Source organism: Amblyomma mixtum, chromosome 6 (assembly GCF_055824585.1).
Source record: "Amblyomma mixtum isolate Tamu chromosome 6, ASM5582458v1, whole genome shotgun sequence".
NCBI lineage: Eukaryota > Metazoa > Arthropoda > Arachnida > Ixodida > Ixodidae > Amblyomma > Amblyomma mixtum.
In genome coordinates this window covers 126,253,225-126,305,745 of record NC_143017.1, presented here as the reverse complement: position 1 = coordinate 126,305,745, position 52,521 = coordinate 126,253,225, and the positions used below count along the sequence as shown (strand labels likewise).

Genomic DNA, 52,521 nt, shown 5'->3' with positions numbered 1-52,521 from the left:
TCGCTGTGGTAATACGAATTTCAGCGACAGTTGGTTAAAATGTTTCGCAGTGAATTATAGTCATTACCAGGAATTCTGGACAAGCGTTTTTAGTTCCATTGGCAGCCAGCTCATTACGCATGGCTTTAAACATTTTGGGGCATCAACCTGATGCCCACCCGTTACAAAGGGACCAGACATCACAGCATAATCATCATCATCATAAAAATGCCGCAATGACATCATCAATGATGTAAGAGAGAAATAGAATGGCATATTGGCTGCAGAACAGAACGAGACAGGCCGCGAGGATTAGCGCCACCATCCGGGCGTGGTTCCGAATTACTGGCAATGTATTACAGCATTATGCTCCCTCGAAAAAATGAAAATCGAAACCACGGCCCACTCGCCATATACTTATCACAATGTGAACCAACTTTCCTGTGTCTCCTGTGTCTTGGCGTCTCATTCACGAGCCAATACTCCACGATATCGGTATGGCTGATAGCCTTGCATGCACTAGTTGCAGGCGTGAAGAGACCGTAGCACATGTTTTATGTGCAAGCTCTGCATACAGTTTCGAAAGAAAATATATCTGCAGTGCACTGGACCGTCTTGGTCCACGCCTACTGACGGATATAAAGATTCTCGACAGTAGCCCCGACGATCGTCGGAGGTGAAGGCCTTCTAGGTATTGCTCCGTTTCTTCGGGGCTTGGGACCTACATGATAGACTATGATTTTGTCACACGCAAATTCCTTACTGAATTCATTTTCCTCTTAGCTTTCTTTTCTCCCTCACCTTTATATCTTCCATTTCCCTCTCCCCCAGTGCAGAGTAGCAAACCAGTTTATTCTTTTGGTTAAACCCCCCGCCTTTACTTCTCCTTCTCTCTCTTTCTCTCAGCAACAGTTGGGTTGGGGCGAAATGCCGATGCCAGTTTACGGACTCTACGTAGGGGTGCCTTTTGCTCAGACTGCTTGAGTAGTCGAGAACAAAGTCCAATCATGGATGTGGAAGTGGGGTGGGGAGTGGATGTGTGGGGTGTAGGATAGGGATGCGTAATTCCCGGACGTGTATACCGCACGTTCCAGCGCGGTCGTTTACGTAGAGTTTCTCAATATTACCTAGGGGGAAAACTGGCGCTGTGGTAGCTCATCCACCATGGAGAGGCCCAAGAATGCCGAGATGAGGTTTCGTATTAGGCTTGGCTATTGATGGGCATGAAACGGGGATTGATCCGTAACTATAAGACTCTTCTCGAGGCGAACCTGAAGGAAATTCAGTAACGTTTCCATACGAGCCTAACACTTGCGTTAAATTTATCGAAGAATGGAAAACGCACTATTAAATAAATTTAATCTGCGGGCAGACGAGAGTATCCCGGCGCAGCTACTGATTCATAAGCAGAATCCATGTTTTCGACCCAACACTAGCCAAGTCAAATAATAAACTTCATCTTCCCGGCATTCCCGCCGTGGATGAAGCGCTGTTTAAGAAACTCCTATAGTTGGTGGCGCCAGCTTTCTCTCTAGGTAATTTTGAGAAACTGTATTGTCGCTTACCTATCCATTCATATTCATTCATATAAGGATGGCGTCCGATGCGGCCGACGAGGTGAAGGCGAGAGGGCACAGGGGGGCAAGGAAGAAGAGGGGGAACGCGTTACATAAGGGACGTTCTCATTGTGTTCGGACCAATCTATGATTGACATCTTGTGCAATCAGCGTCGTGCCTTACCATGACGCCATGCGTGACGTCACCTCACTCTGACCAGTCAGCATTGTGCGTTGTCATGACGTCATGTGTTACAACTTCAACGACAGCTAGGCCGCATAAACGGGAAGTATGGATTTTATAAATGTCGCTGTGAAAAGCCTTGATAGAAAGAACTGGGTCAGCTATTGATACAAACAGCAGCTACAGGGCTCACTTGGCACCGAATACTAAGGAAACTACCCCTTGTACGTTAATTCCCATTCCACAGTTTCCTTCGTAGATTCAGCGACCGGAGGCCCTATACGTGCCGAGCATTTAGAACATCCTTGAAGGGCAACACAGGGGCATTTAAATTTCGGATTTATCGGTAGGCTACCACATTCTAACGAGAAAGGCGCTGCTTTCAGAGAAAATGGGTATTGTTTCCCTTAAATATATTGTTTCACGTGGTTGGCATTGCCCGAGGATACAGACCAATGTACTTACAGGATTAATGTATCTGTTTATGAAGCACCCAAGTCACAATCCTTTGACGGAAGACTCACTAAGGTTCACAAGGCAGTGTGAAAAGTCCCCTGACTAGCCACGGGTGCTGTGCATCATCGTGATGAAATTTGGTCATGGTCGTAAGTTCAGATGCAGCAAAAAGGTCATTTGTTGTTGAGAAAATTACCTTTACAATGCCATTGGCAACTCGAATCAAACACAGGATTTCTACGCCGAAAAGGACTCCGGAATCAGCGTCTTTTAATTGAATGGCGGTGTATCGCATCTGGCATCGCGCCCAGAGAACTTTGTCGACATACGCAGTTGACTTGTGCAATCCGCCACTGATGGCGCGACACCTGCATTTTTTTTTTTTTTTTTGCCTGTTGTAGCGTATGAAGCCTCAATTTTCAGTGGAAGAAGCGTCTTTGTAGTTAGACTGCGGTAACCTATCGTTACAGGCCAACTTCCATTTGTCGTCAGTCCCTTAAAATCTAACGCCGATTGCACATTAGCGAATAGCGAATAGAGTTACAGCGTCATCTGCCTTAGTGATCAGCAGAACACTTCGAAAAGGGCAAAGAAAAACGGAATGCCATCTTTCCGTTCGCGAGCAGCCCGTCAAGACGATGTGGAAGGACGTCTAGAGGCCATTAGGAAGTTAAGCGCGGAGGCCCGTACCGTATAGCCGCGCGCGCCGGGTGAACGCTAAGCGGTCCAGTTTCACGGGAGCGCCCGCGCAGCGCACCGCGAACGACCGATGCAACCTTGAACAATGCCGGTTCCGCATCGTCGGCTTCGCAGGGACTGACCGGCGGCCGACACCGACGGCGCTGCGCTCGACGCTGCCGTCGTCACGCGCCGGCGCAGCGACCGCTGGCTGCGTCATGGGAGAGAGATAGGGGAGGGGCCGCGAGCGTCGACGTTGGCGGCGACTGCTGGCTCGCTCAGCTGTGCCGACAGCGGGAAGTTGTATTCGCGGCTCCGCTGCTTCGCGAGAGGAGCGTCGCCGACGTCGTCCGTGGTCGCCTCTTTTTTTTCCCCGGGGCTGAACGGGGGCCGTTGCTCGGGGCGGAGGCGAACGAAACGGGAGCGCACCGGGCAACTTAGCGCTGCTCTCACGTGCGCCGCCGACTCGCGCCGCCGGCCTAGTGGAAAGTGTGGCGGGAGTAAGTTGTTGCGAGTAGCGCGTGGAGTGTGTACATCGTGCTCGCGCTCGTGTGCGAACGGCCGGCCCCGCAGTGGAAGGACGGGGTGGGTCGTGACTTGTGCGCCGTCGTGCCTGAAGTCTGCAGCTCCGCGGCGCGCGTGCGCGCCGGCAGGGACGGCGACATGTCTTCGTCGCCGTCCTGCCAACATCAGCACCATCACCACTACCACAACAACATCAGCAGCAGCAGCAACAACAGTGTTCACCAGCGAGGCCGTCAGCCCCGGGCCGACCGGCAGCTCGGCCCTGGCGCGCCCAGGAGGGCGCCCAAACGACCAGACGAGCCCGGATGGCGGCGCATGGCGCGCCGCCGCGAACACTCGGAGCCGGTGATGTCCACACGCCAAGGAGGGACGCTGGTGCGACGCTGTCGCGACTTCTATGCGCAGCGACTCCGGCAGTCCGAACTGCTGAGGAACAAGTGGGCCGTGGGAGGTGCGGCGGTGACGCCGCCCGGAAGCGACGGCTCCCAGGAGGCGGCGTGCTCCGCGGACGACGACGCGACGACTTCTTCGGACGGTGAAGCTGCGTCGACTTGGCGGAGGTCCAGGTTCGACCTGGCCATGGATTCGCTGCGCAAGGAAATCGTGAGTGGGCCGTTGAACGTCTTCTGCGTCTTGCGATGCTAAAGATAACAGGCCCTCTGGCGCTGGGTTTGGCACGTTCTGGGCGCATCGGTGAATGTTATGAGACGCCGCCGGCTGCAAGCGCTTGGCGTTTGCGTTACAGCTGCACTTTTCATTTTGTACATTACTGGCGTTTTGAGTGAGATGGCAAAATTGCCGCTATGTGAGCGTCACAAGTCTATGAAAAAAAAAAAGATGTTATTTATAAAAACACTACACCGCCAGTCCGGCTCGTGTGATTAAGGCACGGCTTTTATCGAACGGTTGCTGGCAGCTGTGCGGCCATTGAAGCTGTCAAGGGGCCGGGACAGAGCCTTGTGAAGGGCACACTGTTATCACGATTGTCCTATCGGTAACTCCTGCACCCCTAGTCCTGTCCCAGAGGCAATGAAGTGAGAGCGCCACATCAACCAGGATAAATGGCCACTGATGACGCATTCTTAAGTGCGTCCGCTTCGCCATCCATGTGTGACTCACTTCTCAGGCACATCTGGGCAACTTTCTCTTTGGCTATCGGGCGTCAGCTGAACGTTCATTCATTTTTCACGCCGGACATCCTTGGGCATTGTCCTCTTCGGTTGACGGTACAGGAAGCTACGCGCTTTTTGCATGCCCCGTCCAGTTCTGTGTCGTCCCTGTCCTTTTTGCGCAATGTTTTCTAAGAACTGCTGCTAACTCGACCAAACCAAGCTACTGTTGCTTTTTGAAACAGTGCTATAGATTCCTGAACTATACGGAGAACGCGGAGTGAAAGGAAAGCATGGATTTAAATCGGCTCCTGCGTTAACCGGGTTTACGTTACAACGAAGCTGGTACTCAAGGGGTTAGGCTACGGTGGCTGTAATGCATATAGTTTGCTTTTCACGGAGGCTTGAGTCCTTGCTTTCTCTTCAGGCTGCTTTCTCTTCAGGTGGCCTGCTGCGTACAGGCTTTCGGGAATTCCTTCTGGAGTGCCTGTAATGTTTGGGAAGCTGCGGCAGCACGATCCTGAGAAAAGCATGCCACAAATCGCCTTGAAACACGCCGCGGTGACTCAGTGTTTATAGCCTTCGGCTTCTGAGCTCGACGACGCTGGATCGAGTCCCGGCAGCGGCGGTTGCATTTCGATGGAGGCGAAATGCAAGAGACGCCCGTGTGCTGTGCGTTGTCAGGGCACGTTAAAGAAGCCCAGGGGTTGAATTTACACCACAGCCCTTCACCTCCCACACTCTCTCTCTCTGTCTGTCCTTTCTCTCCACCTTCCTTTCCTTCCCTCAGTGCAGGGTTCATGTAAAGTTACTGCGGAGTTCCTTCCGTTATTGCCCACTATTATAATTAGTTATGCGAACACCATTAGACGCCGGCTGATGTGATCGCCTCAGGACTCCACTTTCTTCTCACAAAAAAGAAAAGCTGCTTCCGCCTATGCAGATTGTAAACGAGATGTGACCAGTGTCTCTCTGTGGGAGCGTATCTGTTCAATCGACCGGCGCTGTTTGGACAGCGAACTAGGAGCTGTTTGTTGTTATTGCTTCTCGTCGCTGTTTCGTTTTTTCGACCTCAAACGGCGGCGCAGGGTTGTCTGCAACGCTAGTCACACAGGGTCATTCTGAAAAGATTGCGTGGGTGGCAGCAGGGCGGAGCGCTGCAGGGCGCGTCGGCGTGATGTGTTTATTTGCCTTTTATTTCTACATTAGGCTCCTCCGCATGCGGTAGGCGCGCTTTGTGAGTTCCTCGTATCAGTGTTTAACCTTTTCCCTGCCATGTCTTTTCTTTGCAAGCTAGCAGTTTGTTCACTGGTATGGTCGCTGGGCTTAAGTGCTAATACCGTGTGGGCAAGGCGCAGCACAGTATAAGAGAACGGACCGAAAAGGTGCAGCAAAATGTGAGATAGGATATATTGCTGAAAAGTTTGAACTTCGTGCTTGTAGGAAAGTAGGACTGAAGAAGAGGTATGACGCGTGCGGCCAACGAGCAAAGCACTATTTTTTAAAGTGACCGATGCGTATGGCTATATTCCTTCAACATATTTTTATGCATACAATATGAAATGAGAGTCATTAGCGTTCACTTTATTCCACTTTTGCTTAGCACGAATTAGACCGCAATTTTTTGTTTTTGTATTCGAATTTATAACGAAGTTGGTCCGATCTTATTGCGGTCAGTGCCAAACTCCTCATGGGCTGACTGACCTTTCCGAACCGCTTTTTGGTGTGAACGAAGAACACCTATGTCATTATGCATCGTGCATTTCCATTAAGATTTATGCACTGGCTGTAGTAATTATCAACTTAGAGGTGCTCTTTCAAGATATGACTGGTGAAGGCATGTTCGCAGTTTGTTACACTAAGGACGTTGTTCTGGTCACACTGGTTGGTCGTTTTATTCATGAAATGATGGCAAGTCAAACGAGAAGATCTTGGCTGAGAAGAAAGTGTTAGTGCATTTTAACAGGACCGTGCCAAAAAGCTTGACATTTCGTCCTGAAAGGGGCAAGCGTGGTGCTACCCACCGCTTTTTTAAGAACTGCGGTGACAAAATCTGGCGATTGGGATATTTAGTAACGAGGAAAAGAGAAAAATCCGAAAGGATGTAAGCGAATTAAAATATTGATATTCAGCTGTTTACATAATACTGCCCAGTCCGTGTCCAATAGTTCAAAGAGCACTTTGCCAAGGGTAAAAGTAGCCTTATAGCTTGCGCAGTGTAAACCGGGCGCTAATGTGTGCCGTAGCAAAACGGTCGCTAATGAAAAAAAAAAAAGCGATTCGTCGGGACAGGTAACAGTGCATAAACCAGGCTTCCCATATTGAAGTGTTCACAACGTGATAAAAAACAACAGTGAAAATGTTAATGCATAGATTAAGAATACGTTCTCGCACAATTTTGCACATATTATACACAATGCTGAAGCAGTGTTTAGTGTGCACATGCTTTGTGACCACGTGCAGAATAAACGACCTCAAGCAGAGTGGAGGAAGTGGGAATAATAATGCGGATTAAGGTGCCTGGAGGTCACACCGCGACGACCATCCTCGTGTTCGAGAGTCTGGAGGCACCTCAATAGGTGTAGGGGGGGGGGGGGGGGGGGTACACAGCTCTACGAAGGCGACACGCTGTCGTTTGTGACTAATTGCTCTCGCCGACGGTGACGCCAAGCGTGGACGTGACCGTCATTCTTCAGCGGAGTTAGATTAGAAACCCCTTCTGTTTTTGTTTCATTCTTGATTCGCCTGCTAAGCCTGGAATAGTCGTTTTCATTCGTAACGTGTCACCATAGAAAATAAACGGCCGTCGTCCCTTAGCGGAGGCCAAATTCTGCGAAATTAAAATTTCGCTGTGGAAGCGTAACCTGTTTCGCAGAACCTTGCTGCACATAGTGATGTCGCGGCACCGTCTCCGCAAACACGAGTTGTGTCATGGCTGGTCGCTTTACTTCCGGAAGCGCTAAACCTGAGCGCATCGTTTGTTGCATGAGCGCATAGTTGAGCGCAATGGTAGCGAGGTTTGGTGGGGAATGATGGAGTCTCGATCAAAACATGATGGGCTTCGTATTCGTATCTCGTTGTACCGTCGATGAAAGGTCACTAACGTCAAACAGTGGGCTATGTGTTGCTACGTTTGTGATACTCCCCTCAAGCCCCCCCCCCCCCCCCCCCTTCCCTTTTTTTTGCTTCCTGTATGGTGAGCCACAAATCCCTCCCTGATATGGGCAGGGAAGGGAATATAATGCGAACAGAAGATATCCTATGGTTACTTAGGGTGATGGAGCGGATTCCGAGAGATGGCGAACAAAGCAGGGTGAGGCATAGAGTCACGTGGGCTGATGAGGTTAGCCGCACGACGTATTCGGCTGGTGGTATCTATGGTTACGATGGAGTTATGCTATATTGTTTTCTAGAGGGCGAGTCTAGTCGCACTAACTGGATATTTTAATATGTTCTTGTATGCACATTGTGGTGGTTTCATAAAGCTTGCTCATGTATGCGGTGATTCAGTGCGCGTTTTGTCAGATAGCGTAGCGCATAGGCTCATTAGGCACTGACATCGTCTGTAGTAGCTGTTAGTTGCTCATTGCAGCTTTATTTTCCTAATGATTTCTTACACACAGCTGCTCTACAAGGTGTTTTGGTGTTCTAGTTAAGAAGTGACTCCTTTGAATTGCCAGAGAGACAGCTTTTCAGGACTTGGTAACCAACTCTATGCCTTGCTGGCAAAATGACCGTCGGTATAGGGAACGCCAGGCAGTTGTGAAGCGCACACCTCACAACTATAATATCGTGTAGCGTTAAATGTGTTTTCTGAAATACCTGCATAACATCAGCAGCTGCTGCAAAGCCGTCAGCTTGCGTACGCGCGGCTCTCCGTTATTTTCCGTCATACTTACACGGAGAACAAAACATAGCTCGTTTGTGGTGCCGGAATGCCGGGCGGCATCTGACTCACCAATTGCAGGCATATGCAGGTAGCCATCAACTCGTGCCAGTGGTGTAGGGTGACTAATTTTTTAATTTGTCCGAATAAGTTCATCAAAAATTTTCAAAAAATTGTTTTCTGGAGCCTACAACCAGTTAACTTACCTATTTTTAAAAATATATTCAAAGATTTGATTAATAATAAAATAGCACCAAAAAACAAGCACTATGCGGTTCTTATGCCCATCTTCGCTTCTAAGCGCCTATTCACCGTTGCTTATTGTGTTTGGTATCAGGAGGCATCAGGCGTATACCGTCGGTCATCACTTTCTCGTTGGAAACCCGCCAAATAGCAGGTTTCTACTGCTAATACTGCGAAGAACCGTTTACTTGATTCATAAATATGTAATGTTTTAAACCGGACATTTTGCTTTGAAACTTGTCCCTTTGTACATTTACTTTTTTTTTTTCTGAGAGGCACGCCAATGCAGGGCATGGCCAACGCGTACACAAAGGGATTGTCCATGCTCCGAGGGGCATTGTGTCCGCGCTACCCTGGCCAAGCCGCACGCGCCGCAACTTAAGTTGTAATTAACGGGAACAACGTACTGCGAGGACGGCAACGGCAATTTTGTTAACGACGTCAGGGTTTAGTGCAGGTAGATAGCGGAGACATGGTTAGTGGCACGAAAAAAAACACACACACAGACGCACGCACACAACAGACAGCAGTCTCTTATGTTTTTCTTTATATCGCGCTAGTAACCATTTCGCAACTATCTAGCAAGCAAAATTACCCAGCTTTCTCCCTAAATTTTCTGCTGGGCTTGCCAAAACGTGTAATAAACGGTTCAAGCAAATAAATAATCAAAAACTCTTCACTTACACACAGGGAGAATATCACGCTTTTCTGTTACCTCGGGGACGATACACACTCGAAGGCAGAGGTGGGCATGTGACCTCAAAGACCTCGATCTCTCTACAGTCTCAAATAAAATTTGGCAACCTCACTCAAACTCAGCCTCATCAGTTGATGTTGAGGCATCCTCACCTCACTTTTTCAGAGTCCGTCAGGTGCCTCACTCAACCTCACAATATGTGTTAGAGATTGGGTGCTGGACCTAAACAAATTGATAGATGAGTTATTCACATTCACTTCTATTGTATTAGTCGAGGATCCTGAGAGTGAAACAAGCCTAAATGATGGTGGCATAGTAGTCATGACTAGTTATGGTATTTAGGGGTGTGTAATTATTCAATATGTAGTATACACATACTGCTCAACATGCAAGTACCCAAAAGAAAAAACTTATATTCTGGCTTGAGAACTCGGAGGGTTTATTTATGATTTTCGCGTGGAAGAACCATGTTCTCGCGCAGCTTGGCGACTGTACTAAAGGCTTGTTTGAACTGGCTTCAACGACTGGCTGCAAGCCCACATAGATTGGATTTCTGAGCTTCTCCGAGCGCGCTGACTAGCACCGCTCTCAAGTTCGCTTGATTGCTTGGTGTCTGTCGCCTTTTTTTTGCGGAAAGGCGAAGGCGTCCGGAGCACAGCGAGGCATTATGCTACACCGAGGTGCGGCAGAGAACAGCCACCGTCACACTGCTTCCTCACACACCGCTTGCGAATGCCCCTCTATATCGCTCCTCCTAGCTGGCCGTGTATGTGCTCCCGCTTGCTTTTAATTCCGGTGCTCATAAGACATATGCAGTTTTATGTTGCGGACCGACCAGTTCTGCTGCCATACGCCGCTTTGACATGAATGTGACTGTAGCGTGTCGTATCAAGTGCCGCGTTTACAGTGCGGCATAAGCGTATGGGTACCAGCAGCCGCGTTTAAATGAATGTGATTAAGCGTATCGCATCAACAGCCGCGCTTACGCGAATGTGCCAGTAGCGTATCGTATCAAATGTCACGTTTACACGAATGCGGCAGTATAGCGTATCGTATCAACATCTTGTGCGCTAGCACTAAGACTTCCGCTCACCGATTTCACCACTGTCTGGCGACACGGGCTGCTCGCGAAGAGCAACCTGAATGTCACAAGCCCCACCGGTGACAGCACTTGCCATTCCAAGGCAGTGGCGCATCTCTTAACCACTGCCCCGATGCCAGGAGTGGTATGAGGACTCCCAGCGATCTATGAATGCAAATTAGAATGACCTGTCCCACATATATGGGCATTAACCTATTAACGCTATCGCATCACACCCTTAAGTGTCCCCTTCAGTTTTAGTGCAGTAAGTTTTAGTTTAAGGCCCCCACTCACCGATCTCGCCTGTGTCTGAAGCCTGCTCAACCTTGAAAACCGAGCCTCGAACCGGAACCGAAGTGAAAACCGATGTGTTAGCTCATTTAATTTCCGTTTGGCCGAAATACGCTACGTCGTCCGTATTTTTTCTTTTTATTGTCGCGCTCATATAAACGGAGATAATGCGCCAGGATAGAGCGCCTCGCTAATGCATCAGGTGAGGTCGATCGACAAGGGAAGTAGACTTTCGCTTGGCATGTAAGCCGGTTATCTGTAACAAATTTTATTATGGGGAGGTGGACCGGCTTGCCATCTGCGCTGGCGGCAGCGTTCCGTCTGTAGAATAGCAAAAGAAGACGGCGCACTAGACGGCAGCAACTCACTCCGTCTCGAGACTTGATGAGGTGCATGTAAGCGGTGACGCATTGGCTCAACAAGAAACGAGACGGAATGAGGTGCGCTGTACTGTCGCACTCATGTAAACGTAGCTATAGTGTGTCTATAACAGACTTTAGTCTCCAAAACTGCACTGATCTCACTCATCTTTTGAGCTCCCCCGTCGCGGTGACCCACTGGTTTTGGCGTTCGGATGCTGATCCGGAGGTTTCGGGTTCGATCCCGGCCGTGGCAACTGTATTTCGATGTAGGCGAAATAAAAAAAAAAAACGCCCGTGCGCAATGTCACGCACGTTAAAGAGCCCCAGGTGGGGCACTCCACTACGGCGTGACTCATAGCCCATGCGTCGTTTCGGGGAGTTACACCTCACAATTTACAGTTTACCTTTAGAGTACAACTTAATGATTACGGAGCCCGACCCACCGTAACAAGCTCTCCAAACCCCCCTTAAAGATACGAATGTTAGTACATTCCAGAGCGTATACCCTGTATGTCTCGTCAGCAACTAACGAGAATGAACCAATGATAGCGAAGCGCAAAAAAAAAAAAAAAAACACCAGCCACTGATAGCGAAGAACTGCGGCGTCCCGCCTACGCTCTCCACAATGCTTTCCTCCTTTCAGTTAGTGGAGGCGCTTTGAAAATACTTGCCACGCAAGAAGTCAACGGGCGCTATAAATACGAATCGCTTTTCAAGCAGGTTTCTTTTCCTGTTACATCCGCAGGACTTTGTGTTTTATTATAAAATGAAGCTGTCCTTAAACCTGCAATAAAAAAAAATGACGCTCAGGGATGCTCAGAACTATGTGAGGATGAGTCATGACATGCGCAGAATAACAGTTTCCACGCTCATGCCTCTTCTCCAACTTTGCGGCCGTCGACGGATCTTGGGGCTATATTTTGTAGCCATTATTCTGTTTATTCATTTTGCATGCTTTGGTGTCTTTGCACATCCTCGCCATGAATGATGAAGTTGGCGAATGACGCTGCATGGTGGTTCTCAGCCCAGGAGCGGATTTATGGATAACTTTTAAAATTAATTTTGCATGCTTTGGTGTCTTTGCACATCCTCGCCATGAATGATGAAGTTGGCGAATGACGCTGCATGGTGGTTCTCAGCCCAGGAGCGGATTTATGGCTAACTTTTAAAATAAGCCTTCAGTGTCGGAGGGCGGCGACATATGGACTATGCACGTTTGAACTTTATTTACAGATAAATGAGGGGGGATGAGTGTGGTTCTTCATCAGAAAATTTCTCGCTCAGCTGAGGCGGTCGCCCATCGTCCCCTCCGCTTTGAACCCGCCCGTGGCCCTGATGCCACAGGGGGTAGCAGAGGGCAAGAAGAATGAATTCGAGGAAATAACCATCGCAAAATACTGCTCTTGAGCTAATTTTTATGTACCCGATTCAGACGAGCGATGCGCACACAGCATTCCACATCGGTTTCGGTCCTCGAGGAATCAGCAAAGATTCTGGATGCCGTTCCCGCTTGCCCATCCTTGGCTGGGTCGCCAGTGAGGGGAGCACCATCCGGCGGCGACCCGTCAAGGTCGTCCAGGTTAGACGGCGGCGGACACGCACAATGGCTGCGAGGAATGCGGCCGACATCCGCGGAAGAGACGGGTCCCCGAGACCCCTTGCCACCAGGCGCGACAACCGCTGCCGATAGCGCGAGTAGACAGGTGGCATCCGCTAGCGAGCAGCCCGCTTCCCACGCGAGGGCAGCCGTCACCGACATCCTGAGCGCAGAGCACCTGCTTGCTATATGGCCGTCGTCCGGCATTCTTCCACGTATAGCTACAGTTGGCTTGTACGTCACGTCACAGCCTCCATGATGGCGGACAGCGCGTATAGTTCATACAGTGCGCTTTGAAGGTGGCGATAAATGGGTTAGATAAGTGTGCAGACTTTCACGGTGGTTCTGAGTAGTCCGTCAATATGGTGACTGTTACAACATCACCGCAAGCCATTCATTGAATATGCTGCCCGACAGCACTCAGAACAGTGGTACGGTATAACTGCTTCCTTCGTAGCGAGGATGCGCGAGTTATCATCACAAGGACAGGCTAATGTGCCTAGCGCGTTTCTATGCAGTTGTACCTGCAGGTGTTCATCTGAAATACCCTTCGCCCGACGGTGCAGGTTAGCTTGTAACCTTTACTTTGGTTCCTTCAAGCTGTGGGGGTAAGACCTGGCCCAGCATCTGTTGGAAGGCAATATAAAAGCCCTCACTCTTCAGAACTCTCTCTCATCCTGGGAAAATGAATGAATGAATGAATGAATGAATGAATGAATGAATGAATGAATGAATGAATGAATGAATGAATGAATGAATGAATGAATGAATGAATGAATGAATGTTTATTGGCGAAAGTGGTGGTTGGAGGTTTTGTGGGTGGGGCCCTAAGTGGCTTCTGCGGACTTTTTGGTGATGGTGAGCAGTGCCTCCTGGTATCCCGGGCAGGCACATGCCAGCTTCACCTCATTAACCTATGAGTTCTAACGAAATGACAAGACCTCTGTGAATTATTACTGTTCAAATTTTGGCTTTTGATTCTTGAACGTCCCTATGAAACAAGAACTTTTCTAAGGGGATTCGTATTGGTCCACAAGTCTCCTTTTAGAGCTATAATTTAAGCACGATTTAAACCGAGGGCAGGCCAAGGGTGCGATTACAGTCAAGTTTCGGAAGACGCGGTAGGAACTAGCGGCTCCAGAAACACAACACATTCCTTCTTTGAAAAGTGCAAGGCCGCCGAACGTATTGTCCCACAGAGGAATCCTCGCTCAGGGGCGACCAGTTGCCATTCCACTCCGGGTTCCCTTCCCCACCGGTTCTCCAGCACTGCGGGTGTCTGCTTCCAGAATGTGAAGTTAGGCCCTCTAGACCACACATTCACTGCATGTAAAGTATTCTTTGGCGCATTTTCATTTATTTAGTTCATGAGAAAGGCGCTTTGAAGCAGGCCGTTTATATTTTCTTATTCCTTGATCGCACTGGTGATTTTATTCGCAGTACCACTCTAAAGGCGATGATGGGCGAGTTGTGGCCAGTTTCTGTCGTGATAGAAGCCGCCTGTTTTATTCGGAGTTGATCACGGTGGCTTAGCGAACGGCATGAGCTAGCACGCTCGAGCCAGCGCTACCGAAATGACATGCGATCCATGGTTACGTTGCGAGAAGAGGCTACACGAGCGATGTTGACGTCATCAGTACTGTTCCCTACATCAGCGTGCTGCGTACAGTTAAAAGCTTTTGTAGCTCGGCCGAGCAGCCAGTGGGTATCTGATACACCCTTTAATGGCAGTAATTTAAGCTCACTTTTGTTTCCTCAAGAAAGCGTGAGATGGCGCTTTGTGTTGAAAGGAGGCGAATGTCTGTGCTTTAAGAGACCACGAAATTTCGAGGAGGATGAGGAAATTAAACAGTCATCACTAGCTAGTCATGGCTAGTCATGAATGGTTAGTCATGACTAGTTAGTCATTAAACAGTCATGACTCGTTAGTGATTAACCAATCATGACTAGTTGGTCATTAAATAATCAGTCCTAGCTAGTCATCAACTAATTAGACGTGACTGACTAGTCATTAACCAGTAATCAACTAACTAGTCATGACTAGTGAGTCATTAACAAATCATGACTAGTTAGCCAATAACCAATCACGACTAGTTAGTTAGTCATGACTAGTTAATCATGGGTAATGACTAATTAGTCATGACTAGCCAATCCAATTCGCCCCATAGCCGCCTCGTGCGTGCCTACGGCCGTGCAGCCAAAGCTGTGTGGAAAGGCTTTCGCCTTTCGCACTTTAGATCGTCAAAGTGCCCCCTGAATTTTTTTTTTGCGGCCGAGGTTGTTGGGGCGCGCACCTCTGTTGGACATTAAATGTTCTCTCTCTCTCTCTCTTAGAGGTTTTAAACGTCGCGCATTCTACGAGTGAGATTGCTTTTGTTAGAGCGTTTACAATGAAATCTCAGATGTAACGGAGACCGGGCACAGCTGCCAGACACCACACGTATAAGTGGCTCCTCAGAGTCCGCACATTACTTGTCCTTGCTCTGCGCGAGGCCCATGGATGTGCTACTCGCCGGATGCACCTGTGCGCGACAGGGGCTTCTAGCACTTACTCGGACAAGGATAACCGCTAGCGCAAGAGCCAGATTGGCTCTGGCGTCGTAGAGAACGAGCCGTAGAAATTTGATATACGGCACGCGCCAGTGCGCCTAGATAAACTGGCGGGAGACAACTGGACGTGGGACGGAGTCGAAGAAGGCTGTGCGGGGGCAGCCGCCGTCCTCCGCACTGCGCTGACCAACTGCGTCGTGAACGTCCGTCGTGAAAGAAACGAAACAAAATAAAGCCGCGCTTTGGGTCTCTGGAATTCATAATCTGTATAATCGAAGGACAACGTCTCTTGCCGGAGACTTGGTCGTCTGCGTGGTTTCAGGGCCCAACACTATAGGAAAACTGTACGCGGTGGCCGTAAACAAGGTAGACCGCTAAGGGGTAAAATATATCCGTTGCTCTGGAGAGGGGCACAGTGAAACTGTTTCAACCTGCAATACCCAGCGTATCAGGTACGATACGGACGTCGAAAACGTCGATAGTTTTCGGTTGTGCCCGCATAAGCACACTACTTTCTCAGTATATAACACAAGCTTCGTTTATCAACACATTTATCAAAGCAGTTTCAGGCGTCAGAGACACATGAGTCCGGCTAGAAGTTGACTCACTGTAAAAGCTAGCGCTACGACATAAAAAACCTAAAATTTTAAGGGTGTACTACTGAAACGGAAGGTTGTTATTTATTAATTTTATACACTTGAGTGTGTGTACGCAATTTATTCGCTCTTCGATGTCCAAAAATTGCCGGGATTGGTTCGTTGTAATTAAAGAATCATCCTATTTTTCATAGAAAATCTAAAAGTTTTCTGCCTTTCAACAAGGAAGGGACGACTAAGAATTTCATTGGTCATTTTAATTATTTGAGCATAACGGGAATAATCACGTCCATAACTGCGATTTTATTAGGGTATTCCTATGACAACTGGGCTGTTTTGATGACTGGATGCGTTGGTGCAGTTGACGGCTGGCACTTGTTTTCCTTTGTCACTTCTCGGGTGTAGGCGCGGCGGGGGGGGGGGGGGGGGGGGGGGGGGGGGTGATTAACGGTTTCGGTGTGCCTGTGGAGTTGAGCGTTTTTTGTTGTGTGGTTTCAGTACGAGGACTGCACCGAAGAAGGAGTTCTTTTTTTCTGTAGCCTCTGCGGTGTTGCGAAAAAAAACAACAACAAAAAGCAAGCGACGTTATTGAAGAACGAGGTCAGCACAAAAGTTTCTAGTTCTTTCATCAAGTCCTTCTATCAAGTCAAGTGCTATCTGAGTTGACTCTGCGGGGCAGAGAACTGTTATTTGATCCGGCCGAACGATGTTAGAACATAATTATAGGACAAGTCGCTTATCGCTGAACCACTGAACCACTGAACCACACTCCACGAACCACCACTCCGGCTGTCGACGCCCGCCTGTCTAGAAATCTAGGTATTTTCTCCGTCCGCTTTCATCTCGCAATGTGCCTGGCTGTCTGAGGATCTCGCGCGCGATTTCTCTGTCGTCGACGCCAAACTCGTTCTCTTTTCAACGAAAAAACACTACACCAGCGTGCCGGCGCTCGTCCGCGAGCCTGCGCGTTCTTCTTTTTTTTTTTTACTTTTTTTTTCTTTTTCTATCCAGCCCATCGGCTTCGTCCCGTTGTACTGCTTACCACTGCTACCGTGCCGTTCGACCAGTTTCACGAGAAAGGCAGGCAAGCAGAATTAAGGGGGAGGGCGAGATAGAGAAGAAGGACAAACGAAGAAAGAGGCAAACTAAATGCAAAGGCGCGACTTTCAGCCTCGACGATGTCAACCGAGAAGCGGGTTTTGGTTGCAGGGAAGAGCGTGCTGCTTTGCCTCTTGCGCAACTGGGACGAGTCTGGGCGCGCGCGCGTCGCGTTCCCTGTATTCTTTCTTCGGTTTTCTTTGGTTGCGCCGAAGCGGCCGGCGGAGGCCGACGTCGACAGGCTTGGCCAGTGTGGCTGGCGCGCGATCCGGTTATTGGCGGCGAGAGCCACCCCTTCCTCCCTCCGTGGCTTCTCTCCGTTTAGGCCACCGTTCTCAGGGCCGTCCTGGACAGGCTTACATGCAGGCTCGAGTGCGGCCGGTCACTTTCCTTCGCAGTGTTACCGCGAAGGTGAGAGATTCCGGGAAGGCACGCGTAATAACGGTGTCTCGCGTTAGAGGCAATTTTTGGAAACAGTCAATGAGTCGTGGCCTGGTGACTCATATGCGTATACTCGGGGAGCCCTTGAAAAGTGAAGCCCGTGATGAGCAGCAACTCGTATAAAGGAGGTCTGAAGCGAGAAGTCAGACACGTGTAACAGCACGACGAGGGTTAGCGCTGTATACGTGTCGATCTTCCTTTTTACACTGATCCTAAGTTCATTCACTGTGTACAAGTATACACCTAGGAAGGAACGTTCTCTGTCATTGTCTCTCTGTTGTCCGTATTCGTTTTCGCGCTATGTGAGCGTAAGCATTTGATGGTGGTGTGACGCTGTCTCGTTGTTTCTTGCTGGACGGGATGCAGTTTCAAACGCATTACACGGTCAGAACGACTGGCGCTGGCGGCGAGCTTTGGAGCCGTATGATGGTCCAGAGCTGGTTCAGAGCTGGTACCGAGCTCTGCGAGCTGGCTTCAGCTGCGGTTGCACGTGACTGCGCTTCCGTACAAGCAGGTCTAGAACATGAGACCTTTTGGCTGCCATTGCCAAGCTTCGGACGGTTGTAGATGGCGGGTTAGCTTCACTGCGATGGGTAAAAAAATAAATACAGGAGCTGAACCAGCCTGAAGTTGTGCAGCCGCACATGGTAAAGGCACTGCCCAGACCTTCCTGCTTCCTCTTCACCCCATCACTGCCGCTCTTAACTGCGATAGCATTCCTGAGCGAATCTCTTTACGTATTGAAGGCCAAACTTTCGCTTTAGTACGGCGCCGCCCGCATTATCATTGCGGAAATATAAAGCAAGATAAAGAAACAGTCGATGAAAGATAATCACTGTCGAAAAATGCACTTTTGAATGTCGAAAAATGCACTTTTGAACGTTGTTTCCCAAAAGGAAAAGGTGGCTGAACACATTCTTTGTAATTTCTTACGTGTTTTCGCGCAGTAACTCCAAGGATTATCTGGCCAACTTTTAGACCTGTTCTGTACACCGCTTCCCGTCTTTAAATATACATCGGATGTCAGGAACTGACGGATCCACTTGAACAAGTGTCCTAAGAGACAGCTGTGCAAAAGAAGGCGCCCATTGCCGCTAGCGCGTAGCACGTTTGAAACCTGGAATTGTGAAATAACTTCTAGGTTACCATAAAATGTCATCAGATTATCGTTACTACTTGAAGTTACCATAAAATCAGTACGACTGTCTTAACGTATACTCAAATCAGCACCTAGATAATGTGCAACGCCATGAACAAAGACGAACTGTATGGCACCAGTGGGATTTAGAATTTAATATAAAAACTACACGTTAAGGACGCCGTCATTGTATGCGCGTAGCTTTTCGCACATCTCGTGCAGTGAAGACGATCGAGCGCTATATGCAAAAAACCTCAGCCCGCGCATCGCATTAACCCACAATTTCCACGCAGTTACACGCCCATCTTCGCAAGCCCAGCGCGTAGACGGCAAACGCGCTTGAACTGCGCGAATCTGCTTTCGTGTTCTGCGCACGCACAGTCGTGACCCACAATTTGCTCGCGTGCTGAAGAATGCTGTTGCGCGTGTGTGCGTTTTACTAAACGCATACGTGTTGTCACGCGGCTCTTGCTCGCTGCTAGGGAGTCGTAACGAGTTCTTGCCTTTCCGTACCTCTTCCTGCGCGCCTGCCGGCGCAAGTGCACGGGCGGCCATTTGCGCATTGTGGTTCCTCCAGTCACGTGATCTTCGCAATCGTCCTGGGCTGCGGCCGTCTGGCGGGCTCCTGAAAGACACGAGGAGAGAGCGGTTGTCATTTACTTTGAACTTGCTCTGCTTGATTCTTTTCTTTTGTTTCATGACAAAACCCTTATAAAAATGGCCTGTGGGCAGTCTATGCCTACATTGCATGCGCATTGATGCGCATTGTATGTACATTGTATGTACAACCCCCCCCCCCCCCCCCCCCCCCCCCCCCCCCCGTCAAAAGTATACAGCCCAAGGGGTTTGCTTCGAAGCTTTTAGCGTGGCTCCCTGGCGCATCAAGCAGTCCAAACCTTGGGAGGATTGAGTACGCAATGCCTTTCCTCTTTAGACTGATCACGATTGCTGAGGATGCATAAGCAGCCATGCTGCAGGCCTCACAATCAAACCCCTTGGGCTGTATACTTATGACGGGGGGTGTACATTGTATGCGCATTGTATGCGCATTGTACATGTCGTTTGTGTTTCCTTGTTTTCGTCCCGTCTTTCGTGCAAGTATGTACCCCTTTCAAGCTATGAACCAACTCGCCCAGATTAGAGTTTAAATATAGACTTTTTATAGACTCTATTGCCATCATATAAATATTTCTTTTTGTCTATTTATAGTCTATAAACTATATATAGACAAAAGTCTACTAATAGTGTATGGCCATAAATCTATAGATTGTCTATAGACTGTCTATAGCATTTGTATTTCCTGTAGACTATTCTCTAGGATCTGTCTATAGACAGTCTATAGATTTCATAGACAGAAGTCGATGGACAGTCTTCACACTGTCTAAAAAAATTTTTGCAAGGGACGAAACATCGTCTGCTCCTCGAGCTGAGAGATGACCATTCTACGCTCTCATTAGCGATGTGTGATTAAAAAAAAAAAGCGGGATTCAGAATTAATTTCGCAAAAATAAACACAATAGAACCTATGAAAATGCGTTGATCGATTCTTTGCGCATGAGAAAAGTAATAGATAAGCACATGCAAAGAGAAACACATGCGACGTTGTCGGAATATCATGTATACCTGAGAGCACGTATAGTCAGTCGCATGTGCGCAAGGAAAGCAATAAAGCAATAGTTTTCCATTTCAACCTCCGAAGCAGGTTCACGGCGCTTCGCATTCCGTTCAGAGAGCGATTTACAAGACATCTTTTACGTGTGGGCTGTTTGCGATTACGAGGCGTCGTTATCATGACTGCATTGTTGTCTCACCCGTTATCTGATTAGACGGTGGTGACGAGCAGACCCATCACGCAACGGTCGAGAAGGCTCGAGGCTTGTTTCACAGTTTATACAGCCTGGAGCATGACGGGCCCTGTTTCCTAGTTTATGGAGTGTGGAACATGAAATGCCGCCTTCCAGTTTATGGATCTTTACCGGGACGGGCTCTGTTTCCTATTTAATGGAGCTTGGAACGGGAATGTCTATTTCCCAGTTTATGGAGCTTTGAACTTGAATGTGCTCAAGTAAACACACTACGTAGGCACGCCCGCACGTCCGCACGTCCGCATGTCCACACGCCCGCACGCCTGCATGCACTACGCACGAAAGCGCGCGGTCACACTAGTGCACGCGCGCAGGTAGACATATTTTTCCGCGGTGATCGCGGCACCTGTCGGTGCTGGTTGATCGGTGGTGCGCGCGCTGAGTCGACAAAAAAAAAAAAAAAACGCGCGACAGCCGCGTCGCGAGACAGCACGCTGCCTGTCAGCACGAGGCACTACCGAGAAATCCTGTGCGCAGACACGCGTGGCAAATGCCTGCGCGAGCGCGGGCCGGTACGCATTGTGCTCTCGCCGCATGCATCGAGGCCTCGTCCTGCATTCGTAAGAAGAAAACGAAAACAGCGATTGTTTGCCTGTCGGTCCGGGTTGTTAAAGTGTGTTGCTCATCGTTCCTGTAAACACGCTGCACGCAAAACAACACACAGCCGCCCTTCTTGTTCGTAGCTGGTCGCCGCGTTCAGGGCGCCCCCTCGAGTACGCTGGAGTTCGCGTTTACATAATCACGCCCAGCTTGGGCGTGCACCGGGACAGCTCCCGAGCAGCGTCAGACATTTAGGTTCCTGCACTCGGTTTGAGTGATTAGTGTAGCATGTCGATATGTGTAAGAGAGTGCAGCAAGAGCTGTGAGGTGCGTCGAAAACGACGGCTGGCGATTGCCATTGCTTCGCTAATGAGATTTTTTGAACCATGAGCTGAAGTCAGTACGCGTCTGCTTCCTGGCACGCGGCTTCCTCCGAATACGCACTTTAGTGTGCACTAAAAGGGAATGCGTTGGCAGCTGCAATGCTGCGGCGCGTATGCGCTTGTTGAACCGCCACACGGATTCGCAGACATCGTATGGCAAGGTCGGCCGCGGAAGCGGTGTACCAAAGCGTGCCGACATTTTCTAGACTTTGGAACGACGAAATTCCAGTGACGTACCGCTAGAGAGTATAGTTTGTATTACATTGACGCTCGCGTTTTGTGCGTGAGTGTTCAAATAAGGCAAATGTAATACCATATCCTCATGGACAGCTTATATAAGAGCCGGATGCGTTACAAAACAGGCAATGACGGCAGAGAGGCGCAATCGTAAACGTTGCGTTCCGATGAGGAATGCACAGCGCAGTTTCAAATATATCTGTAACATAGGGGAAAGTATTAAACGACGTTTGCGGTCAAAGAGATGGTTATTTGGGGAGACAACTAAGAGCCCTTTGCGCTGCAGTGGGCGCAGTCAAGCTGATGATGATGAGAGTGCAACAGCTGAGACAGAAACGAACGACTCTTCATCAAACTTCATTCGCCAGATTACTTCCCATGACGTCACTTGTTAAGGAAATGACAGCAATTGAGACCGTAGAGGCGAACACAGCCATAGCCAGAGGCTGCAGCTGTACAGCGTTGAATCCTTCGGGACACCTGTAAAACTTGGAGCAAACTTCGCGCACACCATTGCTCTTTGTTACTTTCACGGTACACGTAGAGGAGAGCAAATCTACTCCCCTCTCTCCCCTCCCTCCCTTGCTTTTTTTTCGTCTGCGTTTCGCAACAACAGGCTCTTCCAAGTTCGCTAAATTGCGCGCACCGCGCGTGCCACGCGGAGACCGAACGCGGCGGTCGCCGGGCCGTGGCGCTCGTTCTTGGCGGCGCAAGCGCCTCCTGGCGCGCCTCGTCACGGGTCGAGGTCGCCGTCAAAGCGCGGGGGAGGAGCGCCCCGTCGTTTCCGTGCAACAATGTGTCACGAAAACGGTGCAGCGGTGTACAAGGCATAGAGCTGGCGCTGCCAGACAATAGGGAGCTGATTTCACGAAGCAGTATAGTATATGCCTTTGCCCAGTGTCCGAAGTGTGTACTGGCAGGGCCCTATAAAACACGAACACTGACTCCGAACTAATGTAATATTAGAGCTTTTACGTTTAAGAGCATCTATCATAGTTAGTGCTGGTAAGTAAAGCGGCCGGAGAAATATAGACACCTCGACGGGTTACAAACAGTGCTTGTAACTAACTCAATGAATGTCTTAGTTATTCGCATAACTATCGCACTTTTTTCTCCGAAAATTACGCGGAGAAAAATGTTCAGTAACATTTGAATTGGCAGAAATGGGACAGAAGGCAGGCTGGCGAAATCCAGCACAAAATTTCTTCAGGCAGTCTATAGACTGTCTGCATAGACTTTTTGTTATAAAGTCTGGAGTCTTTCTATAGACAAATCCTATAAGCAGTCTATGGACAATATATAGACTTACGTTCAGGCACTTTCAATGCACTTTTATCTATAGAGAATCTGTAGACTATGAATGGACAAAGGAAATTGCTGTTAAAAGTTGATAGTCTATAAAATGTCTGTACAAAGTCTATAGATCATTTTTATTAGAAATAAAAACTTCATCCGGTACGACTCACCTTTAAATTCAACAAAATGCGCTTTCCAGCAAGTTTCTTTCCTTGAGAACATAGACAACAACTTTTATCATCAAACCACACATATAACTCGCTCATTGGCCCAAAAAGCTGTCCAAAGAAAGCACAACTCGCGTTCATTTTAGCACAGCTCGCAGTATTAAGCTCGCAGTATTAAGCGAGAAGATCCTACTGTTCTAATAAGGAAGATGGAACTGAGGGACCCATTGGGGCTAGGCGTGGTTTTTACTGGTTCTCGGATCCCTCGCGGAATACTCTTACTGGCTGTTCGTCCAGGAGGGTGAGTATAGCATTCTTGACATTCAAGAGATGACCATTTTATGAAATTGGATAGTTGTTCCGGCTTTCAAAAAAGGGAGCCTGCTAGTTATCACTATCATGATGAGCAGAATAAACGATTATAGAAAGGGGTGCGTTTATTACGCGCGGGGAAAAAAATCTTACTTTTTGATTGCAAAAGTAGCGGTGGTGGATTGCTCATTATGCGAGTGTGTTCATTATGAGAGTAAATAAGGTAATGCACGGAAAGACCGCGCTTGTATCTGACCTGGTTGGACTACAACTTCGTATGATTTGTTTTGCTACGAGCGAGTGCAATGCATGCCCAACATTTTCGGTCAAAAATTTTAAAAATTGGAGAATTGTAAGATACTGTTAAGGAATTATTGAAGGTAATGGTGCATTGTTCTGATATGTATCCAAATCTTTCTTTTAAAGCGTTCCCATTGATCGAATTGAACAGTTAAGACTGCCATAGTAAACCTATTGAGAACGATGTTGACGATAGCAAAAACGTTAATAGAAAAAAAAAAAAATCTGCAAGACTGCAGTCGGGAGATCTGCGGATACGTTGATTGTTATCATGAAATATTCCATCATATGAAAAAATTGCTTTCATAAACGATTTCCCGCTCTAAAATGTTTTTGTCCAGGTATGTGAGAGAATTGGGCACAAATCTGTCATGCCATTCGTAACGGATAGTCATCGTTTCATTCATGCACGAAAGAATGGCGGTTCGCATGGCTAAACCCCAGGTGTTCGTCATCGACGACTGCATTCCTTCGAAAGCCTGGAAAGTCTTCCGAATAATGGTTCGTGAGAAGAGGTGTTTGGTGCAGGCATACCAGAGTAAATTTGCTGTAATCGGTATTGCGCTGCCGCTCGCGGCTCAGTCGTGTAAGCCGCCATTCATTCATTGGTGGCTAGCTGTGATAAAAAAACGGCCTCTATAATTAAGGTTCCACCGCAATAGTATCCGTGGTAAGTTTCGTTAAACAAACAATCAGCGGTCACCCTAAGCTTTCTGACCATTCGATAAGTATAACACTCCATGTGTTCTGTTACTTTTTGCGAGCTAGCAAGTTATTTTTTGTGCAAACAAAGGCGAAGTGAGGAATCCCTACTGCATGAAGCTGCATGCAGATTCCAGACTGTGAGAAGCGCTGTCGCGCAAGGCCCTGGTTAATTTCACCCTCACTAACATCAGGATCGGCCCATTGGCGGGCTGACCGATAAGAATAAAAGGAATGGCAGTGAAGGTAATGAATCGCGCTATAATACGTGTCCATATAAGGAGGAAAAGAATGGCCGTGTCACATCGGCTCTGTTTTGCCGACGCGGTCTGTAGCCTTGACAATGCTGCACCCATCTAACGAGACACACAGCGGAGACCGGCGCTGGGTCGCGCCGCGTCGCTTGCGCCGACGCCGACGGCGCGCGGTCGCGACCTGCCAGCGAGTCGAATCGGTCCCGTCATTGTCACCGCGCGGTGGCGGCGGCGGCCGGAAGCGCGTGCGTGCTGCTGCGGTCACGGCTTCGCGGTTTCGGACACAACACGGAAGTGCTCGCGTGGTGCTGCGCAGCCACCAAGCCCCTCCCCCTTTTTCCAGATCCTTTCCCCTTTGCTGCCGCGGAGCGAAACCGCCCCCCGTCGGGGGAAAAGGCAAAAGCGAGGTTGACAGCCGCTACGATTCTTCACCATTCACCCGTCGCTGGGATCACTCGGCAAGCGCTGTCGTGAACTTCGTGGGTCGCGCCCTCTGTTGTCCGTCGCTGGCTGCAGCGAATTACGCAACGCTTATTATAGAGTATTTGAGCAGGCACGATTATTCAACGCAAGAAGGAGCACGGACAAGCGAGAGATGTCTGGCGCAAGAGCCGACTTTATTTGGAAAGTGCGGCCGGCTTGCATCTCGAACAAATCGCGAGAACGAGGCCGCAGCCTCGCCAAACATGTGACGAACACGCCCGCTGCAACATTTGAAGAGATTTCGGGCAGTCGCTACCAGGGAGCCAGAGAGAGACATAAAAATATGAAAGGTGTAAAGAAAGGATGGCATGGAGCAGACGCAGTCACTTTTAGGTGATACGTGCTTTGAAAGTCCTGTTCGAAAGGCAAAAGCAAAGTGGTGTTCTTGCTTTGCGCCAAGGAAATTTACTGAAGGACTCATGTATGTACAGAGATTGCACTGCGATGCTATTGTCTTCGCTTATTAACCTTAGAGGTTAGGTGGCCTGTATACTCTACCTGTATCATTTTTATTCTCTTAACGGACTTTTTTAAGGCAAGTTTTCCATCAGAGCACTTGATTTGCTGTCTTTGATGGGAGTTAACGCTCCCACGCTGCTTTTGGCCTTTCACGTCATCATTGCCCTCGTTCCCAGGCGCAAAAGCGCACAAGAGAGCTATGAGGTAAAAAAAGATGTTATTAACTTCCACAGAAGAAGCATGTGTGTTTTATTGTTCTTTTTTTGTTCTAATGATCCGTGGCGCAGACTTTACTGTTTTTTTTTCGTCCCTCAATGACTTTGTTTCTTTCTCATGCCATTCGAATGTCAAATCAAGTCAACTCTGAGTTGATGGCACATCTCAGTAAATAAGCTTTTCAGCGTAAATTGCACTCGGGGCTGTCAAGATGGGAGGGAATGAAACACATCATAAAACGAGCACAAGTCCTCATGCCAGTCGAGCGCAACAATATGACGTTGCGTGAGCCGACAGCAGTGACAGCGGCATATGTCTTGGCAGGCGATAGTGCCGTTCTGATCATAATTTTACCCATAGTTTAAATGCAATGAATCGTAAAAGCGACTAGTGGAAGTCAGTGGGCGCTGTCTGTGAAAGAGTTTATCGTAATTTGTAGGCGGCGACGTATATGATGAAAATAACATCTCATTCCCAACCGCATGAACACCGAGGGGCTTTGTCTTTTCGTCGCATGGTCGCAATTCTGGTCCATCTTGTGATATGTATTGTTTGCGGTCACACACTTTTAGTATTCCTAGTTGTCGTTTTTGTTGGCTTATTTGATATACTGCCGAGCTGAACGCTACTTTGCGTGCAGTTTTGGGCCCACTTGTTGTACTTTACACAGCGCCGAAATTAAGAGCACACCTTAAGTCTGAATAGCGGTCACGACAAATTGGGTGTCACGTGAGCTAATGTGGTGACTATTTTCTCCCACAGTTTCGAACGCATTTTTTTCGACATACTGCAGCTTATTCAAGGATTGCTCTGAGCACCGCTATGGCTTCTTTAGCAATATTCCCTTCTAAAGAATTGTCATTACTGCGCATTTACAAGACCTAGTTTTCCTATGTTGGTAAAAAGTATTGTCTTTACTGAGCTAAAAAAAAAGTTATCGTTTCTGCGTCTGCTGAGCTATAATGCACTGCCGCCATTACTACTGCGCTCATGTCACATGCTTGTTGCTCGTTTTCTTGTCGAGTGACGTAGAGCTCAGCGCTGGACCCGGCTTCATTCATATTATGTTTAGGAAGCTATATATGGATTTGCGGATATTACAGATACGAATATTGGTAGGTGTTCAACCAAGCTACTCTGCGAATTTGAGCGTCATTGCTACTGATGAGCCATGAGAAAAAAAAGGGTATGACGCGATGGCGCTAGTGGCTCCCTTCAGCGACTTGGAGGCCTCCTTACTATCACTTCGCCTAGGTTCTGCCTATATGTCCATATATGCGGGATCCGTCCTTCTCCATTTGCATTCATAGATAGCGGGGAGAGTCCTCATACCACTCCTGGCGCAGTGGTGCAGCTGTTAATCGATATGCCACTGCCCCGGCAAGTGGCTGTTCCAAACACAGCCACTGGTGGGGCTTATGACACCCTAGTTTGTCTCCCCGAGCAACCTCTCGCGACCCATAATTATTATTGCGAAAGCAATACTACTCCCCAAGAACGGCCTTTCGCGTAGCGGCGGCCACTTGCCACGTTTGACCTTTAGGGTGACCCCTGACGTCATACCATGCCTAGTGATGTCACAGCGTGACGTCATACCAAGAGCGAGAGACGGGCTATCAACTCGGCTCGTCGCGCAGCGGCGGCCGGTAGCCACGGCGCGCCGCGCTCCTCCCGCTAGAGGCGCTAGTGACGCTATGGCATGACGTCATACCAGGAGCGAGAGACGGGCTACCAACTCGGCTCGTCGGGTAACGGCGACCGCTTGCCAGGGCGTGCCGCGCTCCTCCCGCTAGAGGTGCTAGTGACGCTATGGCGTGATGTCATACCAGGAGCGAGAGACGGGCTACCAACTCGGCTCGTCGGGTAACGGTGACCGCTTGCCAGGGCGTGCCGCGCTCCACCCGCTAGAGGCGCTAGTGACGTTACAGCGTGACGTCATACCAGGAGCGAGAGACGGGCTACCAACTCGGCTCGTCGGGTAACGGCGACCGCTTGCCAGGGCGTGCCGCGCTCCTCCCGCTAGAGGCGCTAGTGATGCTATGGCGTGATGTCATACCAGGAGCGAGAGACGGGCTACCAACTCGGCTCGTCGGGTAACGGCGACCGCTTGCCAGGGCGTGCCGCGCTCCTCCCGCTAGAGGTGCTAGTGACGCTATGGCGTGATGTCATACCAGGAGCGAGAGACGGGCTACCAACTCGGCTCGTCGGGTAACGGTGACCGCTTGCCAGGGCGTGCCGCGCTCCACCCGCTAGAGGCGCTAGTGACGTTACAGCGTGACGTCATACCAGGAGCGAGAGACGGGCTACCAACTCGGCTCGTCGGGTAACGGCGACCGCTTGCCAGGGCGTGCCGCGCTCCTCCCGCTAGAGGTGCTAGTGATGCTATGGCGTGACGTCATACCAGGAGCGAGAGACGGGCTACCAACTCGGCTCGTCGGGTAACGGCGGCCGCATAGCACGGCGCGCCGCGCTCTTCCCACTAGAGGAGCTGCATATGCAGTATAAAACACCTGCTTTCGCAACCTACCATGCTTAACCAAAGCTAAGTCCCCGCCAATTTTTTAGCGGTCACCTGCGACCTAGGTGGCAGGTGCTCCACCTGCTTTTGTGCTCACAACGCCGTCAACAATGCCGACACCGGATTTTCTGCAGAACAGGAGCCTTAACGCTAACGCGCAACAACAAGCGAGACGCAGGGAGACGGTGTATGCAAGAGAAGCGGCATCAAATTTGCTTACATCTGACAGTCGGCGGAGCTGTCATTTTGTAATTTTAGGTAATAGGGAGGTGGACCCGCCTGCCAGCTGCGCTTGCGGGAGCGTTCGGACTGCCGGACAGCAAAAGGAGAAGGTGCACAAGAGGGCAGCCCAAGTGAGGAGAGAAGAGGAAACAGAAGTTGCAGATAATTATTTCAGTTACACTCTAGTACGCAAATGTTACGTTATTATTATCCGCTTATATGGCTCAAAAACGTGCCTTATGCAAAGAGTTACTATTCATAGCAATGAGTGCTAGCTTTTCCTTCTCTAAAATCAAACATGGTCACTGCCTGCAGAAAATTTCAAGGAAAGAAAATTTGATTTGTGGTGCAAATACAATGGCGTCCAGAAATGCGCGAACAGCCTTTTTTTTTCTTTCTATTCTTCTCTCGCCCTCACCTTTAGAAAGGGTCGGGGAAAAAAACAACGAAGCGAGGGAAGCCAGTAAATTGTACTAAATGAAGATGACATTGCTAATATTTTTTAAAATTACCTTTATTATTTTCCTATTACTACTGTCAATATTATTAAATCCCTCGGCTACAAATATCACAGAGTCCATCTCCTGCGTGCGTTATGCATTTCCCGTTTCTTTATGGTCTTTTTGATTTCGGTTGACTTTTCTCTTCCCCAGCGTTCTTTATTTTTTTTTTTTCATGACAAAATTCATCTCGAAAACTCTCTATGCTCCCCACTCCTTGGCCGATCCCCCTGTGTGGGTATGCGCCATTCTACGAGGTGAACAACAACAACCACCACCACCACCACCGCCACCACAACAACAACAACAACAACAACAAAATATTGCGGACGGAAAAGTTTATGAAGGTGAAGACGATCGAAGAAAAAAAAGGGGCACTTGCCCACCTCTGCTGACGGCATCAAACACATTTTGTGGGGATGCAGTGCCTACTATTCAGCAAAAAATAAAAAAATAAGTAAATAAATAAGAGCACTCAAAGAAAAGTTTCTTCCTCCTACGAAAACGGACTGCACCCCTTAAACTGCGGTGACGAAGACATTGTTCGGCGTTGTGGATTTGGTGTGCCGTCGGGCATCGCCCGCGGGACGTGTGGGCGGGGGCGTGCGAACGATCAGCTCCTCACAGTTCTTCGATAGACTTCAGGGCCTAATGACAGGCACGCTCCGCAATTTTCTGCGCGACGTGTTGATAACGAAGCTAGCACGGGTTGCGAAGCACGGGCTTCGTGCACGGGGCGGTCACGCGATCATGGGCCTGCGCTCGCCACGCGACGACGGCGAGGGCAGCTCAAGGCGGACACCCCTTCACAGAAGAGTGCGCGAAAGACTGGGAACGAAGCTAAGACCGCTACCACTGTAGAAGGGTCCAGCCCGAATGATTTTGCTGGCTGTAAATCTTAGGAAATATGTACTATGCGTTTGCTTTTAACCTCAGCGCGATGGTGAACGTCCTTACTCTGGTTCCCGTAAAAAAAAAAAAAAAAGTGATAGCGCTGATACGTCTAACGCGGGAACAAGAACCTGGTGCCTCTAGGAATTCCATCAAAGCACGGTAATTCAACGCAGAGAAACACAACTTTATTTAATACTGATATCATACTGAATTGGCATGAGGTGGCACTGTGGGCGAGGGCGGAAACCAAGAGTTGAGCCAAGCACGCACTTTTTTCATGGATGTCCTACGGGGAAGAGTTGACGCCTGCGGCAGACGCTCCGGGCCGCCGTCCCAGCAGTCTCGATCAGCCGGAGCCTTGTTCGTGAAGTGGTGGCTTGGACCCGCTTGGGCCTGCAGACGAATAAAGTGATGGCAGCAGACCGTGTAAACAGAGCCCAGCTGCAATGTTGTGAACATGCTTCTCTTAGAACAACGTATTCAAGCGCAGCTGGTGAGCGGTTGCTTGCAATGCTGACGGCGCCTTAGATTCCCGGCTGCGGTGCGCCCATAGAAGCGAAATGCGGAGAAACTCTTGTGCCGAGATTTCTGGCTCGTGTTAGCACCACTACCTGTGTAAACAAAGCTAACCGAATAACCGAAGCCCTTCTTGCCTCAAAAACCTTTGGCAAAGACCTGATGGTATCGGCGCCAAAGTCCTCTTAACATGCAGCTATTCGAAAGTAGCTTTACAGCAACCGGTTCGAGAGCTTAATTCGCATTGAAAACTGGGAAAAGTGTGGCAGGGATGGGGAGTAGGGTTCCATGACATTCTTGCCGAATAAAAATTCATCCACCCACTATGGCAGCTTTCTCTTTTTTTTCACTCGCTCTTTCGTCCCTTCCCCCACAGCGCGGTGAGATATCCACCATGATGTGAGATGGTTACTGCGCAATTTCCTTGACGCAGAAAAGTAAAAAAAATGCCGATAGTGAAGAGATAAACCCCCCCGGCCTTCGTCAGGCACGCAGCTGTGTACTTCCTCAGCGTGCAACCGTTCAAAAACTGTAGTTACCTGTCCGTCCAGGCGCCCGTCGGCCGCCGACGGTATGGCGGCAGCAATCCTGGCCAACTGCTTTCTCAGTTCGCTTGCCTCCCTCCGCAACTCGCTATTTTCGCGAAGCAGACGCAGTACTTGCTCCCGAAACTCTAACTTCGCGTTCAGGATCCGCAACTCTTCTTCTTCAAGGTGCCACAGCCGGGACTTCCCCCCTTCGTCCGAGCCTTCCTGGCACGTCGGGTTGCAGTCGTCCAGCCAGAGGGCGCGCTCTATGCGCCGAACGAACCGCTCCTTGCTACGGCTTTGGTCCTCCTGACGGGTGCTGGCAGCAGCGGGCGCGTTGGAGGAGGCAGAAGGCTGTGCGAAGAGGCACCGAAATGAGCTTGCTGAGCTTGCCGAAATGAGCAGGCTTCGACGTTTCTTGCAGTCAAGTACGAAATTCTTCCGAGAGCAGGCGTCGAGTGAGGGGAGTTGTTCTGGGCGTGCAGTACGTGGCTATGGTGCAGTGAACTTGCTGGCAGCTGAAGCATCGGTACAAAGTTAAATGGTGTGTCGTGAAAACTGCCCTCTACGGCAGCACGGGTATTGAAGGAACTTATCATAGGTGGCATGTCAGGCGTAGACTCAAGGTGCCCGCTCTTGCTGCTCTCAGTTGCGTCATCTCCGTCACTTGTGCCTTCCACGGACTCTTCAGCAGGTTCTTCCGGTTGCTCTTCTTTCAACGTCCCGCATTCGAAGCAAATGTTCGCGCCAAACAAATGGATTGCTTTTTTCAGATGATGTTCCGCTTGCTGGGCCGTGAGTTGGTCGTTACTGGTGCCGTTCGTCAGTTCGAGGTTTGTGAACTTGTGCACTAAATCCAGCACGTGATTCGCCTGTTGCAGCGTTATAACGACGCCACCCGATAGACGTCGCGGCGTCGACTCCAGATGACACGAGCATCGTTTTTGTGCACTCTGAACCTGCGGTTGCGCTGAGCCGCCTTCACTGCAAGACTTAGAAGCTGGGCGCCTGCGTTGCGGGTTGGCAGTCTTTGGAGCGCGCATGTTGCCCACAGTACTTGCATTTGGCCGTTATCAACGCTGCACGCAGACTGTGACACTTGGTCCTGAACAGCCGTTGCTGCGCGTCGCCAGCGGGTGCCACGACCTTTACGAGGCCGTGTAGAGACCTGCGCACCGCTTGCAGGTGGTGTGCAATGTCTCCCGGCCGCTCTGTTATTCCTGGGGCACAGAAAGAAGCCCTCCTTCTCAGCCTTCGCAGTGTCACCGCAGGCGTAGCTCTCCATGGCATAGCTAGTTGCTGAAATTCCGCCTGTCTGCTGCTGCTCAGGAGCAACAGGAAGAGTGGAAGTATCCAACTGGGCCGTGGCAATTTCGTCCACGACCAGAGCAGGGAGTGCAGCTCGTTCAGGTGCGCCTCTGGTCATCGCTAGTTGTGCGCACACTGGGGGCTGATGCACAATGGCCGTCTGCGGTACTCGAGAGGAGACCCAGGGAGTGCTCGAAGCCCATGCCGGTGAGACACCTAAAAGTGCCGCAGTCGCCGGTGCTGAAACAGAGTCCGCCACGACGAATACAGGCGTCTCGATCAGCTCGGCGAACGATGAGGGGTCGCCAAGCATGTTGGAATCCGCGTCCTTATTTCCTCGCTGGTGCTGGTCCTTGACTACTTCTTCCTGACACCGTCTGGTGAAATGCCAGTTCGAGGCAAAGTCTGCTTGTGCCACAGTAGAGGGAGTGTCTTGAGCCAGCTCACATCTAATCTGCTTGCCTCTGAGCTGCGTGGCGTCCTTTCGGGAGAAGCGTCCGAGCTCCTTTCCTTCTGACAAGATGGAGGCTAGCTGGTCATGAGGCACCGGCAGAGGCGTTGGGCCCCGCGCAAGAGCGTTCAGCACGGTAGAACCTTGCACTTTGAACACACTCGTCGCTTTCGCTATGTCCGTGCCTCGAATATGCTGGGGTTTAGCTGGCCAGACTCTCAAGATGAGCAGACGTAGCCGCGACGGAAGATAGCTTCTCTTCCAACGCAGCGGGGTGATAAACATTCTATCCTCTTCTTCCTCGTCACCCTAACGAACTTTTTCCTCTATCGCTCACATAGTGAAAATATGCTCATGAAATGGGCCACTCTCGCCATGAAAGGGGACGCTTTCTCTCTGCTGCTACCTGCCACCTGTCACCTGTCATGTGACAGCCATTTTCCACGTGGCGTTTGCTCTGTTACTTGGACAACAGGTTACGCCGACAACGCCGACTACGACGCGGAACGCGGGAACGGGCGACTAAGAGCTACGCTCTAAAATAGATTTCATTGCTTACTGTGCGTGACAATCATTCGCATGCCGTCATACAAGCTTTCGTTGTATCTCTAGGGTCATTTTGCATTTATACTTCTAAATTATTTCTCCTTTATGTAATGCACTTTGGGCCTTGACGGTATAACAAATTATCATGTTCATGATGATGATATTCATGCCACGTGGTGTCCAAAGCAGTGCAATCTCTGCCAAAAATTGACGACCGTTTGCTTCTGGTGTTGCATTAAACGAGTCGCTGCCGTCGACTGAGTCATGTGTAAGAGCATTCATTGCTGCTGTGTCTTACGCTATGATTGAAGCGGCTGCAAATGGTGCCCAAGAGGATAAATCTTCAGGAATCTGATTCCTTGTATGTCTTCCTCCCTCTCCTTTATTTCGCTTCCTTCGGCATCTCGCCGCAACACACAGCTGTTATTTCTTTATTTATTCACAAAGGAAAACTGGGTCACTGACCAAGTCAAAAGATGAAAAATGACGTTTCGGGTCCCATACAGGGCCCTTGTTCACAATAAGGCCCCCGAACCTATCTGCAAAGGAACCTATCTGCAAGACTGCATCTAGAATCCCTAATCATCAAGACAACGGCCAACACGCTAAACAAGAATCAGGGCACGCTACATCATATCTACGTGAAAAGTTTGCAGAAGATTCTGAAGCGTATATAACCATCCCTTGTTCTGTGACAGCCTTATTGTGAACAAGGGCCCCGTATGTGACCCAAAACGTCATTTTTCATCTTTTGACTTGGTCCGTGACCCAATTTTCCTTTGTGAATAAATAATGCTTCACTCTGAACAGACGGTGTTCCGTCGAACCTTGGACTATGTTCTTTCTTTCTTGTGCCTGTTTGCTTGAGCACTCTCTTTATGCTGTCGCATAAGGCGTGGCTTCGCATTTCAGAGGCCAGTTAATGTTACTGTTCAGTTTTCGATTTAGCTGGACAGCGGCCACATTTGTCGAACGATCGTTTGTATTGAAATATACCGCCATTATCATCATTAGCATCAGCCTAACTACGCCCACTGCAGGGCAAAAGCCTTTACAATTGTTTTGTTTTGCCTGTCGAGGACCTTGATTATTCTTTGGAATTCGTCCCCTCACTTACTTGGCAAGGTGATGTCGTCAGCAAAACGGAGATCACGAAGGTATTCTCTATTAACTCTTATCCCCAACGCATCCAAATATCCGAGCGGCTCCTCTAAACACATGATGAATAATACTGAACCATTATACTTTCATTTTAATGATGAAGCTCTCGCCAGCTCGCAGTGTAGCGAAATGCACACCATCTCAATACCGCGGATGCATATATGCAGAATATCGCTGATGCATAAATGCAGCGCACAGCACTGCATGCAGGAAAGGCTCCCAACCCTTCCCCAACATGTCTATATTCTCCGTCCCTTAGTACTCTATTGAAAATGAACTGGGTCAGCTGTAGCCTCCAAATAAGGGCCGGCCCCTAATTTGCCGGCACAGACTGCAGCTTCGATCTGAGCGCCAACAAATGTCGATATGGTTGGACTATGCACACAAAAGAAACATTTGCTGCTGCGTGCCGACGGTGGCAAAGTAGGATACGCATCACGCACCGAATCACACTGATTTGGCTTGCTAACGCTGTTTGACGTCACGCCACGTCATGGATTCCATGAATGCGCGGCAATCGATTTCAGACTTCGACCGATGGGTCTGAAAAAGTGGGGCGCCGTTATTCTAGACGCGTACAAACACGGACCTGGAATAAAGAACGCTCGGCGTCCGACAGCCAACGTGTTCTCCTTTCTGTTTTCGTTCCAGGTACGTGAGAATGGGCGCAAACATTTTGCGAACACGAGCGAGGATTCGCAACTGTTGACAGAACAACTCAGGCACGTTCATTGTGCCTGACGGGGCTGTTTCGTGCAGCCTTGCTGTTAAGAGTTACTCCGTCCTGTTTTCTGCTGATTTCGTTCACCGTCAGAAAAAAGCGGAGATGGAAATGCGAAAGAACAGTCGAAAAAAGAGGTTACGTCATACTCTTCCTTCTTTCATGACTCTGGGTGCCGTTATTGCCGGTACTTTGGTAACCGCTGAAAAGGGCTGTTTTCTCTGCCGCATTAGTAGTCGAATAACACATCAATATGTGCACATATTCATTCAGTATGTATTCGAAGCGAGCTAGCAGCCTTGCTACGATAAATGATCAACGCTATACTACAGAGCCCTGAACGGAAGTAAAAAGCGTGTGAGTATGTGTGGGCATAGCAACTGCGCTCCAACCACTGGCTGGCGACGCTCGCAAGCTCTTATAGGTATCTGCTGTTCTATATGTATATTCTTATAGAGGCCCGTGTACTGTGCGATGTCAGTGCACGTTAAAGAACCCCAGATGGTCGAAATTTCCTCAACCCTTCACTCCGGCGTCCCTCATAGCCAAGCCATATCTTCTTACATTGTATCGTGTATATTTATCTTCTAGAGAACGGTAGGCTCACGAAAGGATGTCAGTTATTTTAGCAGTGACATACCGTACACCGTACTCTACAGCAGTCGCAAACCACAGTAGTTTTTTCTCACAACCGGACACACAAAATTGTCCTGGCTTTTCATTCTCTGGCATGAAGCGCTCGAGTAGGAAGGTTACAACATTTGTGAAGCGAAACGCGAGGGAATGAGTGCGTTACACGTGAGCACCGTTTGTGCATTGTCTTTCTGTCCCGTAGGAATGCGTGTCACGCCTGTCCGGAGCCATTTCTTCCGCGCGCACCCGGGGGCAGCGAGAGCGCACGTGCATCGCGCTGGTCGGCGTCGCCCGCGTGTCCCGTTCTATTTACTTTTCTCGCGCGCGTCCTTGACAAAGACGTCGGATCGGCGGCCGGGAAAACGTCTCTTTCTGCTGTCTCACAGTGCTAATGACGCATCGCTAATGCAGCGCGCGTTACGGTGCCCGGAAGGGCGGGCGGGAATGGGGGTCGCGGTGGGACTGACCCCAAACGCTCTGTCTACACAGATTGCGGGGAAGTTTTGTTGTCGAGGCCGCTCGGCGGACCCTAATGCGTCCCATGCGAGCGCAGTTCACGCTCAACGTAGCCCATAAGCGTCTCGAGCTCATCTAGGTCTCTGTTATGCGGTCCCGTGGTAGCCGGTGAGTCCTTCGCTCCGGAACGAAGCGGCGGTGGAAATCGCGAGCGAGGACTATGCTTGTGGACGCTGACAGCCGACGTGTGCCCTTGGCGGTTCTCACGACCGAGATCAGCGCAGACGGAGCCTGGGGACGGCCTTAATTTACGCATGCACCTAGAGGTTTGCGTCGACGGTGGAATGTCAAAAGCATGCAATGTCATCAGTACCACTGTTGCAGCAGTAAACAGAAATAACAGTAGAGGTCTTGCTTGTGCAATCCTGAACCCGCAACGGCAAAACGCACACAGGCGTATTAGCAAAACCACGCTTGTCATTACGAGGGATGCTAGAAATAACTGTCTCGACGTGAGAACGAAAGAAGTTATGAGAAGTTGAGTGGAAAGGTGGTTTGGTTTACGTGGTTTAACGTCCCAAAGCGGCTCAGGCTATCAGGGACACCGTAATGGAAGGCTTTCGACCACAATTTCGACCACCTTGGGTTATTTAACGTGCACTGACATCGCATAGCACACTCACATCTAGAATTTCGCCTCCATCGAAATATGACCGCCGCGGCCGGGATCGGACCCACGTCTTTCGGGTCAGCAGCCGAGCACCATAACCACTGAGCCACCGCGGCGGCCTGAGTGGAAAGAAACTTGAATTATGGTCCTTCAAATCTACTAGTACCACGATCCTCTGATTCTCTTTTCAAAACCATCAAAAGACCTTGCTAATACCAAGAGTGCGCAGGCACTGCTCAGCAAGGCTCCTGAATGTGAAAAGGCCATACTTGTCTGGAAAGCGCGAAAAGAGGTATGCGGCAAGAAACGTCAGAGCTTTGTGCAGCGCCTGACGGCAATAATTGATATCGCTGCGCCGTATCCTGCCGATGGTGCCTGTGTGAATCCAGTCGCAACGGCGGCATTTTGATGGGGGTTGAAATGCAAAAACGCCCATGTACAGAGATTGTGATGCGCGTTGAAGTTCGAAGCTAATCCGCAGCCCTTCACTATGGCGTGCTGCTAGCTGTATCCGCAGTGAAAAAGAGACAGGGAAAATACAGGAGACAAGGCACGGCATTTATTGTCTCCTGTCTTGTCCCTATTCCCTTTGCACTGCACACACACAGTCGCGCTCATCGAAATTCCCTGCGTGTCATCTTATGGCACATTGCAATCGGTGATCCGGAGCAAGTTTTCATGCTCTGCGAAAGCGTGTTTCAGTCACCTATTTATATTCTGATCCATGAGTTCTGAACAGACCGCGACGGTAGGCTCCCTGGTCTCCCTAGACATCTTGCTCCTTTGCGGATTCGAAGAGCTGCTCCGGATCGTCGACTGGAACTTACCACCAGTGACCTACAGCGCATATTGTTGCTTTGTCGCGTAAGAACGGATTAACCGTAATCATAACGTTTCTCGTAACAGACCAAGTGGTTTTTCGTATACTCTTGATTCGCGCAATGCGGGACGCGCCCTGTGTACAGCGGACCCAGCAAATGAGCGTACTGCGTTGAGCGCTCCTTTGCTCGCGGTGATGTGAGCAGCGTGCCTATACTTTGGAGCTCCCGCACGGCTGCCCCTCAAAAGTGGCCGGCTCCACTTTCACCCTGACCCGCTCTCTCTCTCTCCCTCTCTCTATCTGGCCTACTTTCGCCAGCGTCCAGCACAGCCGCTCGAACCCGTCCGCTCTGCTTTCTTCTCTTCCCCCTGAGCTGCTTTTGTTTTCCTCGACCGTGACGCAGCTGCGGGCGCGTTCGCCGGTTGTTTCGCGTATAACGGAGCCCACAATTGGCGCGTGCGGGCTGCCTGCTGCTGCTGCCGCTGCCCCGGGAGGCGCCCTTTTCGTGGGGCGGGAGGAAAAAGCCCAGAGCTCGCCAAGCCGCGCTAAGCCTCCCGAGAGGCCAAGTCGTCGTTCTTCTCCGGCCGTATTTATTGTTGCTGCTGCCGGACACGCGTTCGTTCCCGACCGCCCCGCGACGGCCGCATTTCGGTGTGGGCGAAACGCGAAAACGCCCTGCAGTGCCAACCAGGATGGGTTAAAGGAAGCTGAGGAGAAGACCAAATTATTACTGGCTGACCCCCCGCCCCTCCGTCACGCGGATCTTCAGGAGACCAAGATGAGAGGACGGGCCGTAGATGCATCGAGTGGAAGGTACAGGAACCAGGTCCAATTTAATGTGGCGGTTCTTTTCCTTTGTTTCGGTTATATCCTTATGAAAGGAGGAAGAGTTTATGAACAAAGTAAAGGTGCAGTGACTGCCTCACTATTATAGAAGATGGAAGGGAGGAAGGGGTGAAAGGGACGGAAGTGAGAGAATGAAGTGGTAGCCAGTGCATCCACTACCAGGTACCGACGGTGGCACAAGTATGTATGGTGTCGCTTGCGTCAGTGGTTAAGACGAATAGAATGGAAATGCAATAAAAATGCCATTGAGGCGTTGTGTTACGCTAACCCAGGCCCATGAGGCCGACTGTACGCCTTCGTGTTCAAGATTCGTACGTGATTAGCCGGCGTCCGTGAGCTGACCAATCACGACACACATTGAGACTAGAGGGCAAGGAGGGCGTTGTGATTTACAAGTGCACTGGCCAGTGACGACTGCCATTGAGGCGATGGCTGATAATGTGAGCCGTCCAGGACCACATTTTACGCAGGATAACGTACGAAGAGTTTTGCAAATATGTCGTGAAATCCACAAAAACAGCGCTTTCAGCACGGAGCAGAGCCAGGCTGGTATTTTCTTTCGTTGTCGGCCTCTACACGAGATCGAGCTGCTGACTCAGAGTGCAGTGGTTGACGTCGAAGTTCTCTTGTGCGCACATTATTCTATTCAGGCAGTCTTGCGCCACGAAGTCAACGAAGTGTCTGAGGAAGAGATTCTCGCGACCTTTACCTCGGCCAAATCTGGAGTAGCCGGCGTGTTCATAAATATCACGATAGTCGAGCACATGGGCTGTACCGCTGTCCGTGACCACCGCAAGCGAGGAAATGATTACCTCTACGCGAGAGGATGTGCCGGGAATAGCCGCCTGTCCGAAGCGGCGTATAATGAGACATCAGTCACGCTCACGTGTCCGCTGGGACTCGGAGCCTGTGCGCGATAACGTTATATACGTCTTGCGTTGGCGTACGGGTGAGGCGTTTAGCTCTGTAAATTGGCTTTGGGGGCGCACGGCGCGCTTCAACTGGCGTATCGCGTGCTCACGGTCAGTGAAAGGGCGCGCACGCTGTATTTTTTTATACACGCTCACCGAAGCTAAGTTAGGATCAAAATAGCATACCGGCAGGCAGGACATTGATCGCTAAGTTGGAGATTGCAAGTGCAAAAGTTTGAGTACACTTGAAAAACACTCAAAGGCACTGCTGTTGTCTGTGTACCAGGTAGTTATCAGACGCGTTTGTGTCCAGGCGAATGAGCGGAGTTGCAAGCTGGTTATTTTCGACTTTGCAACCCCTCGCGAGAGCGTTTATGGGCGTTGCCAGTGGTAGCGGATGATGAGTGGCATTCAAAAAGAGCTTGCAAAGGACGGCGACCGCAGTATCTAATTACAGAAGAAAAGGCGGAGCGTTACCAGTGATTTAGTTACACCTCGAGTGAAGGATGTAATAGATTGCTGCGCTGTATACAACCGTTGCCTTTTAGAGGCGTAACGCGTCGCTAGTGTTTTTCGGCCTTGCCAGGTCCCACGGTCTGGAAGGGTGCCCGGGTCATTCTTGGCGTGAATAAACAATAATTGCGGATTGGCAGCGAGCTCTAGCGCAAGGGAGGCTTGTCGGCAGGCTTTGGGAAGAGGCGTCCGCGAGGTCTCTCCGACATCATCTCCGCACGCGTTGGCGCTAGCGCTCACTCGTTTGCGACGAGCCATGCCATGGGCGTCGGCCTCGGGCTCTCTGGGAGAGTCGTAGGGCAGAGAGACGTTAAGGCAGGCCTGGCAGCGAGTGCCCACTTCTGCAGGAAACGATTGCCGGGCCTCTGTAAACAAACCGCTCCAGCTTAACGAAACGATCACTGCCTGGGTAAGCGCGCATAAATCTTTTTTTTTTTTTTACATCACAAGGGAGCCGGGCGCTGTGTGTAGGTGTGCGTGTCGTAAATAACAAAGGCGGAGGCGTTTTCACTTTGCCGCACAAACCTATGCGTGACGCCTTCGTATCAGCGCCTTCGTTACGGCGGTCACAGCCATCGTTCGGTCGAAAGACGCCGTTTTGTTGCAGAAGAATCGCGTAGACCTTTGTTACAAACAGAAATCTTCTGTGGATGGCAGCAGTGCTGAATGACATCGCGACACTGCCTGAAATGTGGTCTTTTGGAATAATATTAGGATAATACTGGGATAATAAAAGGCGTAGTTTTCACCCTAATCGGAGAAACCGAACATCGGGGCTCCCTGGTGGTGTGTTGTGAGAGGTACCATCCGGTGTTATGGCTTAAATCCTCAACCTCAATCCTCAATTAAATCCTCAACCCACAAAGCCATCAAGAGAAGCGGCACCGCAGGCTTTTATGCAACATGACAGGCGGGCGAGCGATGAGGATAGCAGAATGCCCGTCGTCGTAATGTTTCGCAGATACATACTATCAGCTCGGGAGCGCAAATGCAATCAAGGAGAAAGTGCTCGTTTACAGTCGCATTTACATTTCATTTCCGTTTTGTTTTGTTTTGCTTTTCCTCAAGTCCTCTTTCGAGCAATCTGGGCCGCACGCATCCTGCGTAGTTTCGTCTTTACCTAAAAAATGGTAGGAAACATGAAAAAGTAAAAAGAAGAGAAAGACGCTCAAGAGGTAACTGCATTAGGGTAGATCTGTTTCCCACCGCACAAAAGCGTATGAGGCGAGCACGCGCATAGCCCAAATGGAAGGCACTAACGCTCTGAGAGCGCTTGTTGAAATGGTAGCTTTGCTGGCCGCGCACGGACGGCCCCCCCCGCGCTTGCACGGCGGAGGCCGGGCTCTTTTACGCGGGAACCTGCGGTGGCGCGCTCTTCATCGCCTCGTAGCTGCTGCGCTCCTGCCTGCCTTACTTCACGAAGCTCTTCGTGCTTTCATCGCCGAGTCCGTGTTACGTGGGCTATACAGCAGCTGTGATGACTTAGCGGCTGTGGCCTTTCCCTTGTGAACACTATTTAGGCCTCAGACCCACTTCCGGGCTGCCGCATTTCAGTGCAGACGCAAAGGTGAGCAGTTCGTGGAGACTTTAGAATAGGGTGACCCTGTCGGTTAGCGGCATGAGGAAACAGCGGGAAGGGAAACGCGGATTACTCGTTAAACCGTTTAGTTGAGCTAGTTGGTACTTGCTTCCTAAATACATGATCGCTGGCGGAATCACAGACAAAGACAGGGCACGAAAAAACTTGCGGTTGTCCTGCCACTTTGTTTCCTATTGGGGTCGGGTATTTCCCGAGCAGCAATTAACCAAAGAAATGCGGATGTCATCTATCATCACTCATCTTGTTCTTTGCTGCTTATAATAGGCTTTCAATCGGGGAAACTCTGTCCGGAAAGTTTTTTTTTTCCTTCACGGGGACTTTGCAGTACACCGCGTGCTCAAGTTTATTGTGGAAACTTTCAATTTCCGCGCCGGGAAGTAATATAGTGTACGCTAAACCTATTTGTTTATCCCGAAATTGAAATTCGCAAAGCTTAAATGAGATTAAAATTTCAGGTAGTTCTGCCAGTACCCATTTTCGGGGCCGAAACTTAAAAGCTGGCAAAGCATCTTAAGAGGAAACTACGGCAAACGCAGCCAGCGATGGAAAGGAGGATAAAAGACGCATCGTTAATAGAAAGATAATCGTACTCATTGGAGAAAAAAGGAAAAGTTTTTTTTTTTTTTTCAGCTTCCGCAGAATGTGCAATACGTAGGGCAGAAGAAACGGTCGTCTTTCTCGAGTTACACGGCGAATACAATGAAAAGGGGAACTTAGACGGCCGCGGCAGAAAATTAGGTGGAGTTATTAACCTGGGAAAATATCAATCGAAGGGTGCCCATGCTAGCTCAATAAAGCGGCGCAGCTTTCTATCTCAGGTCTCGTACCCAGATATTCCAGAGAAGCGCATTTTCAAGTGGAAGGTGTTTATGAACGCAATTTTTCTGATATCGTAAGACTGCACCATGAAAAGCAATATATCTGCAGATATCCCCCATCGGAGCGCTTGTAGTTTTCTGTTACTTATTGTAAAAAACGCACCCCATTGATCATCTATGGCAGTCTTACTACTTGGTGCGAGCTCAGGACACTCTTTAAGAGCAAGATCTCGCTACGCGTCGGAAGAATAGTTCATTCTTATCAGTATGCTCATAGCAGTACCTTACAATACTCCACTGTTGTCTCATAGTCAAAATGTTGACCGCAGCGGTGGTCCAGAGGTTGAGCATCCGTCTCGCATGCGGGAAGTGCGGGGTTCGGTCCCCAGTGCCGCCGGGTACCCACCGGTGATACAATGGGTGCATGCTTCCCCAGGCCTGGTGCTCGGCTTAATCAGGGTGAAATGCTGGGAAGTGGGTATTTGACCCCACCTTGAGCGAACGAAAATACATTGTGCCATGGCACTCTTTGGCCGCAGATGCCCTTGCGCCATAAAAATTCACTACCGTCATAATAAAAAAGGGATATCCGCGAAAGTGGGACTTGCTACCTTTCCAAATGCAAAGGTTGCATGAGGAAAGGAAAGGTGCAGTAGCTGTCTCACTTTCGGCGGACACCTGAACCACGCCGTGAGGAAACAGATGAAGGAAGGAGGAAAAAGAGGGACAGATAAAGAGGCGCCCTAGTGGCGGGTTCCGTATAAATTTCGACCCACTTGGGGTCCTTAACGTGCACTGACATCGGACAGCGCGCGAGGACGTTTTTGCATTTTGTCTCCGTCGAAACGCGGCTACAGTGGCCGTTATTCGATCGCGCGACCTCGTTCTAAGCGGCCGAACACCACAGCCACTGAGCCGCAGCGGGATTCTCCGCTTTTTGGCGAATCCGTCCACGTGTTACGGACTCTAACCGACGCCGCCGCTGCACTATGTACTACAATCATTCCACCTCAAAAGTAAGACAGAACCGGGGCAGACATTTATATAGCCTGTCCCATCTGCTATGCCCGGAATATGCGACAGAAATCCCTTCAATTGCGAAGGTTTTAGATATACAATTCGTGTATTTTAAATTCGAAAGGTTACTACTAGGGGTGTGCGAATATCAAATTTTTCGAATACGAATCGAATACGAATACTTAGCTCCGAATATCGAATCGAATATCGAATAATCAAGGACAGACGCATTTAATCACTACAAAACATTTATTTGGGCACCCAAGAACATCACAGTTCAACTATTGATGAATAAATGAACACAAAATGTGTGTGGCAGCACAAAAGATATCAAAGTCTCGAACATTATTCTTAGAAGAGTGGAAATATCAGAGAAGATGGCTAGTACACAGCATTGATTAAGGCTAACTTGCCATCAGCACAAAAGCGCGTTGCTGGGATGACGTAAAAGGTTGTCGTGAAGGAAAACCAGCTGCACCACATGCTCAGGCAGAAGTAGTTCCCTTCTAACTGAAACGACTCCTCCAGCCACAGAAAATGCCCTCTCACTTGGCACTGACCTGGCACATATTGCGAGGTACTTCGTGCACACCTCTGACTATACCAGCTTCGCAGGTATAGCACCAAAAAGCTCACCAGCGCAGTCAGCTACGGCATGGCCCTTGGAGGAAGAAAGTATTTTCCTTCCGTGTAGGCGCCGCCATGTTGTTATGTATCTGTCGATAGGGCTTGCGGATCGAAATGAACGCCGGTGCTCACAATGAATATTCGGCTAGATACGAATATTCGCGTCGGGTCGAATATTCGAAACAACACGAATACTTGGATCTCGAATCGAATTCAAATACTAAAATTATAATATTCGAAGTATATTCGAAAATTTCGAATATTCGCACACCCCTAGTTACTACACTTCAGCTATAGTAATAGAAAGCGGCGCATAATAAATTTAGACCTCCTCACATTCTATACTTCACTTAAATGCGGTACATGGGAGTCTTTCGATTTCGACCTCATCGCAATGCGGACGTCCAGGCCAGCGGGAGAAACCGCGATGTCTACAAAACTGTTGCTTCAAACGAAATAGCTGGTTGGTTGGTGGTTGGTTTATGGGGTTTAACGTCCCAAAGCGACTCAGGCTATGAGAGACGCCGTAGTGAAGGGCTCCGGAAATTTCGACCACCTGGGGATCTTTAACGTGCACTGACATCGCACAGTACACGGGCCTCTAGAATTTCTCCTCCAAAGAAATTCAGCCGCCGCGGCCGGGATCGAACCCGCGTCTTTTGGGTCAGCAGCCGAGCACCATAACCACTGAGCCACCGCGGCGGCTCAAACGAAATAGCGTTTAGCTAAGGCGGCAAGTAAAATTTGAAGGTGTACATGTGCACCTTTAATCTGCTGCCGTATGGTTACGCTCGGGTGGACGGCAAGTATTCACTTGTGAAGAAAGCCCGATTCGCCTTAACTTCGCAGATAACCTTGCTCGCACACGGAAGCTTCACGGTGAACTAAATGGCTGCGAAACGTCTTGGCGAAATCTTGTACTGCGGACGAGACGTTGACGAAATCACTCGTAGTGTAACACTCGCGTTTACCAGGCGGACTACGAAGCGGTGTGAACTTGAGCCCAAGTTCTAGGGTTGTCACGATGTGAGGGCTGCCGACACATCACACGCGCGTTGCGTTCTGTGGTTTCGTCGCCGCTGTTTCATAACGGCAGCCCGCGAAGTCGGTTGATTGTGTAAGTGGAAAATTTTGCCGTGACAAAGTCGTGCACCGAGACATTTCATGCGTTGTGGGCTTCAAACCCAGCAATTATTAGCGTCAAAAGCAACAAAGTCAGACCGCCTGCTTCAACAAGCGTTAAAATATGCTAGAGGAGAATATTTCATTACATCGGGACACCTTGACCTAATAAACGGTACATGGATGACGTCCATAAGTTTCAATTCCATAACAACAGCGACCATCATGACACGAGTGGAAACCATGGGATCTGAAAAGACCGACGTAATCAGTGCACGCGCCCTGAAATTGGTCCCCGTGAACAGTAGCTGTTAGCAATGAAGAGAATTACCATAGAGGCTACCAACACGGTTATAAAAAATGTGGATATGGATGTGCGGCCACTGCTTTCTCTCTATAGGGTCGGGACATTAGCTCTATGTGCTGAACATACATCCGACTCTGCCGTCTGTGTCAGTTAATCACTCTCTCTACATCGGAGCCCGTCCATGATGGTTCGCGTAAAATTTTCGAAGTTAATCTTCGTTTATAAAATTGCAGCCTGTAATAGAGCACGAGTTTTCTTTGAGCAGCGCATAGAAGGCATTCTATACCTAGCTTTCTTGGACATTAGTGTTCCTGTATACTGGACACCATCAAGTAGGGCTATTTTGTCGGCTGCCAGTAGCGAACACTGCAACTAATTGGGGATGTTTTCACATGCAATTGTGAGACAACCACAGAGCGCCATGAAGCCCTGCTTGAACATATTGGAATTGATGGCATAAGTCTGACTCTTAAAATGCATCCTGTGTTCGCATCGACTTCTCTGACGACCATAAAATTCAGTGGGTTGTACCGCAGATTAAAAAATTAGGTGGTATAAATTTGGATTTTAAACTACATGCGATACATGTTGGCAGCCGCACGTAGGAAAATCACTTATTCATATCTCGTGGACATAGTTTTTTCCGTCGACAATCTAGGCAACTGTGGCTACTTTGCGTGTGTGGTGAGTTAGGGGGGGGGGGGGGGGGGATATGAAAAGCAGGAAAGGCGCAGTAACTGTCTCACTTTTTGGGGAGCACCTGAATCATGGCTTGAAGGAAGGGATGAAGGGAACGAAAAGAAAAAGACAGGACAAAGAGCAGGTGCATAAATAAAGCGGAAAGAAAGCACAAAACGTCTTCATGCCTTGTCCTGGATTTCTACACATGTTATGGTGTGTGACCCTAGCAATGTATAATTCAGCTCGAATGCTGGCATAGATGGGTAAGCGCACGCTTATACTGCTTGACGTTATGAAAGCGCTCCATGAAATTGCAAATACGGAACCGGTTTAGGTGTTATGATTATAGGAGTGCGTTTTGTAGCCTTAGAGACTGTTCCAAAAAATATGCAACCACGTAAATGGAAATTATACGTTCCACTTGTTCTGCCTAAAGGAAGGACTGTAGAACGCGACCACGAATTAGTGCGCGCCCTGTTTTATTGAACGACGGCAATTTCGGAACTACAGCCTAAACGAAGAAGCGTCAAGTTGGACGGGCGTTCACGACCGAATTGGAGGTTGAGGGGTGGACCGTATATACGCCATTAGAATACAATGCGCGGCCCCGTTTCGGGACCCGGACATTACAGCGCGAGATTCGTGGAGGCAGACATACAGGCGCGGCCAGCTCGCATATACCGGCACTCGCATGCCCCGAGGCTGTAACGCAGGAGCGGGCTCATTGTTCTGGGCACACGCGAGTCTTTCCTGACGATCGCCGTAATGGCAGCGTAGTCCATAAAGGAGGCGTTGACGCCGCCCAGCGCGGTGGGGGTGTGATGGCCGGCGGCGTCTTCCGCCCGTCGCAGTACCTCGGCTGGCCGCGAGGGGGCCGAAGGGGCAGACAGCATCCATCTTCCGCCCACGGGGTCAAGATCACGATGTCAGGCGGGTCAACGCTGTCGACGTGAGCGGGTTGACCTTTTCCGTACAACCCCGCCAATAATCGCCGATAGCCGCGAAATGGAGCTACGATGACGACGTTGTGCGCCGTCTACGCGAGTTTTGTGCTTCGCTACAGTGCTTATGTTTCCAGGGTCGCCGCCTACCCTTCCGTACGCCGCCGGCTGTTTCGCGCAGAGAAGAAAAGTCACTTAGAGGCGATCCCGTGTCGATAGGTGCAATGATACCAGCGCAAGACGAACCGGAAAAACAAAACAGCTCTTAATGCTTCCAGCCGTAATGTCGGTCGCGTGGTGCCACGCGAGCCATGTCGATGGCAGTTGCCCTAATGGAGTTTGGAACCTGTGTCCGTTGAATGCAGTCGCAATCAGTGCGTGCTCTTAAGAGAAAGCGCATATTAACAATGTATGAATTAAGCGTGATGCAACACGCCGTCAGTGTAGTGCCGCAAAATTGTAAATATCTATGCATTAAGTGAACAATGGAAGCAGCTTCCAAAACGACAGCGGTTTGTCCTCGTTTAGACATAGTGACCTTAAACTTTTTAATATTATTGAATTGCGCACCTACTTTGTTACTGCCCTCGCTTTGACAGTCAGCGGGCGTACCTGGAGCCAGTACTCCTCCACTTGGACTCACGTCCCGTAACGTAGGATAATGTTCGCAACCTTTGTGTGCTGGGAAAGCCATCAATGCGCCCTTCAAAAACGTATCAGACACAGGGTCGAGCGCCAGACTCGTTATACTCACAGTGGGTGTTCCGTGTTATTACGGACCAAAGGACGGCGCGGAAATTGGTCGGAGCGTTGCTGTTTTCTTTTTGTCTGACTGCAGACAGTGTGCCAGTTGGACAAGCATTCTCCTTTGCCACTGGCTTTGTTGTTTATCGATGTGCGCTGTTTCTTTTAGCCCGTTTACATTAACCTGCGTTAACATCACAGAACGGCGCGCTGTCCAACGGACCGGGTGCCTCGATGGAGCTTCCTTTCGAGGCGCCCTAGGCCGCTGAACGTTGCAGAGATATCACATGCCTCCAGAAAGGCCCCGCGTCCTGCCTCCTCAGAGTTGTATTACATAGATCTTGCCAGTGCATGGTTGCGCACGCTATGCATGGCATTGCGCAATTGCGATGCAAGTGTACGAGGGAGAACGGCAAGCCATGACATCACTGTTGACGAATAGAAAAGCTCAAAAGTGATGTCACGGTGGTGTCAGGTTGAAGTCGCAGTTTGTGTATTTTTCTTTTTATATGTGGAGAAGGGCTCGACTCGCGTGGTATTTAATAGCCTTCGCTTCACCATCCAGGAGAACTCGGGAACTTTTTTCTTTTGTGGCTTCTGTGAGATTTGAGACAAACACCGCCGGGCACCGTTTTTTTTTTTGGAAAGCCGTCCTTTAAACCCTCCTCTTCCCGTTCATCATAAGTGACATCATCATCATCATCATTAACAACAATAAAAATAACAGCAATCTTCCTTGCTACAGTCACTTCAGGAGAAACATTTTTCTGATTTCTCTTCAATTGTCCGTTTCCTTTATTTAGCGAATTTACTTTGCTTATTCCTCCTTCCTGTGGCACGCCCGAGAGAGAGAGAGAGAGAGAACCCTTTAATGAAAGAAAAAAGAAAGGATGTAGCCGGCTTTTAAAAATCGCTGGCATGCTACTCTGAGTGGAGACGGGGATTTGGGAGATAAAGGCGGTATGAGAGCGGCGGGAAAAGGTAAAATAAAACAAAAATGGGAGAAGATAAAATGCAGCCATTAAAATTGTATTATGGCGCATCAGTGAGTAGTGATGTCACATGTGAAGTACATAGTCCGATATAAGAGCTAACAAAGTTCACTGCGTGAAGAATGTACGAGGATAACATTGAAGGTGAAATGAGAGCTTGTCAAGATGTCCAATGTCCTTGAAATATGCAAACAAAAAGTTCATTGCATGTCTTTGTTGCCTAGGGCAGGCCAATGCCCGCGCCCGGCAACGCTTTTCTTCCCTTGGAACCTCTTTTCTTCGCACTACATTAACTTTAAGCGCTGCCGACGTTTAAAAGGCGTCTCCTACTCTTCGTCGCAGAGCTGCCTGATGGAGCGGGACAACGAGCTGTTCGGCCAGCTCCTGGGGCTTCACCAGAGCATCGCCGAGCTGAGGCTGGCTCGGGAATTTTCGCCTCCGCCCGTGACGAATAGCGGCGGCGTCAGCAGCACCAGCAGCGGCGCAGAGTGCACCGCGGCGAAGCCCCCGAGCAGGCCGGCTTCGCTCGAGTCTCTCGCCTCGTCCTCGTCGTCGTCCGAGCCGGGAGGCTGCCGGCGCTGCGCCGCCGGTCAGCTGCGACGGCGGCGAGCCCTGTCCCAGACAGCCGCCTACGACTCCGGCGTGCAGCTGCACTACGGCAGCAGTCACTCCGAGTCCGACCACGAGGTGTTCGTGTGACCGTGCGAGCTGGTGGAGAACAAGGAACTTGCGCGAGTTGTTGGACGTGGCGTAAGGGTAACATACCGCACTCGACAGAGAGAATGTGCTGCTGTGCTTCACCATCAATACATTTAGTGACAAGCAGGCATCCTGCTTCCGTGCGGAACAATGCTGGCTTGCGTATTAGCGAATTTAATTCTTAATTTGTGTGTGTGTGTGTGTGTTTTTTTCCCACTCGACTGTGTTCGACTAAGTGAGCTCTTGGTTGCTTGGTTGTGACTTGTGCTTTCATGTGTATCCTTGGTGTGCTTTGAATATTTTGTGCATATGGCAGAAGTCAGGGCTAGCTGGCGCAGATTCATAATGGTTGGTGCTGTTTTTCGCCGTTGTGCCCATAAGCAGCCCCCCTCCCCCCCCCTCCCCACCTTCAACCTGTGGAAGCAATCTCTTCGCTTCTGAGCGCGAGCAGGGCTGCACGGTTAAGCAGCGCTTCTATCAGCTGGTGGGATGAATACCATTCACGCATGGGGATGATAAGGAAGTTAAACTGAACTGTGGTAGCAAAATGTCGCATGTGATAGCTGGCAGGCATGGTACTTATGTGTATAGGTGGCCGGACACCAATAATATTTATCTCTGCTTTTTAGAACCCCCGGCTCGGAAAGGGAAACACGCTTCGCCGCCTGCCGCGGCGAGGCACCACTTCCGTTTTTGAGGCTGCGTTTCCGTTCATTGTTTTGCGCCTTGTTTGGATAGCGGCAATGGGAGAGTATGGCCGGGGCTTTGAACAATAGAGACGCCTTATTAGAAAATAAGGGTTTCTAGCTGCACTCGTTCGTGTACGTTTATGCCTTTGTGGCGTGGCAGGAAAGAACAAAGAAATGTGAAGTGTTTGAGGGAATGTTCTAAAGGAGCTGACATTCTTTCCCAACCAACTCAAGTGCAAGGGAATCGTGGCATGTTTATATGCACTGCGGAAACGATTTTGGATAAATGTTCATGGTGGGGGAAGACTGGCAGAGAATTATTAGCTTGCAGCAATGTCACCTATATTAGCTACGTGATCTTCGTGCCCTCAGGGGCACGTTGTCTTGTGTTATAATTTCTTTGTTTTTTTCTATCTAAATGCTTTTTAAGTGAAGTTCTACTTTGTAAATGAAGTTCGTCATTAGAGTAGAAAACACCAAAATATACCGCATGTTCTGGTTGGCTTTAAAGACTGTTGGCTTCTTGCGCTCCTAGGCAGCTAGATCTCCGGAGTTCAACGTGGTTTCTAGGACAGTACTCCGTGACGAATACCTTCTGAACTTCTCCTGAGCCTGTCGAATTTTTGTAAAGCAGTCAGAAGAACTGTGTTGCTTGACTGGGCTTTTTTTGTTGGGTTTGGTGACTTGAGACAAAAACTCGTGAGCTTTGCGCATCTTTTTTTTGTTTATCACCTAACTGTGGTACTGTGTGCCTTTTCTTTTTTTTTAATTGCAGAATTATTTTCCTGTTCAGATTTATTTGCAGAGTTATTTCCATCTTCAGGACAGATTACACAGGAACTTCAAAATTAGACTTTCCTAATTAAAAAAAAAAAACTGAGCAGAACATGATAGCTGTTTTCGCAGGCAGGTTTGCGACCAGACAGACATGTAGTAAAAAGATAATCGTCATCATCAACCTCTTAAATTAGGCAATATCACTGAATAAACATTTTCGCCGCTGTGGCTAGCGTGCAAGTTCATACTGTAAACTTAGAGGCGGTCGAATTCCTAGCCTATTTCATTTGGTAGAATTCTCCGAACACCCGCATGTTTCGAAATATTTGGCACCAAAGTTTCAACTCAACTTGCCTAATTACGCTTGCAAGGTGGTGTCGATCGACTTGAAACTTCTCCTTTTCAGTGTGATGCAGACGTTGTGTGGAGCGCTTCTTCCATTCTATTTCGACAGGCAGAAGCGCAAGGGAAATAGCGGGCTAGGAGAATTATGTCAAACAGAATAAAAGTTTCCAATAGAAACATGCATGCTGCCTGCAGTGGTAAAAAAGTTTACGAATTTATTTTGGTTAATTAAGAGTTAACGGCGACCATTGCTTCCTCACTTTATGTCGAAGGGTAATATTACGTGCGTATGAAAGCAGTTTTCGTGTACTGCTCATTGTTTTCTTCTTTTTTTTTTAAAAAAATCAAATAGCGTAATTTTGAATGACCTGAGCTAGGCTGCGAGCTTGTCATGTTGTTAGGGACGCACTGAACCGGGCACGTAGGCCCTATTAAACAGCAAGTATTTTCTTAATTAATGCATTTTCACAGCGCGCTCTGGCGATTTCAGTGTTGCAGTTTGCCTGACACTATTCGCTCATTGCTAACTGCGGCAAAGAAAAAAAAAAGTGTGGTGATTTTCTGATGCCCTGACTTGTTTTTCAGTGCTCGTATAAACCAATAAATTTTGAGTTTTGTTTGAAGTGGCCTGAGGGTGTTACGTTATTTACTACGGAATCGAGTCCTTAAAAGATTACCAAAAGTTACCAAAGGACAATTAGCAGCCTCCCCAGAGGGCGGTAAATTTTTCTATTGGAGTACCACTCCATTTTTTTTTTCTGCCCAACAAAGTTAAAAAGATGTACAATTGGGATCGGCCCACATTTTGCCACAGACTTACCCACATATCCACAGGGTGCGTCTAAGCTCGACATAAAGTTGTGCAACAGTCCCAAAAGCACGCGTCGATCCTACAGCCGCCCTGTTGAACGCTTGGTTGCCCCTTTCGCTGAACTCGGTTTAGGTGCTACAGGACACTTAGTTGTCTGGTTAGTTGGTATTACAGATTTAAGCTTACCTATCACTGCTTCCAGCATCGAGATACTTAACAAGTGTTCGCTCTGATCAAAAATGTCGTTTTTTTATAATGACATGTTCAGACAAGTACTCCTGGCGTGGACCACCTTGGACATCAGTCATATCTTAGAGCCAAAATAATTTAAAGCCCTTACAGATCAGTTGTACATCCCTTTAACCCGCCACACGTGGCCGTCGGCTCGCGACAGCTACAAACCAATACATATGCTCATATGAGCTACCGACACAAACTACACCCGAGACTCTGCCCT

At 49.3% G+C, this 52,521-nt stretch overlaps 1 protein-coding gene across 1 annotated transcript; it reads left to right on the top strand.

Annotated features, from left to right (window-relative positions):
- The first annotated feature begins 3,108 nt into the window (after positions 1-3,108).
- On the top strand, positions 3,109-51,876 carry LOC149340307 (uncharacterized). The gene is made up of 2 exons (XM_089549049.1): positions 3,109-3,981; positions 49,086-51,876. Exons 1-2 carry the CDS (start codon positions 3,517-3,519, stop codon positions 49,440-49,442), a joined length of 822 nt encoding a protein of 273 aa, XP_089405175.1. The 5' UTR covers positions 3,109-3,516; the 3' UTR covers positions 49,443-51,876.
- Positions 51,877-52,521: the final 645 nt, after the last annotated feature.

Bases quoted from the DNA above. Each gene is read 5' to 3' on its own strand.
- LOC149340307 (XM_089549049.1), top strand. From the start codon at position 3,517: ATGTCTTCGTCGCCGTCCTGCCAACATCAGCACCATCACCACTACCAC. The intron at 3,982-49,085 runs GTGAGTGGGCCG...TCTTCGTCGCAG, and splicing joins ATTCGCTGCGCAAGGAAATC to AGCTGCCTGATGGAGCGGGA.